General features: G+C 43.4%; 1 protein-coding gene across 1 annotated transcript; it reads right to left on the bottom strand.

Moving 5' to 3' along the window:
• Positions 1-8,739: 8,739 nt before the first annotated feature.
• Positions 8,740-36,102, bottom strand: GOT2 (glutamic-oxaloacetic transaminase 2). The gene is made up of 10 exons (XM_060185445.1): positions 35,841-36,102; positions 25,287-25,443; positions 22,409-22,537; positions 19,361-19,420; positions 18,018-18,179; positions 17,657-17,761; positions 16,405-16,555; positions 14,912-15,077; positions 10,727-10,877; positions 8,740-9,964 (listed from the first exon to the last, which is right to left on the bottom strand). The coding sequence occupies exons 1-10, from the start codon at positions 35,927-35,929 to the stop codon at positions 9,842-9,844; spliced, it is 1,293 nt and encodes a 430-aa protein (XP_060041428.1). The 5' UTR covers positions 35,930-36,102; the 3' UTR covers positions 8,740-9,841.
• Between the last annotated feature and the right edge of the window lie 24,197 nt (positions 36,103-60,299).

Genomic DNA, 60,299 nt, shown 5'->3' with positions numbered 1-60,299 from the left:
TTTCAGTATCCCCCTCCTCCTCCTGCCTTCAAGCCTACAGCCAGTAATGCTGGAATTTTCTCTTACTGAGTAAAGCCATTATGACTTCCTTGAACTCTAATCTGAATATTGCACATGGCTCTAACCCTTGAGTCTAGATTCTAAAAGTTCCTGAGGCACTCATATACATATTTAATTTTTATTTTTTTTAATTTGATGTAATTTTATTTTATTTATTTTTTAACCAGAGCACTGTTCAGCTCTGGCTTATGGTGGGGCAGGGGATTGAACCTGGGACTTTGGAGCCTCAGGCATGAGAATCTGTTTGCATAACCATTATGCTATCTATCCTCCATTCAATTTTTTTTAATTTTTAAAGTTTTTTTTAATTATCTTTATTGGGTAAAGACAGCCAGAAATCGAGAGGGAAGAGGGAGAGATAGAATGACATTTGCAGGGAGTCAGGCGGTAGCGCAGTGGGTTAAGCGCACTGGGCGCCAAGCGCAAGGACCCGCATAAGGATCCCGGTTCAAGCCCCCGGCTCCCTACCTGCAGGGGAGTCCCTTCACAAGCAGTGAAGCAGGTCTGCAGGTGTCTATCTTTCTCTCCCCCTCTCTGTCATCCTCTCCTGTCTCCATTTCTCTCTGTCCTATCTAACAACAATGACAGCAATAATAACAACAAGGGCAACAAAAGGGAAAATAAATAAATAAACATTTTTTTAAAAGAAAGAAAGAAAGAAAGAAACTTGCAGCCCTGCTTCACCACTCGCAAAGCTTTCCCTCTGCAGGTGGGGGTGGGGGTTCAAACCTGGGTCCTTGCGCATTGTGACATGCCCTCAACCAGGTGTGTCACCACCCGGCCCCATGTATTTTATTTTAAGCTTATTTATTTAGGATAGAGAGAAATTGAGAGGGAAGACGGTGATGGAGAAAGAGAGAGGAAGAGACACCTGTAGCCCTGCTCCACCACTTGTGAAGTTTCCTCCTTGCAGTTGTGGTCTGGAGGCTTGAACTGGGTTCTTGTGTATGGTAGCCGTGCATTCAAGTAGGTATGCCACCACCAAACCGCCAATTAATTCATTAATTTTTTAAAATTTATTTTCCCTTTTGTTGCCCTTGTTTTTTTATTGTTGTTGTAAGTGTTACTGTTGTTGTTGTTGTTGATGTCGTTGTTGTGGATAGGACAGAGAGAAAATGGAAAGGGGGGAGAGAAAGACAGACACCTGCAAACCTGCTTGACCACCTGTGAAGCGACTCCTCTGCAGGTGGGGAGCCAGGGGCTTGAACTGGGATCCTTAATTCATTAATATTACCAGAGCACTGATCAACTCCGGTTTATAATATTTTTAGAATTTTATTTATTTATCTGACAGGGGCGAGAGAAATTGAGAGGGGCAGGGAAGAGAGGGAGAAAGAGCCACCTGCAGTTCTGCTTCACAACTTGCTAATCTTTCTTTCTTGCAAGTAGGGACCAGTGGCTTGAAATTGGGTCCTTGTACATTGTATCATGTGCGTTATCAGGTCGGGACTGAATGCAGGACTTGAGAACTTCAGGCATGAAGGTCTGGCAGAACCATTATGCTATCTCTCTGGCACCAGTCACTCATAAATAAAACAAGTATCTTAGGAATGAAGGAATAAGTGACCAGCGCCTTAGTTTGTGTGCCTAGCTGCACGCCTCTTGAATGCTATTAGTTATAATAATCTTTAGCATTATTTACTAAAAATTAAATTAGATATGACAGAAATTGAGAGGGGATGGTGTCTAGAGAGGTAGACAGAGACAGAGGGACACCTGCAGCACAGCTTCATGGCTTGTGAAACTTTCCCCCTTACAGGTGGGAACCTGGGGCTTGAACCTGAGGCCTTATGCATGGTAACATATGAGTTCAACTGGTTGCCCCACTGCCCAGTCCCTAACCACCACAGTCCTCACAAAATCTTAGAGATAATTTGTTTGCTTCTGGTTTTTTTTCTTTCCTTTTACTTATCTAAATTCTTTTTTATTATATTTATTTTATTTTATTTACTTTTGCCTGCAAGGTTATTGGTGGGGCTCAGTGTCTGCACTACGAATCCACTGCTCCTGAAGGCTACTTTTCCCCATTTTTGTTGCTTTTGTTGTTGTTATTGCTGTCGTTGTTGGATAGGACAGAGAGAACTTGAGAGAGGAGGGGAAGACAGAGATACAGAGAGAAAAATAGATACCTTCAGACCTGCTTCACCACTTGTGAAGTGACTCCCTTGCAGGTGGCCTCAAACCTGGATCTTTATACCTGTCCTTGCACTTTGTGCTTTGTGTGCTTAATCCACTGTGCTACTGCCCTGCCCCTTATCTTTATTTTTATTTATTGGACAGATCCAACCAGAAATCGAGAGGGAAGGGGGTGGTAGGGAGACAGAGAAACATCTACAGCACTGCTTCACTACTTGCAAAGCTTTCCCCCTGCAGGTGGGGATAGGGGACCTGAACTTTGGTCCTTGTGCATTGTTAATATTTGTACTCAACCAGGTGCACCACCACCCGGCTCCGTTTTTCTTTTCTTTTCTTTTCTTTCTTAAATTATCTTTATTTACTAGATACAGAAATGGAAAGGGGAGAGTCGGGCATTAGCACAGCGGGTTAAACACACATGGTGCAAAGCGCAAGGACTTGCGTAAAGATCCCGGTTCGAGCCCCGGCTCCCCACCTGCAGGGGAGTTGCTTCACAGGCAGTGAAGCAGGTCTGCAGGTGTCTATCTTTCTCTCCCCCTCTCTGTCTTCCCCTCCTCTCTCCATTTCTCTCTGTCCTATCCAACACCAACAACAGCAATAACAACTACAACAATAAACAGCAAGGGCAACAAAATGGAATACATTAAAATTTTTTTTAATAAGAAAAAGAAATGGATGGCACAGCTATATACAAGATACTGGGTATTATACAGCAAACCCTAACAAAGGGACTTTTCAAAGTTAACCCAATTACCAAATAATGTGATGGTAACAGTAACTATCCATTGTCTTCTTGAACCCTAAGACAGCAGGAACCTCACATTTCCACTATAAAGCCTATATTTCCCCCAGTCCTGGAACCTTAGGGTGGGGCCCACTTTCCCGTATGCTTCTCCCAATTCATATAAAATAATATTGCATCCACCGATCGCAACCTAATCAACGCAACCAGTGCCACCTCAACATGCTTCACCTCAGACTGTGTCCAGAGACTTCACGTGTGGAATGACAACCCTTCAGCCTCATTACTCGGGTGAGACCTTTCCTTTCATAGTATTCTCTATTTCCATCCCAGGTGGTTCACTTTCTAACAAAGTCCCAAAACCTAGATATAGACCAGGTTCCGTGAGATAGAGCATATGTTCACATGCATCCATAAACTAGGGCAAAATATATACCTGAAAGCAGAAGTACACTAGAGTCTGCAGTGAGTACCCCCCAACACTTCATCTCCACTATTACAACCCTTGGGTCCATAATTGTTCAGCAATTTGTTTGGCTTTGTATGTTAACTCTCTTTTCAGCCATCAGGTTCCAGATGCCATCATGATGCCGACCAGGCTTCCCTGGACTGAAGACCCCACCAATGTATCCTGGAGTTCTGCTTCCCCAGAGACCCACCCTACTAAGGAAAGAGAGAGGCTGATTGGGAGTATGAATCGACCAGTCAACACCCATGCTCAGTGGGGAAGCAATTACAGAAGCCAGACCTTCCACCTTCTACAACCCACAACAACCCTGGGTCCATGCTCCTAGAGGGATAGAGAATGGGAAAGCTATCATAGGAGGGGGTGGGATATGGAGATCGGGTGGCAGGAATTGTGTGGTGTTGTACCCCTCCTATCCTATGGTTTTGTTAATGTCTCCTCTCTTAAATAAATAAAAAAAAAGAAATGGAAAGGGAAGAGGGTGATAGAGAGGGAGCAGTACAGAGAGACACCTGCAGCCCTGCTCCACCACTTATGAAGCTTTCCTCTGCAGGTGAGGACTGGAGGCTTGAACCTGGGTCTTTGCATGTTGTAACGTGTATGCTCAACCAGGTGTGCCACCACCCAGCCCCGTTTTGCTTTTCAAATTCTTGTGTATCAGTTTTCCAGATTCCACGAGTGAAACCATGGAGTAGTTATCTTTCAATCTCTTTACTTATATTGCTAATCATGATCACCTCTAGTTCATATCTAGTTCCATCTATTTTGTCCCAAAAGACACAACATCATCCCTTTTAATTGCAAAGTAGTATTCCATATCCCATAACTTTTTATTTTTATTTTTTTTGCCTCCAAGGTTATTTCTCGGGCTTCGTGGCTGCACTATGAATCCACTGCTCCTGGCAGCCATATTTTCCCTTTTGTTGTTCTCCCTCTCTCTTTCTCTCCTACTTCCCTTTCAATTTCTGGCTGTCTCTATCCAATAAATAAAGATAATTTAAAAAAACAACAACAATGATAAACAACAAGGGCAACAATAGAGGCAACAAAATGGGGGGAAAATAGCCTCCAAGAGCAGTGGATTTGTAGTGCAGGCACCGAGCCCCAGTGATAACTATGGAGACAATAAAAAATAAAAAATACCTTGGACTTCTCTGGCATTCCTTGGACTTCCTCATCAGAGAAACTCTGGTGCTTAGAGAGGTAGTTTTAATGGCCAATATACTCTATTTATTTGTCTGTTTATTTGTTTATTAGAGAGATTGAAAGGGAAGGGGGAGGGAGGTGGACAGAGAGAGGGAGAGACACCTGCAGCCCTGCTTCACCACTTGTGAAGCTTTCCTCCTCTAAGTGGGCAATGGAGGCTAGAAACTATGTCGGTCCTTGTGCTTTGCTCCACATGTGCTTAACCCGCTGCGCTATTGCCCGACTCCATATATATATATATATATATTTTTTTTTTTACTAGAGCACTGATCAGCTCTGCCTTATGGTGGTGGGGGGAACTGAACCTGGGATTTTGGAGCCTTAGGCATGAGTGTCTCTTTGTATAACCATTATGCTATCTACTCCTGCCCCTGTACAGTTTTTTTTTTACATAGAAAAGTTTTATGGGACCATGTGGTGGTGCACCTGGTTAAACGCACACATTACAGTGCATAAGGTCCCGGGTTCAAGCCCCTGGTCCCCACCTGCAGGGGGAAAGCTTCAAGAGTGGTAAAGCAAGGCTGCAGGTGTCTCTCTGTCTCTCCCCCTCTCTATCTTCCTCCCTTCTCATCTCTGTATCAAATAAATAAAAATAATTTTTTTAAAAAGATCACAACTATGATCTCAGTAACTTCTATGCTGCTAATTTTGTACAATCACAATTAGGATTTATAAATCCACACTGCAGTCAAAATACTGAAATCCACTGCGCCACCTTCCGGGCCACCTTTTTAAAATCTTAAATAAAAAAAGTTATTTTAGTGTAGGCTTGATTTGCATCTCTCATGACTAATAATCTTTTACATTTTCATGTGCTTCCTGGCCACTAATGTCTTTTCTGGGGTGTCTTTTTTTTTTTGAGGGGATTAATGGTTTACAGTTACAGTAAAATATAGCAGTTTGTTTGTACATGTGTAACATTTCTTAGTTTTCCACATAATTCAACCCCCTCTAGATCCTCTTCTGCCATCATGTTCCATGACATGAACCCTCCACCTGCCACCTGAGAATCTTTTTTTTTTTTTTGGATTTTCCCTTTCTGTTTCTGTTTTTTTTTTTTAATTTTTTATTTATAAAAAGGAAACACTGACAAAACCATAGGATAAGAGGGATACAACTTTGCACAATTCCCACCACCAGACCGCCGTATGTATCCCATCCCCTCCCCTGATAGCTTTCCTATTCTTTAACCCTCTGGGAGTATGGACCCAAGGTCATTGTGGGATGCAGAAGGTTGAAGGTCTGGCTTCTGTAATTGCTTTTTTACCAGAGTACTATTCAGTTCTGGCTTATGGTGGTGCTGGGGATTGAACTTGGAGCCTTTAGTACCTTAGGCATGAAAGGCTTTTTGCATGGCCATTTAGCTATCTCTCTTGCCCGAGATAGTTTATCATCCAACGTCTATATTACAATTTAAGGGAGTCGTGCAGTAGAACAGCAGGTTAAGTGCAGGTGGTGCAAAGCGCAAGGACCTGGTTTGAGCCCTGACTCCCCACCTGCAGGGGTGGGGGTCACTTAGCAAGTGGTAAAGCAGGTCTGCAGGTGTTTATCTTTCTCTCCCCGTCTTCCCCTCCTCTCTCCATTTCTCTCTGTCCTATCTAGCAACGACATCAATAACAACTACAACAATTAAACAACAACGGCAACAAAAGGGAACCAAAAAAAAAAAAAGAATTTAAGCAACACAGCTCATCAAGGTAGCTCATCTATGTTGCTGTGCACACAAACCAGAGGAACCAGAAAACTAGGAAAGGTTAAAGGTAGGTAATCTCAAACGCTGAGGAAAACATTAGGGCTCACATCCCATGTGACTGTTTTCAGTGAGGAGTGGGACTTTGTCCAGGATGAGTTGGCAATACACAGTTTAAAAATAACAAGGTCAGCAGGTGGTCAAGTTCTTTTTCTAGTTGAGATCTTGACAGCCAACTTTCAAACTCTCTGGTTGCAGAGAGGAGACTTAAAAGCAGTTTCACCTGGGAGTCGGGTGGTAGTGCAGCCAGTTAAGCGCACCTGGTGCAAAGTGCAAGGACCTGCTAAGGATCCTGGTTCAAGCCCCAGGCTCCCCATCTGCAGGGGCGTCGCTTCACAGGCAGTGAAGTAGGTCTGCAGGTGTCTTTCTCCCCTCTTCTCTTGACTTCTCTGTCTTATCCAATGACAGCAACAACAATAATAAAACAACAAGGGCAACAGAAGGGGAAAAATGGTCTCCAGTAGTGGATTCATGATGCAGGCACTGAGCCCCGGAAATAACCCTGGAGACAAAAAAAAAAAAACCAGTTTCACCTAAAGTAGACGGTAGTTACTTCCTTCACAGAATACCTAATGTGTTTAATGCTTTTTAAAAAAATCTTTTATACTTATTTATTCCCTTTTGTTGCCCTTGTTGTTTTGTTTTTGTTATTATTGTTGTTGTTGATGTTGTTGGATAGGACAGAGAGAAACCGAGAGGAGGGGAAGACATAGAGGGGGAGAGAAAGACACCTGCAGACCTGCTTCACCGCCTGTGAAGCGACTCTCCGGCAGGGGGAGAGTCCGGGGCTGAAACCCGGATCCTTATGCCGCTCCTTGCGCTTGGTACCACGTGCGCTTAACCTGCTGCACTACCGCACGACTCCCTATTTTTTTAAAAAAAATTTATTTTCCCTTGTTTTTTAAAATTGTTGTTGTAGTTATTATTGTTGTCGTTGTTAGAAAGGACAGAGAGAAATGGAGAGAGGAGGGGAAGACAGAGAGGGGGAAAGGTAGACACCTGCTGACCTGCTTCACCACTTGTGAAGAGACTCCCCTGCATGTAGGGAGCCGGGGGCTTGAACTGGGATCTTATAGTCCTTGGGCTTTGCACCACGTGCGCTTATCCCGCTGTGCTACCACCCGGCTCCCAGAACTTTTTTTTATGATGCTTTTTCAAAGACTTTGGGTGAGGTAGTCCCCTCACTTTTTCTTCCACCTCCTTGATGCGTTTGCTAGCTATCCCACTGTGTACTGTGCCCCTCGGGGAGTGAGAAGCCAGGACAAAGAACAAGCTGAGTTTGTTTTTCCTCTCCCAACAACTATCAAAACACTGCAGTTGGACTTTGGGCTGGAGTCTTGCTCACTGCCTGTCTGGCCAGCAGCTATCCCATCTTGAATAGCTCCTTGTACTAAATAAAGGCAACAGAATAGCCAGGGACAGGACTGATGCCAGAGAGGTGCCACTGCTAGACCCTGCTGACAGAACCCATGACTTTATGGTGGAGGTAGCACACTGGCAATCTACAGTTTTCACCTAGTTTGCAAATCACTTAAAACCAACCAACCAACAAACACCCCACAGAAGTAGTCACCAGCTTTTCAGCATTAATAGACATCAAATAACAATGAGGATTAGAATTGGTCACCAATGTGGACCGGGAGATGGCACAGTGGATTCTCAAGCCTGAGGTCCTGGGTTCGATCTCCGGGAGCACATGTGCCAGAGTGATATCTGGTTCTTTCTCTCTCTCTTCTATCGTTCTCATAAATATATAAAAACAAAACAAATAAGAATTCGTCACAATTGTCTCACACCTGGCTTATATCACATTACCTTGCTCTTATGGACATCAAATTTGCCACTTTCCCTCTCCTACTGGAGCCTCTTCACTGTAACCCAAGTCCAAAGGATTATGTATATATATATATTTTTTCATATTTATTTATTCCCTTTTGTTACCCTTGTTGTAGTTATTATTGATGTCGTCGTTGTTGGATAGGACAAAGAGAAATGGAGAGAGGAGGGGAAGACAGAGAGGGGGAGAGAAAGACAGACACCTGCAGATCTACTTCACTGCTTGTGAAGTGACTCCCCTGCAGATGGGGAGCCAGGGACTTGAACTGGCATCCTTAAGCCGGTCCTCGCGCTTTGCGCCACCTGCACTTAACCCACTGTGCTACCGCCCAACTACCTATGTTTATATTTTTAACATCTTTGGAATGGACAGGCCAAATAGCAAATGAGACAAAGGTATGCTCTTAGTAGTTTTTATTTGGAATAGCTAACACAGCTAACTATCAGCTTATGATTAACTAGGGGTGATTCCAGCTGGGGTATAACCATCTACCCACCCCTCCCATTAAAGAAAAAAAAAAGAAGCACAACAGGAGACGTCCACTGGGTCTACAGCAGCTTTATTGTAACAGAGAAACCAGACTGTAATAAGTCTACATGATTAGAGCAGATGGTGGTTATCCTTCGAAGGGTGAAGCCCGAGTCCAGCTGGCAGCACATAAAGATTAAAGCCAAAGCCCAGAGCACTTTCTTTGTTGGTTCTACCTCGTAATGCCTGACTCAGAATGAGAAATGAGTGACTACACAATAGCATTGACTTATGCTGCTCAGTCCAACTGGGCAGAGGTAAAATCCCAACAAGGGAAAATTAAACAATCACTGAAGAAGATGTGGAAACAAAGTGCAGTCACTTCTTCTCGACGATGATCTTTTCATGTAAAGGGTAGTAAATTCTGTTCTTCATTCATCATACAAGTAAATACTGGAACATGAGGTTGGGGCTTTATTAGAAAGTAGAGTAAGATGAAAGACCTAGGCTAAATACAAATCTTTGTGCCTAAGGAAAAGAATAGTGATAAGGGAGAGAGGAGAGGATCATTAAAATGCCCACACGTTTAAAAAAAAAAAAGAAGAGTCTCCTTTCTTTTTGAATTAAATAAGATGGGGAAACAGCTTCTTTTATTACGTTGCTGCAGTGGCAACAGATTCACTGGCTTTTAGAAAACATGATTTCTGTAGTGACATCTGTGGATCAGGCATGTTGTTCAATTACTGGAGCAAAACCATGAGGCTGACTGTTAATGTTATTTTTTATATAGACTCACCAAGGAACCCTTAGCACCATAAGGTACTTTAGTTAAAGCTTCTGAAATATTGCAATGGTGTGGCTGACAGGTTTTTTTTTTTTTTTTTTTTTGGGGGGGGCGGGCTATGGACTTTTTGTACTTGTAAACTCTTTTGGAAAAGCTGAAGGTAAAAGGATGAGGGAAAAGTTTGGTTTAGAGCCACAAAGTTAAAGATACCAGCCACAGTTGCCGCTGCCCTAGTCACTATGCATTCTTTTCCAAGAAACACATTCGATCGCTGAGTTTCAAGCACTGTGGTTGAAAGAAATTATCTGCTCACCACCATCCACCCTCCTTCTTCTCTGTGTGAATCACACAATAGACAGGAAGGTTGTCTCTGTTCCCTCTCACCCGAAAAATTACTTGGTGACCTGGTGAATGGCATGGGCAAGGTAGCCCACATTACCAGAGGTGACCCCAGCCACAGAGATGCGGCCATCCTTTGTCATGTAGACAGAGAACTCCTTGGTCAGTCGCTCTACCTGTGGAGAGAAGAGTACTCAGATACTTCTTTGGCAGGGAAATTTTCCCCAGTATGGCACATTAAACAACTACTAAGGCAAAAACAAAACAAAACAAAACAAAACAGAAACTTTTTTTTTTCACTTAAATCTTATTCCCAGAATTTGCATGTTAGAGTAAAAGAAAGCTAAATAGTTATTGAGGGAGATAGTTTACCTGGTACAGTTACATATGACCACACTTGAGGACCTGCATTTGAGGCACCAACCCATACAGAAGCACTTGTATAGGTAATGAAAAGTGATGTGGCATCTTCTCTCTCTCTCTGCCTTTATCTGCTATTGAAAGGAAGGAGGGTGGGGAGTCTGCAGAGAGTACTGAAAATGTGCAAAAAAACCTAGAAAGAAAAAAGTAGGACTATGGGCCGGGGAGATAGCATAGTGGTTATGCAAAGACTTTCATGCCTGAGGCTCTAAAGATCCCAGATTCAATCTCTAGCACCTCCATAAGTCAGAGATGAGCAGTGCTCTCGGACAAGAGAGGGAGGGAGGGAGGGAGGGAGGGAGGGAAGGAGGGAGAGAGAAAGAGAGAGAGAGAGAGAATAGGATGATGAATTCTGAAGGTAGGAAAAAAAAAACTTAAGCATTAGCATGCTACATATTTCCTTTACCTAGAATGATTCCTGAATTATTGTTTTTAGGGCAAATCTAAACAGGAGGAATATTTGTGGTTTGCAAGGGTTGAACATTCACATGGATATGGAGAAATGGGAATCCACTTACCTGCTCAGGCTTTAGCCCTGTGAAACAGAACATGCCAATTTGGTCAGTGATGTGCTGCCAGTTATGGGAGGAGCCTTCCTTCTTGAGGTTGGAAACCAACTGAGTTCGCATGCCAATGATGCGGTCAGCCATACCTTTCACTTCTTGCAACCTGCAGAAAAGAAAAAAATCCTGAGGTGGCTAGGCGGTGGAGCACCTAGCTAAGCATACATGCTACAATGCACAAGGACCCGGGTTCAAGCCCCTTGTCCCCACCTGCAGGGGCGAAGCTTCACAAGTTGGTGAGGCAGTGTTGCAGGAGTGTCTCTGTCTCACTCTCTATCAATCCCTTCCCTCTTGATTTCTGGCTATCTGTATGCAATCAATAAATAAAGATGATAAAAATTAGTTTTTTTTTTTTTTTTTACCAGAGCACTGCTCAGCTCTTGTTTATGGTGTTGTGGGGGATTGAATCTGTGACCAGAGGCATGGGAGTCTGTTTGTATAACCATTATGCTATCTACCCCTACCCATGATGATAAAAAAAAAAAAAAAAACCCAACCAACCAACCAAATAAACCCTGAGATGCAGTTCTTTTTTTTTTTTCCCTCCAGGGTTATTGCTGGGGCTCAGTGCCTGCACCTTCAATCCCCTGCTCCTGGAGGCCATTTTTTCCCCCTTTAGTTGCCCTTGTTGTGATTATTATTGATGTTGTTCGTTGTTGGAGAGGACAGAGAGAAATGGAGAGAGGGGAAGACAGAGAGGGGGAAAGAAAGACAGACACCTGCAGACCTGCTTCACCACCTGTGAAGCAACTCCCCTGCAGGTGGGGAGCCGAATGTCGAACCCTGGTCCTCGTGCTTTGTGCCATGTGCGCTTAACCCGCTGTGCTATGGCCCAACCCCCAATGTAGTTTAATTCTGACCAAGCACTGATAAGCTGTAGCTCACATTTTTTTACCTCTCAAAATCATTCTGGCTGCGTGCCTTATTTCTCTCTGTATTTTTCTTTTTCAATATTTTATTTATTTATTCATAAAGAAAATAGGCAGAGAAAGAACCAGACATCACTCTGGTACATGTACTACCAGGGACTGAACTCGAAGACCTTGTACTTGACAGTTTTTCTTTCTATCTACTGCACTACCTCCCGAACCACTTTTTTTTCCCCTTCTTCTTTTTGCCAGAGCACTGATCAGCTCTGGCTTAAGGTGGTGGGGAATGAACCTGGATCTTTGGAGCCTCAGGCATGAAAGTCTCTTTGCATAACCATTATGATATCTACTTCCACCCTTAAACCCTATTTCTTTATCCTTGACTGAGTCATATGCTGTCACAGGTGCAGAAAAAGCTATTGGGTTATTGGGGGGTACTCACTGCAGACTACTGTGTACCCCAACACTTCATCTGCACTATTCCAGCCTTTAGGCCCATGATTGTTCAACAGTTTGTTTGGCTTTGTATGTTAACTTTCTTTTCAACCACCAGGTTCCAGTTGCCAGCATGATGCCGACCAGGCTTCCCTGGACAGATGATCTCACCAAAGTGTCCTGAAGCTCCACTACCCCAGAGGCCCACACTAGGGAAAGAGAGAGGCAGGCTGGGAGTATGGATCCACCTGTCAATGCCCATGTTCAGCGGGGAAGCAATTACAGAAGCCAGACCTTCCACCTTCTGTATCCCATAATGACCCTGGGTCCATGCTCCCAGAGGGATAAAGAATAGGAAAGCTATCAGGGGAGGGAGTGGGATACAGAGATCTGGTGGTGAGAATTCTGTGGAGTTGTACTGCTCTTGTCCTATGGTTTTGTTAATGTCCTCTTTTTTTAACAAATAAATAAAAATCATTCCCTTTTGTTGACCTTGTTATTGTCGTTATTGTTGTCATTGATGTTGTTGTTGGATAGGATAGAAATGGAGAGGATGGGGAGGCACAGAGAGGGAGAGAAAGATAGACACCTGTGGACCTGCTTCACCGCTTGTGAAGCAACTTTCCTGAAGGAAGGGAGCTGGGGGCTTGAACCAGGATCCTTAAGCTGGTCCTTGCGCTTTGAGGCACATGCGCTTAACCCGCCGTGCTACTGCCCAACTCCCAGGAAATTCTTTTTAAAAATTACTTAATAATTTGAGAGGAAAAGAGAAACAACCAGAAGATTACTTTTTAATGCTAAGGATAGAACTTGGGACTCTATGTTTGAGAGTCCAATGCTTCCACTGTGCCTCCTCCCAGGCTATTGTGGGTAGCTCTTGGTAGGCTCTCACCAATCAGCTAACTAGTATTGTAGCATTCTCATTTTTGCTCCCTATTCTAATGTGTTCACTTTCCCAGATCATCTATGCTGATACCATGCACTGTGAGAAAAGATGTTACAATCTACCTATTAAAGGTCAGTAGACTTCTTAGTCATGTTTTATTTAACCCAGCTGAACATTTTACATTACAGATTTTATTTTTTGTTATTGTTTGCCAGAGCATTGCTCAGCTCCGGCTTATGGCGGTGTGGGGGATTGAACCTAGGACTATGGAGCCTCAGGCATGAAAGTCTCTTTGCATAACCATTAGGCTATCTATCCCTACCAAGTTGAACATTTTAAAATTGGGCACCTGCACATAAAACCACTGATTCATCCTCTTGTAAATTGAGAAGCTGAAGGGCCAAGGACCGGCGGAAGGATCCTGGTTTGAACCCCTGGCTCCCCACCGGCAGGGGAGTTGCTTCACAAGTGATGAAGCAGGTCTGCAGGTGTCTGTCTATCTTTCTCTCCCCGTCTTCCCCTCTTCTCTCCATTTCTCTGTGTCCTATCTAATAACAACGACATCAATAAAAACAACAATAACTACAATAACAAAACAAGGGCAACAAAAGGGGGAGGGGATGAGAAGCTGGCACCATTGGACCCACAGTGCAATTACTGATTGTAGAGGGAGCCCCTGGCCCCTCTGGGGGTGGCATTCCATTTATTTTTCTGTGGCCCCATCCATTCAGCTCCATTCACTCTGATGCCTAGACTCTAAAGACACTAAGATCATGACTAGATCCAAGGTATCATTAGCTTACTGTGGTCTCTCCATATTGTACTACCCAAAGTGGGGATTTGTGGTCATACATGTGCAATTTTACCACTATGGGTCACTTTTTCCATTTAGAGACACACACACACACACACACACACACACACACACACACACACACACACACACTATAGCACTGATGTTTCCTCTGGTGAGATAGCACCCGTCATGTATTGGGACTTGAACCTGGGCCATATGCATAACAATGCAGGCACCCTGCCTGAAGAGCTGTCCTTTACCCACCCACCCTATTTCCCAAATATAGTATTCTTTAAAAAATTTTTTAAAAAAACTTTATTCATTTTTCCCCTTTTGTTGTCCTTATTGCCATTGTTATTATCATTGTTAGTGCTGTTGTTGTTGTTGGATTGGACAGAGAGAAATGGAGAGAGGAGGGGAAGATAGAGAGGGGGAGAGAAAGACAGACACTTGCAGACATGCTTCACCGCCTGTGAAGTTACACCCTGCAGGTGGGGAGCCAGGGGCTTGAAACTGGGATCCTGATGCCAGTCCTTGTGCTTTGCGTCACGTGCGCTTAACCCGCTGAGCCACCGCCCGGCTCCCCCAAATATAATATATTCTTAAGAGGGAGTTGGGCTGTAGCGCAGCGGGTTAAGCGCAGGTGGCGCAAAGCACAAGGACCGGCATAAGGATCCCGGTTCGAGCCCCTGGCTCCCCACCTGCAGGGGAGTCGCTTCACAGGCGGTGAAGCAGGTCTGCAGGTGTCTATCTTTCTCTCCTCCTCTCTCCATTTCTCTCTGTCCTATCCAACAACAACAACAATAATAACTACAACAATAAAAAAAAACAACAAGGGCAACAAAAGGGAATAAATAAATAAAATAAATATTAAAAAAAATTAAAAAAATATATATTCTTAAGAAAAGTTTCCTATGTAAGGTGCTTCAATTTCAACTTAAATTTGGGAGAAGGCAGGTTTCACTTCATGCAGAGCTGGTGGATGAAAGGAACTATTTCAGGATTATGTATCTCTTATTACAGGGAAAGACCAACTTATTTGTTTGAAAGTGTTGTCAAAAAGACACTCATTCCTTCCCTTTCTGCATATGGAAGCTGTGGTACTATTCCTCAGAGCTTTGAAGGATCCCTGCAAAGTGGCAATGCATCTTTACCATTGTTTGCGCAGATCAGGAGTGGTAAGAATAGTAGCAGCAATCCGGGCACCATTGAGAGGAGGGTTGGAATACATAGGACGGATCAAGATCTTCAACTGTGACTCTACCCTTTTGGCTTCATCAGCATCTTTGCAGATCACTGTGAATGCTCCCACACGCTCACCTGAAAAGACAAAACAGACCTTATCGTCTAGTTTTCCTATTTCAAATGCAAATCATGGGTAGTCAGGCAGTAGTGTAGGAGGTCAGGCGCATGTGGAGCGAAGCGCAAGGACCAGAGAAAGGATCCTGGTTAGAGCCCCCAGCTCCCCACTTGCAGGGGAGTTGCTTTACAAGTGGTGAAGCAGGTCTGCAGGTGTCTATCTTTCTCCCCCCGTCTTCCCCTCCTCTCTCCATTTCTCTCTGTCCTATTCAGCAACAATGGCATCAATAACAACAATAAAACAAGGGCCACAAAAGGGAATACTTAAAAGCGTGCACACACACACACACCCCTACCTCTTTGATACAGTTTTCAACAGTTGCAAGAGTGAATAAGGGTACAACAGAAAGTTTGAGTAGTCAGTAATATTCAGGTTTGTTTTTACCGTATCCATTCTCTTGGGTGTATTGATTGATAAATTTCTTTTTTGTTTAGAGAAGTGGCAATCATTTTTTTTTTGTTAGAGGAATTCAGGATATACAAAGATCACTAAAGTCTACTAAACCAAGGGCCAGGTAGTGGTGGACCCTGTAGAGCACATGTTACCATGTGCAAGTACCTGGCGTCAAACCCCTAGTGCCTACCTGCAGGGGGAATATTTCCTGAGCGGTGAAGCAGTGCTTGCTGCAGCTTGCTCTCTCTCTTTCTCCCAAACCCCGCCCTTCTCAATGTCCACCTGTCTTATTAAGTAAAAAAGAGAGAGAGGCCCAAAGGGAGCAGTGGATTTGTTGTGCAGGTACCAAGCCTCAGTAACAATCCTAGTGACAATAAAAGGAGAAAAAATCGGAGTCGGGCGGTGGCGCAGTGGGTTAAGCGCACATAGTGCAAAGCGCAGGGACCGGCGTAAGGATCCCGGTTGGAGGCCCCAGCTCCCCACCTGCAGGGGAGTCGCTTCACGGGCGGTGAAGCAGGTCTGCAGGTGTCTATCTTTCTCTCCCCTCTCTTTCTGTCTTCCCCTCCTCTCTCCATTTCTCTCTGTTCTATCCAACAACAAAGCAACGTCAACAATGGCAATAATAACCGCAACGAGGCTGCAACAACCAGGGCAACAAAAAGGGGGAAAAATGGCCTCCAGGAGTGGTGGATTCATGGTGCAGGCACCGAGCCCAGCAATAACCCTGGAGGAAAAAAAAAAAAAAGAAAAGAAAAAATCTAAACTTGGTCTTTCTTCTCTGAGTAAGAAGGGATGCACACATACCCCAGACATATAATCATAACCAATTCTGCATTTCTGTGGCATTCTCTCCTAGCTCGTCTTCAAATTCATCAGAGCACACATCACGCTTACCATATAAGCCCATGTTCTTAGCATAGGATTGGCAGAGACAAACATTAATGCCCTGTTCAATGAAGTGGCGCACAGCCCAGGCATCCTTGTTACCATCACCACTGGCAAAGCCCTGGTAGGCCATGTCAAAGAAAGCAAAGAGGTTGTTTTTCTGTGAACAAAACAGAAAAGATGATCAACACTCTAGGCAATCCCTGTGAAGATGGTCCAGGGGGCTACATGTGCTTACTGGGTTTATAACTTATTTATAAGCATTTCATCTCAACTGTGCTCTATGAATGGTTTGTCTGTGTCATCTTGTTTGTCATTTAGGAAATCGAAAGTGGTAAAAATGGGGACATGAAGCAGAAGGAAATAACCTCTTTCCTAGGAACTTTGACTATTGCCTTTCCTGAGAGATACTCCATGAATAACAATTCCAATGAGAACGGCAAGGGCAGGCCTCCGTGACAAAGATGGTTCGTCAAGAAAACCGGGGCCAGGGAGCTGGTGCTGGTCGTTTCTTTCGCTATAGTCACTCTAATGACCAGCCCCTACACCAAGCACTCCATCAAGATCAACTAGGAGACACCCTAAACCTACCCAGTGCTCCTCTGGGATGATGGGAACATGCCTGACGCCCCACCCACTACCAACCCCTCAGTTTAAAGCTCCCATCATTACACACCCCACAGTGGGGCTACATCCTACCTGACTCAGTCCCTCCTGAAGGCAGGTCACCTCCAGATCCTCTCCCCCCGCCCCACCTTCTGCAAGTGCAAATTTTCTGCAAGTTTTCACTGAGGACTCCTGGGGCTGCAGCCTAAACTGGCTGAAGAATCTGTGAGCACCTCTGTGGACCCTGAGCAGCGCCCCCTTACTCTGGACCCCTCCCCAAAGGCAACGACAGGAGTTATAAAAAAGTGGGTAAGACAATGAACACATTACCATACCAGGGCAAATGGAGGCATCATTAGCAGACATCCAAGGTCTGAAGATGCCTATTGTATAGGTTAGCCAATGACAAAGTTGAAAAGAATTCTCCATATCTAGGCTGAGTAGCGAATATTTTCAAACTGCTCATTATCAGTTAGAGAAGTGCTACTTAAGCCAACAGGGAGCTCTCTCTTATAACTTAATACGTGACAATGTCATACAGGCTTAAAGTTCACTAACTCCCACTTGTTAGGATTTTACCAAGTGAAATATCTCAGGCTAGTTATTAAATACAGGACAGTCATTGGTCAGTTCACCCTCCCCACCTCCCCCTTACCTTCACCACTGTTGCTATTTCCTTCCATTGCTCAGGACGAGGGTCCACGCCTGTGGGGTTGTGGGCACAGGCATGCAGGAGAAGAACACTTTGCTGGGGCATTTTCTAAAGAGAAAACAATCAAGAAATAATTCTCTAGCTTTAAAGGGGATAGTTTACCTGAAATGTTAGAGGGTCACTATTTTATTTTTAAAGATTTACTACTGAGAGAGAAAGAAAACCAGAGCTTCCTCCCTAGCAATTTAAACCAGATACTGAGATCCACCCAGGAGATAGAAAATCTTTGCAAGGAGATTTATTCCTCATTCTTTCACCCCCCACTCCCACCCCCTACCTCTGCCATCCTGTAAACTACACTTACCGAAATGTCCTCCATAGCGCCTGTGAAGTCAAAGCCACATGTCTTGGGGTCATAGTACCGGTAACCTTGTAGCTGCATGCCGGCATCCCTGAAGATGGGTGTGTGATTCCCCCAGGATGGTTTAGGGAGAAAGACATCTCGGCTGAACTTAAAAAACCTTTGCTAAAAGGTGGAATAAAAGGGGATGGGAAAATGAAGAAGGAGAAGGAAAAGAAAAAGACATTTTACCAAGAGGACAGTTTTCTCTACTGAAACTTAGTTTCTTTCTATGATAAAAATAAAGGGATAAGGAGTCGGGCGGTAGTGCAGTGGGTTAAGTACAGGTGCTGCAAAGAGCAAGGACTGGCTTAAGGATCCCGGTTCCAGCCCCTGTCTTCCCACCTGCAGGGGGAGTCACTTCAAAGGTTGTGAAGCAGGTCTGCAGGTGTCTATCTTTCTCTCCCCCTCCTCTCTCCATTTCTCTTTGTCCTATTCAACAACAATGACAACTAAAACAAAAATTAAAAAAAAACAAGGGCAACAAAAGGGAAAATAAATATAAAAAAATTTTAAAAAATGGAGATAACTGAACCTTTTTGTAAAGATTAGACACATTAAAAAAACGAAAAACCTAGTAAGAGTATACAATCAACAAAGTATATATATTATTTTTATATATGCCTATAAATGTGTTTTTGTACATTTTCTTTTTTTTTATTTTTTATTTTTTCTGAGGAAGATGGGTCCTGAAATTGGGGCAGCTTGGAACGTTCCTACTCATGACCACAGAATGTGAGCTCAGATCTGCCCCGGCCAGCGGGGTGGTGAACAGGGGCTAGGAACCTCGGGACCTGGAATGACAGGGACAAGAGACGTGAAAGAACGACAGCAAGACAGGATTCTGATCAAGCTGCAAAATTTTATTGTGTTCACAGGCATTATAAGGCTTTGGGGAAGGGGGGAGTGCTGGAGGAGGGGGGGGGAGCAATCATCAAAGTGGAATGTTCCTTGCAACATACAATGGCCGAAACCATGTTTGTTACCACAACTATGTGTTGTGTCACTTGATTTCTGATAAATGGTCTACCTGAGGGGAAATGGTCTGCCCAGGGGAAATGAAAACTTGTCTCGGGGGTCGGGCGGTGGCGCAGTGGGTTAAGTGCATGTGGCGCAAAGTTCAGGATTTTGTACATTTTCATTCTCGCTCTTCCTCTGACTCTATTTATCAGAGAATAAGAGACTGTCCTATTTTGTAGAAAGAGAAAATCTACTTCTTGTCAGCAAACACATGCAGTATAGGAAATCCCATCACCATCAACTTACATAGTTTTTCAGTTTTTCCCTGAAGGAGTTTCTAGACTCACCAGAAAACTGGCTCCGATCCTTAGTGCTCCAGTTCCAGAAATGGTCTGCACGGTGACATACTGAAAGAGAAATAGTCACAATCAGTGAGGTTCAACACTTTCTTTTCTTTTTTTAAGAAAAGCTCTCTTTTTTTTTTTTTTAAAAAATTATCTTTATTTACTTATTGGATAGAGAGAGCCAGAAATCAAGAGGGGAGGGGATGATAGAGAGACACCTGCAGCCCTGCTTCACCACTCACAAAGCTTTCCCCCTGCAGGTGGGGGCAGGTTGCTCAAACCTTGGTCCAGTGCATTGTAACATGCGCACTTAACCAGGTGCGCCACCACCTGGCCCCAGGTTCAACACTTTCTGCAGGTCCACAACCTGACAAAATTGAGCTTGTGCTTACAGAGACAGGTTCTATATAGTTAGTGTATTTCCTTCTTCAGAGTCCAAAGACAATGGCCTATGCATATACTTGGAAACAAGGGAACAGTACTACTGTTTCACTTCCCCAGTTGCTGAGACAGTGATTTTCCGCCAGGTTTCCCAAAGAGCTGTTCAGTTTCCAACACTTCTGCTAATGAAGATATGAATTCTGCATGACCTATTTTTAGCACTAAGCTGTTATATGAGAAGCTTTCAGGGCATAAAAATGACTTCTCCTAGGGAGTTGGGCGGTAGCACAGCAGGTTAAGCGCAGGTGGCGCTAAGCGCAAGAACCAGCATAATGATCCCGGTTCAAGCCCCCAGCTCCCCACCTGCAGGGGAGTCACTTCACAGGTGGTGAAGCAGGTCTGCAGGTGTCTTATCTTTCTCTCCCCTTCCTCTCTCCATTTCTCTCTGTCCTATCCAACAACGACGACATCATCATCAACAACAACAATAATAACTACAACAATGAAACAACAAGGGCAACAAAAGGGAATAAATAAAAATATTTGAAAAATTACTTCTCCTAATCTGAAAAAAGAAATGTTCTCTATATATGGAAAACAAAAACAAAAATAAGACAAAACAAACAAATGAAAACCACTAAGAGCAGTCACTGTGTTAAAATATCATTCTAGAATTAATAAGGAACTGAATGATTTTTTAAACATCACGCTCCTTTGAAAGCAAGTTAACAGACACGTTAGGATAACATCACCACATATATATATATTTTTATTGTCGTTGTTGTTGGATAGGACAAATGAGAGAAATGGAGAGTGGAGGGGAGGACAGAGAGGAGTAGGTAAAGATAGACACATGCTGACCTGCTTCACCACCTGTGAAGCGACACCCCTGTAGGTGGGGAGCCAGGAGCTCGAACTGGGATCATTCTTCCCGTCCCTGAGCTTTGCGCCATGTGTGCTTAACACGCTGAGCTACCACCCGACTCCCAACATCACCATATTTTAATGGTTGTCCTAACACGTGCCTTCCATGAGTTTTCAGAATATGAGGACATCTTTTGAGTAACAAGAAGATGCTTAGGATCAACCTTTCTTCAAATTGGCCACCTTTAGAAGACGAATAAGAAACCAAAATAGGTTTCAGCTGCTAGTATTATTTTTAAGGCACCACAGAAATGAAAGACTTAGAAAAAAACAACCCAAATTTATAATCTAGACTGGTGGGGGCTGGGGAGGGGGTCAGCAGTGGATTAAAAGGCAGGTGGAAACCTACCTAACAAATCATTTACTAAACAAACTTTATTTCTTCAAACTCTAGCATGACAGAAAAGTCTAACTGTACACTGATTTACAAAGGCATAATAATGTAGTAATTTATAAAAACCAAGATGCAGGCTTGGAAGATAGCATAGTGCTTGACCTTTCATACCTGAGGCTCTGAGGTCCAGGTTCAGTCCCTGGCACCATTATAAGACCTAGCTGAGCACTCTTGTGGTAAAACCAAATGAAAACCAGTTGCACTTATTAGAAGGTAGGACAGTCTCATGATTAGGTTACAAGTGGCTAGATGGACACAGACTAAGCAAAATGACAGAGAAAATGCAGAAGTATTCATGAGGGGTCAACAGGAAGTTGACTGTGTCAATCAGTCAACCAATCAATCACATTTTGCACACAACTTACTATCATTACTACATCACCCTTGGGTCAAGGATGTATGCTTTGCTCTGAGCTAATAAATCAACCTGTGGACTTAGACCTTTCTCAGAAAAAAATTGTATTTATTCTGGCTTTGTGGGTATAGGAAGGAAGAAATGTTGGCTTAGTTATGCTATGTGGTGTTTCCCCCCACCTTACCAGCCCTCAAGGAAATATTTAAAATACAAACATATCCACTGAAAAACAAAACAAAACCCCATATCTACCTCAAAAAGAAGTAGGCTACAGTGCATGGGGTAGGCTGTTCCCACCCACACCAGGCTAATTAATTACAAATACTGGCTCTGTGGCTGACAGGCTGGCAGAAGCAAACAGGCTGCTGTGATGTGCACGTGAGATTCTGTCTGTAAAGTCAGAATGTCCGGTGCCCTCTAGCTTCCACCTCTAGCGCCATGTTTCCACCACAAGAGGGCTTCTATAGAGCTGGAGAAGGGGGGCAGCAGATGTGTGCAGGCGAGTCCTGGGGCTTGTCTCCTGCCTTCCTCCTCCATCTATATTAGAAGCTTAGACATAAGGGGTGGAGGCTAATGACTGACTTGGCCATTTCTGAAATAACTTTATTAGTGAAATTACTACATCGCCCAGATTACTATTATGTTTCTTAATTGGTATTATACAAAATTTTAAATCTGTCCTAATTTACTATTAAAAGAAGCAACATTAGCAAATGTGGTTACCTAAAAACAATCATCTCACTTGAAGTGGTCTAACTTTTCTTATTTAAAGTTACTTAAATTATTCCAAATTTGCTTACAGTGATAATTTAAAAACCAAGACATTAGGATGACATCATTATACTTTAAAGGTTGTCCTAAGAACTTATCTTCTATGAGTTTTCAAATTTGAAAATTCCCATCTTTTGGTTAATAGGAAGATGTCTGAGGTTAATCTGTTTCTTCAAATTGGTCAACTTTTTGAAGTGTATGATACCAGAGTCTCTCCTCTACTTACCCGGCCACTTTTCAACACTTCGTTGTTCTCCCCCAGGGCTAGTTCTGCAGATGCCTTGCAAAACTCAGCCAGACCCCCAATGGGCAGGTATTCTTTGTCCAGGGTTTTTGCAGCAATCTGGGCCTCTGCCTAGACAAGAGAAAAAAACATCCATTTGGTTTGCTCTCCTTACTTAGAATTACTATGGTTAATATTTCATGTTCTATAAGCTAAATTTTGTAAAGTATTATTTTAATTTGGAGTTACTGTCCAAGAAAGAAGGGTAAGTCAGATACTTCATGTTTTATATTGTAGAACAGAAACATGTTGTATCATATTTTATTATTTTGTGGGTGTGTATGCAATGTCTCTTGGTTACCCTTTAAATAGCTTATATAGGGGAGGGAGAGGAGGCAGTCAGTGAGATAGCTCTCCTGGGGGTGGTGGTGCTCATTTTGTAATGGGCGTGGTACAGGTCTGAATGCCAAGTATGCCGCATGGGGAGTGCTATGCAGCAGAGAAAGCTTTTATGCTTTGGTATCTCTCTGACTCACTTTCTCTATCTTAAAGTCAGCTTATGGTGGTGATTCCCCAGTGACAAGAAAAGAAATGGCTAGACTCAAAGAATACACAAAGTTCAAAAGTGATGCTTAAAAATAGATGTTAAGGGGAGTCGGGCTGTAGCGCAGCGGGTTAAGCGCAGGTGGCGCAAAGCACAAGGACCGGCATAAGGATCCCGGTTCGAACCCCGGCTCCCCACCTGCAGGGGAGTAGCTTCACAGGCGGTGAAGCAGGTCTGCAGGTGTCTATCTTTCTCTCCTCCTCTCTGTCTTCCCCTCCTCTCTCCATTTCTCTCTGTCCTATCCAACAATGATAACAACAATAATAACTACAACAATAACAAAAACAACAAGGGCAACAAAAGGGAATAAATAAATAAATAATAAATATTTTTTAAAAAATAGATGTTAAGGGGCAGGGGAGATAGCAATAATGGTCATGCAAAGAGACTCTTGTGCCTGAAGCTTCAAAGTTCCAGGTTCAACCCCCCTCCCCCAAACCTGAGTTGAGCAGTGCTCTGGTAAAAAAAAAAAAAAAAGATACAAGATCTTGAAGTGGGAGGTTGGTTATATACAACTATATATGTCAAAATTTACCCATTGTATACTTTAAGTATATATAGTTTCTGTATGTCAATTATATCTTAATAATACAATAAAAATATATAAGATGATAAAATCAAACTAAAATACAAGAGAACTATTTCAAGGCATGTGACAGTCTAGTAACTTTAAAGTGTTAATTGAAGTAGCTATTGATCTTCAGGCTTCAAAGTCTGTCCCTTCCTAGCTGTATGACCCCGGGCAAATTATTAACCTTCTTGATTCTCAACTTCCTCACATGTTGACTACAGGAACACTTCATGTAATTAGGGTGAAGAGGTACTGAGGTAATGTACAAAAGTCTGTGGTGATGTTCCAGCTTGCAACAGCAAACACACACTAAACATTTTACACTAACTTACTAAAGGCTAGAAAAACAGCTCACTGCCTAGGGCGTGAGTCTGGCTATGTGAGCAGTCCAGGTTTAAACCCTTGTACCACATGAGATGCTACTGCACTGGGGTAAGCTCCAATGCTGTGCTATCTCTGAAAAACCAGCCCAGACTGCTAAAATTCCATACTTGAGTTTTTAGCTCCATAAAACAAAACAAACTTGATTTCCAGAAACTAAAAATAATCCCTAAATGACCAGAAACCTGGAAATAGTCAATTCTTGATCGAATTGTTTTGTTATAACAATTTCTTGAATCCTTTCTTCTACTCAAAGAATTATAGAGATGACACCCAATATTCCCATATACTCAGAAATCTCTTCAGTGGTTCATTCATCTCCTGGTCTATTACTGTACTGACTTTTGAGACCCTGAGCTAGTCTATCACCAAGAGACAGTATTTAAATTCTTGGTCTTTTTGTGAGCTTCTGGGTTAAAGATGACACTATGCTTATTTTATAGATAATCACAGATGTTTAATTTTGAAAAAAGCCACTTCATTCCAATCTCTCAGTTTCATTCAAAGCTATAGAGACTAACACCCAAAAAACCCAAGTGATCCAAGCAGGCAGAGCCTCCTGGGGAAGGAAACCAAGGCATCATAACTATATGACTGGTGCCTGTAGGCTCCTTACCATAGGAATGTTTCCAGAAACTTGTACCAAGGATATAGCCCTGAGATGTGTAGTGTATATTGAGACTATCTGAACTGCATTACTGAAAACACTAAGACCTCTGTATAAACTTTTGAAGGTGGGTGGGTGTGGTGTGGGATATGTATAAAGAAACTCTTGTTTTGAGGTTGCCACAACTAAATTCCCCTGTTAATTTTAAATGAACAACCAACCTGGAGCGGCCTGTTTCTCCCCGCCCTCTGTGATGGGGGCTGGTTTCAGATTATAGTTGTGAAGATCCTGACAAGTAACCCAAAAGCACTAGAATTAGCGTCTAGGTCTCTTGACTCCGAGTCCAGTACTTTTTTTTTTTTTTTTTTGCTTCCAGGGTTATTGCTGGGGCTTGATGCCTGTACTATGAATCCACTGCTCCTGGAAGCTATTTTTCCCTTTTTTGCCCTTATTCTTTATCATTGTTGTTGTTATTATTATTGTTGTTGCTGCCATTGTTGTTGGACAGGACAGAGAAATCAAGAGAGGAGGAGAAGACAGAGAGGGGGAGAGAAAGATAGACACCTGCAGACCTGCTTCACCGTCTGTGAATCAACCCTTCTGCAGGTGGGGAGCTGGGGGCTCGAACTGGGATCCTTATGCTGGTCCTTGCGCTGTATGTGCTTAGCCACTGTGTTACCTCCTACCCCCCACCCCAATCCAGTAATTTTTCACTCACCTTCCGAACACTAGGGAGCACATAAGGCTTTCCATTGTCATCCCGGTAGGCACCAACTCCCAGATTCATTTTTTTGCTGTTAGTATCTCTCTTAAAGGCTTCTGTGACTCCCAGGATGGGATCGGGGGGTCCCATCTCCACATGTGTCCACCAGGAGCTAAAATGGAAAACATATGAATCATAATTATAGCAGGCAGATTTCACATACCCCCCCCCCCCAGCACTGCTTAGCCTTGGCTTATGGTGATGCTGGGGCTGAACCTGGGACCCCAGAGTCTCAGGCATGAAAGTTCTTTTACATAACCATTATGCTATTTCTTCCACCAAATAAAATAAGTCTAAAAAAAAAAAAAAAAGGCATTAGGGCAGATAAAGAGACTCTCATGCCTAAGGTTCCAAAATCCCAAATTCAATCCTCCGCTGAGCAGTGCTTTGGTAAAAGTGTCCTACATAGTGTTATATTCAAACTTTTTGATCAATAATTATGCAACAACTGTTACATTTTATTTTAGAAAAAAAAAAACAAACCAAACTTTAATTCTCTTAGTGTGTAAGCAGAGCACCACTGTGTCATATGCAATGCTAGGGACTGAACCCAGGCCTTTGTGCATACAAGGCATGTGCTCTACCTCTACTGAGTTAATCCCCAAACTTTTTTTTTTGTTGTTGTTGTTCTACATGGGAAAAAAGATTGTGTGCAATGTCCTAGAGTGACTGTTCTCTAATACTATGGTCTTTGTTACACTGAAAGAGCATTTAAGGTCAAGATATAAAAGTGAATTTCAAGTCTGAAAAGAAACTATAAAATATGTTAACATTTTAACAAAGATTGCTCAATCTCTTCCCTAGCTTAGTGGTTAACAATTTCACCTACAGTAGCAAAGTTTTATTTTGACCTATGTGTAGCCTGTTTAGATAGTAGAGACTTTATGTTTTAGCAGAATACAGCTGCTCATCTGGACACTTTTTATGTCCTTGGCTATTTAGGAACGAACAAAACAGTGGCCCAGGTTGCACAGTGGTCACAGCACCAGATTTGCAAGTATGATTTTGATTATCAGAATCATATATGCCAGAGTGCTGTTCTGGTGCTCTTTCTATTTTAAACTATTGTTATATTTTATATTTCTATTTTGGATGGAGACAGAGACAAATTTAAAGAGAAGGGAGAGATAGGGAGACACATCCACATACCCCTGCAGTTCTGTTTCACCACTCGTGAAGCTTCCTCTCTGCAGGTGAGGACCAGGGCTTGAACCTGGGTCCTTGTACACTGTAACGTGTCCCTAACTCTAATAAATAACATTAGTAGATACATGTTAGTCAGGTTCTTTACAGCCATATGTTTAATTTTAAGGTCATGCATTTTTCTTTTTAAAAGATATTTATTTATTTATTTATTTATTCCCTTTTGTTACTTTTGTTGTTTTGTTTTATTGTTAAGTTATTACTGTCATTACTGTTGGATAGGACAGAGAAATCAGAGAGGAGGGGAAAACAGAGAGGGAGAGAGAAAGATAAGACACTTGCAGACCTGCTTCACCACCCCTGAAGTGATCCCTCCTGCAGGTGGGGAGCAGGGGGATCTAATCAGGATCCTTACCCTGGTCCTGGCGCTTTGCGCCATGTGTGCTTAACCTGCTGCGCTACCGCCCAGGCCCTATATATATCACTAAGAATCTACTAAGAGTAAGGTACGAAAGAGAGAGGCAGGCTGGGAGTATGGATCGACCTGTCAACACCCATGTTCAGCGGGGAAGCAATTACAGAAGCCAGACCTTCCAGCTTCTGCATCCCAAAATGACTTGGGGTCAATACTCCCAGAGGGATAAAGAATAGGAAAGCAATCAGCAGAGGGGATGGGAAACGGAGTTCTGGTGGTGGGAATTGTGTGGAGTTGTACCCCTCTTATCCTATGGCTTTGTCAGTGTTTCCTTTTTATATATATAAAAAAAGAATAGGGAAGCTTCCAATAAAGGTGATTGGACACAGAAAAAAAAAAAAAGAGTAAGGTACATAGAGTAAGACACTACCAGATTAGCTCAGTAGGATGACCACTAGGGATTTTTTTAAAAAAAAATTTATTTATTTATTCTGTTTTGCTGCCCTTGTTTTTTATTGTTGTAGTTATTATTATTGTTATTGATGTCATCATTGTTGGACAGGACAGAGAGAAATGGAGAGAGGAGGGGAAGACAGAGAGGGCGAGAGAAAGAGAGACACCTGCAGAACTGCTTCACAGCTTGTGAAGCGACTCCCCTGCAGGTGGGGAGCCGGGGGCTCAAACTGGGATCCTTAGGCTGGTCCTTGCGCTTTGTGCCACGTGTGCTTAACCTGCTGCGCTATTGCTCGACTCCCAACCACTAGGGATTTTAAACAGTGCAGGGTAGGGGGTGAACTACATCAAGGGGTCGATAAAGACAGTCTCAGGGCACAGAACAGGATTTATGGGGGTCTTGAGGAGAGGGCCTGATAGTCTGGAAAGAAGAGTAAAGGTTTGGGAAAACTTCCATAAGATGGTAACCTATGAGCTAAGAGAAAATGATCCCATACAAAAGAAAAAAAAAAAAGTTATACTAAGAAGCATAAGAACAAAGAACGTGGTAAGAAAGAGTTTGGGGTGGCCCGGGAGGTAGCACAGTGAATAAAGCATTAGATTCTCAAGCATGAGGTCCGGAGTTTGATCCCTGGCAGCACATGTACCAGAGTGATGTCTGGTTCTTTTCCTCTCTCCTCCTATCTTTCTCATTAATAAATAATAATAATTAACAAAAATCTTAAATAAAGAGTTTGGGGTTTTGCAGTAGGAAGTTCTTAGAAGTAGGTAGAGAAAGCAAGGTTTCAAATCCCTTAAGTGAAATAGTTCAGGGTTTCCTAGTAATCATCTACCCAGTCTCACGGGTACAGTGACAGTTCTCTGTGCTCACTATGCTGCCAAGTTCAGTGAATGATTTCATTAGAATTTCTTTCCCAACAATGGCTCTCTTGTTGAACTTGCAGCCAGTCAGCATTCATGCACCTCATTCCTCCTTAAGGGGAGACTGGATGATGGAGGCAAGTGCTAACTTAAACCAGAGCATAACTTTTATTTTGCTACTATGTCAAAAGTTGCCTCAGTTTTAACAGTTATAAGTGGTTTGTACCATTCATTCCATTTTCTGATTTCCCCCTTTTAAAAAAATATTATCTTTATTTATTGAATAAAGACAGCCAGAAATTGAGAGGGAAGGGGGGAGGAAGAGAGAGAGAGACACCTACAGCACTGCTTTATCACTAACAAAGCTTTCCCCCTACAGGTGAGGGCTGGGGGCTTCAACTCGGGTTCTTGCACACTGTTAACACAGTGCAACCAGGTGCACCACCACCCAGGCCCCATTTTTTAATTTCTCATACTTTCACTCCATTTAAATGCTCACCATGGGAAACGATGATACTGGGAAAACTGCATGGATTCAAGTAACACTTATCAGCTATGTGAGCACAGGCAGGCCAACAAACTTCTAAGTTTCAATTTTCCTGAACTGTAAAATGGGGGGCATCATAGTATCTATTTCACAAAGTTGGAGGAGGAAAGGAGTCATTAGACATAAAATATTCAGAACAGTCTGGCACTGAACAGTGCTTGATATTAGCTGCTATCATTGTTACTAAATTACTACTACAACACTTTTACTTGGAACCACTGTTGTGGCAACACGCACAACATTCAAGGAGCATATGGTCACAAGACTCTGATCAAATACAGTTGTTTCTTTTCTTTTCTATTATCACTACTTAGCTAGGTCTGGAGAAACTTTACACTATTTCCTACCTCAGTTCATATCCAGAAAACATGGAGGCACCTGCCTATTTACTTCATTGTCATTAACCGATGAGTGAAAGCAATAGTTTGAATGTCAAGGATAGACTGCAGAAAAATGAACAATTTTCACTTTTAAAAAGAAGGCTGTCTGCAGACTCTTCAGTCAGAGGAGACAGAGGCCAGCAGGTATCATTGTTGTAAACAGTGAAATGCACTACAAATCCACTGCTCCTGGTGGATATTTTTCCTCTTTGTTGCCCTGTTGTTTATCGTTGTTGTTGTTATTGCTGTCATTGTCATCAGATAGTACACAGGAATTGAGAAGGGAGGAGAATACAGAGGGGGAGAGAAAGACACCTGCAGACCTGCTTCACGGCCTGTGAAGCGACTCCCCTGCAGGTGGGGAGCCGGGGGGCTCGAACAGGAAACCTTAAACCTGTCCTTGCGCTTTGCGCCGCATGCGCTTAACCCACTGCACTACTGCCCCCGCCCCCGTTTTAAAATTACTGAGAGGAAGAGGAAAGAGAAAGAACCAGTGCACCATTATGGCATGTGTGATACTGGGGACTGAACTCAAGACCCCACGCTTTGAGACTTCAACATTTTAACCACTGTACCAGCCTTCAGTTCACATAAAGATTTATTTTTATGAGAGAGATGTAGATTCCCCCGACCCCCCCAGCACTGCTGTCATATGCGATACTGGGAGAATTCAGGGTTTCTTCACACATGGAAACTCAACATTCCACCTGCAAAGCTATCCTCCAGGCCACCATATGTTAAATTCTTTCCTTTAAAAAAAATTTTTTTTTGGTTATCTTTATTTATTAGAGTTAGAAATCTAGAGGGAAGGGGGAGATTGAGAAGGAGAGAGACACCTGCTTTACCACTCCTGAAGCCTTTCCCCTACAGGTTGGGAACAGGGGCTTGAACCTGGGTTCTTGTGCACTGTAACGTGAGCTCAACCAGGTGTGCCACCACCTGGCCCCTATGTTAAGTTCTTTCCAAAGCTTATGTAGTTCAGAAATTCTTCAGAAATAATAGTCTGGAGGTTGGGTTTATAGTACAGTAGTAGAGTGCATGTTTCAAGTTTGAGGTCCTGGATTTCCAGGACCCAGAAAACAAGCCAATTATCTTCTGTTAGAGATTGGACCAACAGTGGTATGTATCTTTTGTTTTTACCAGAGCTCTGCTTTGGTTTATGGTGGTGTGAGGGATTGAACCTCAGACCTTAGAGCTTCAGGCATTAGAATCTGTTTGAACAACCATTATCTCCCCCACCCCTATATCCCCCACCCCTCAGTGGCATATATCTTAAGGAGAAATCTAAGAGCAGTTTGAAAATATTGAACAGGAATTAAATCAATCTATTAATATGATTAACAAGTATTATTAACTAGCACTTTACCAGTAAACATATTCAGGTCCCTGGTGCCTTTCACTACCCCATTCCTTGAAAGGATAAAGACTACATCCATGGGGGTTGGGCGGAGCGCAGTGGGTTAAGTGCACGTGGCACAAAGCTCAAGGACCGGCGTAAGGATCTCAGTTCGAGCCCCCGGCTCTTCACCTGCAGGGGCGTCGCTTCACAGGCGGTGAAGCAGATCTGCAGGTGTCTGTCTATCTTTCTCTCCCCCTCTGTCTTCCCCTCCTGTCTCCATTTCTCTCTGTCCTATCCAACAACGAACGACATCAACAACAATACCCACAACAAGGGCAACAAAAAAAAAGGGGGGGGGGAATTGTACCCATGTGTCAACAACTGTCCTGTAAACCATTATTTCTCCAATAAAATTATTTAAAAAAAAAAAAAAGACTACATCCACAATGTAAGAACTCTGATGTTTGTTAAGGTATATAATACTACATGAAAGCAACAGTGTTATTTCTATGTACAAAAGTGATGTTGACAACCTGTGACCTACAAAGAGGTTTTTTTTTCCCCCTACAAAGAGATTCCTATCTATGCACTTTGGACATAGGCTCCAAGCCTCAGTCATTGAGCAACACTGACTAACTAGTCAAAAAAGGGCACAAAGTATTCTCATAATTCAAATACTTTGCAATTTTTCTCGAGTTCACCTAGTGCTTCACAATTAGAATTTTTTCCTTGATTACTGCTCCAGGCTGATTTTTCTAGAGATGGAGAAGCAGAGAGAGAATCCATACCACTTACATTTCCTTCAGTTCGGTGTGTGTGTGTGTGTGTGTGTGTGTTGGTGATGGTGAGGGGACTGGGCTTAAACCTGGACATTGCACATGGCAATGTAGCACCCTATCCAAATTAAGTTATTTTGCTAGCCCTTTCTTTTTCACAGAAAGCTTGTGAAGACACCACTTGTGGAAAGCAGGTGGGGACCAGGGGCTTGAACCCAGGTCCTTGCACACTGTAGTGTGAGCGCTTAACCAGGTGCCACCACCTGGCCCCTAAAAATGCTTTTTCTTACATTCTTACTTTAAAACAAGACAGGTTAGCTTGTTTGTGAACACAGAGCTACAAAGAATGCCAAAGATGTGGTCTGGGAGATGACGCAGTAGATAAAGCATTAGACTCCGAAGCATGAGGTCTTGAGTTCAATCTCCAGCAGCACACGTACCAGAGTGATGTCTGGTTCTTTCTCTCTCTCCTCCTATCTTTCTCATGAATAAATAAGTAAATAAAAAATTAAATAGTACAGCTTTGAACCTTGGTCACTAAGACTCTACTGTACACTGCCGTTCTAAAGCATCTTGTGCTACTCCTTTGGTTATTTCACTAAAAATCCATCAGATTTAATCAATCTTAAATAACTAAGGACGTATCATTACATTTCACAACAGTAACAGATATTACCTTACCCTAACTTTAATATTTTATTGACGAAACAGTATATACATTAAAAGATTCATTTATGCATGAGATTAAGAATTTCAAATGAAATGAGGGAGAAAGAGAAGCTGAGACAAAAAAAAAAAAGAGCACTAGTGGGAGCCAGGAGGTAACGCAGTGGGCTAAGCGTACATGGCGCGAAGCACAGGGACCGTATAAAGATCCCGGTTCCAGTCCCCAGTTCCCCACCTGCAGGGGAGTCGCTTCACAGGCGGTGAAGCAGGTCTGCAGGTGTCTGTCTTTCTCTCCCACTCTCTCCATTTCTCTCTATCCTATCTAACAACAACGACATCAATAACATCAACGACAACAATAAAAAAGGGCAACAAAAGGGGAAAATAAATAAACTTAAAAAGGAGCATCAGTTTTTTTTTCTTTTTTTTTTTTTATTTTATTTAATAAAGGATTAATTAACAAAACCATAGGGTAGGAGGGGTACAACTCCACACAATTCCCACCACCCAATCCCCATAACCCACCCCCTCCCATGATAGCTTTCCCATTCTCTAGCCCTCTGGGAGCATGGACCCAGGGTCATTGTGGGTTGCAGAAGGTAGAAGGTCTGGCTTCTGTAATTGCTTCCCCGCTGAACATGGGCGTTGACTTGTCGGTCCATAGGAGCATCAGTTTGGGACACATGGCACCAGTAAAGCCAGGCATGCAAGCTTGATGTTCTGCTAGCTGAGCTATTTCCCTTTCACTAGCACACATTTTCCTTCACTCTACTGTAATGATATCTGGTTGCTTTCCTTCCTTCTTCTTCCCTTTTTTTTTTTTTTTTTTAACCAGAGCACTGCTTAGCTCTCTGGTTTATGGTGGTGTAGGGGATTGAACCTAAGACTTAAGAGCCTCAGGTACAAGAGTCTCTTTGCATGACCATTATGCTACCTTCCCTGCCCTATATCTGATTTCATGAAAGTATGCTGAGGGATACTTGCAGCACTGTTTCAGCACTTGAGAAGTTTCTCCCTGCTGGTGGGGACCAGGGCTTGAACTTGGGCCCTCGTATTTGGTAATGTGCATGCTTCATCAGGTGTGCTACTGCCTGGCCCATGTCAACATGTTTTTGTATCAATGACCAACAAGAATAAACTTCACTAATTTCTGTTTTTAAATGCAGCTAAACAAAACAGCTGGGTTAGGGGCTGGGTGGTGGCACACCTGGTTGAATGCACATGTTATATATAACGTGCAAGGACCTGGGGTCCAGTCGCTTGGTCTTTCCTTGCAGGGGGAAAGCTTTGCAAGTGGTGAAGCGGTGGTGCAGGTCTCTCTCTTTCTCCCTCTCTTCCCTCTCGATTTCTGGCTGTCTCTATCCAATAAGTAAATAAAGATAATGATAATAATAAAAAAGCTGGTCTCATGTTGTTTTGCCCGGGCTAGGTTGTTTTTGCCAGGCTGGCTTCACGGGCGGGTAACAGACGACCAGGGACTCATGGTTGAGCTATAGGCAGTATCTCTTTATTCATGCAGGACGCAGCACAATCTAAGACGAGCTAAGCTAAACTCAAGTACCCTAAAACTCACAATGCTGTCTTTATATATACTTGCCAAGTAGGGTGGAAACAGGATGTGACATAGAGAGGGCGGAGAGAAAAGTGACTGGTGAAAATCAGAGTGTGACAAGGAGGGGGCAGAGCAGGCGAGAATCCTATCACTGAACCACCAATGCCCTGGAGTGCTTTATGTAAATGTAAAAGTGATTTATGTAAATAGACCAAAGCTTTGAATGGGATTAAATCTACCCCTATATAGGCATATGGTTAAGCAGAAGCCAGGGGGAGCTGGCATACTATCCAACAGTCTCAGAGAATTCTATTGCTATAATCTAAGAACGAAAATAAAATATTTCATAGAATAATCTTGCAGTTCTTCAGGATACCAATCCAAGCTTTTATTGTATTAGAATGAACTATTAAAATAAAAGAGGAAATGTCAATGGATAGAATATATTAATAAATTTTTTTTACTTTTGTTACTTAGCTTTCATTAAAGATTACTTGTATAGTAGCAGGAATGATAGTTTTTTCTTTTTAATATTTATTTAATTTCCCTTTTGTTGTCCTTGTTTTTCATTGTTGTCAACATCATTGTTGTTAGATAGGACAGAGAAAAATGGAGAGAGGGGAAGACAGATAGGGGGAGTGAAAGACACCTGTAGACCTGTTTCACCACTTGTGAAGTGACTCCCCTGCAGGTGGGGAGCCAGGGACTCAAACTAGGATCCTTACTCCGGTCCTTGGTCCTTGTGCTTCGCACCACGTGGGCTTAACCTCTGCCCTACCATGACTCCCAGGAATGATAGTTCTTACTTCTTTGAGTCTGAATAGTTAACGTTCATAGTGAGATATGGCAACTGGCCCTTCACTATCGTTAACACTTTAACAGTACTTTCTCAAAAGGCTGTACTCTGATTTTTTTGTGTTTATTTTGCACAACTGTAGTTCCCTGAATATTTAAATTTAATCTGATGCAATATTAAAATGTTTATATTTGTCATATCAACTAGAAAAAGACAAACAAGGTCTGAAATAATACTCAATCTAGGCCGGTTTAGAGAGCACACACATACACACACACACCTTGACATTGGGCCAAGAAGGAACCATATCAGGGAGAAGAGAAAGTGCACTGACCGCCAGTGTGGGCCTTTGGAAAGGACATACTGTTCTGTTTGCTGGCTTCAAGACAGCGTGTACCCATTTAATCCAAAGGCCACACCACAGAAGAGAGACCAAGACTTCCCTCCTAGTAGTTAAGCTCTGTTTAGGGTTGTTTGGACAATGGCCCAAAGCTGCTTCCCTCAGTCTCCACCAGGAGGGAACTGCTAACTCGTTTCCTGTTCAGTCCTTTGCTTTTTTTCTTTCTTTCTTTTCTTTTCTTTTCTTTTCTCCGTAACATTCCCCGCGCCGTTGGAAATTACATGCTTGCTATTTTTTAAGTGGCACCTATCCCTCCCTCAAGCTCGTTCGCTGTCGTATTTGGTCCAGCTCCTTGGCTGAGAAAACCCGGGTTACGAAATAGTCACTAAATGCAAGAGCTGGACCAGCTGGGAGATGCAGAAAGACGATTTCCCTACAACTGAACTTCGAAAAGACTTGAAAAGAAAAGAAAAAAGGTGCGGTTACACCTCAACCCTTTTCTATTCAGAGGCCAAAACAGCGGTGGGCGGGGTGTCGCCGGTGACTCAGACCGTAACTTCGGAGCAAGGATGCTGCGCGCCAAGGTCACAGGATGAAAAGGAGGAAAAGCCGAGCCCGAGAGCCAGAGCCCCGGCGACCCGCCTCCCGCGCGCCTGGCCCCGGGGCGGGGGGGGGGGGGCTCCAAAGGCAGCCGGCGGCCGCCCACCGCCCCCACCCGGGACGCGCGACAGGTGTGCCCGTCGCCCCCCACCGCTGGTCAAGGGCATGCCCCCCCCCGCCGCGCGGCAGCCAATCGGTGTGAGGCAGCCCTGGCACGGCAGCCAATCCGCGCGAGGCTGCCGGCGCCACTGACCGCGTGTTCTCCTCTCGCGCCCCCCCCCCGCCCCTACCCTAGAATGGGAATCCGGGTGCCCTGGAGGACCACACTTCCTAACCTTCGCGAAGGCGCTGGCTCGCTCTCCAGCGGTACCGGAGGACAGGGGAGGAGAGGGATATAGGAGCCGGGGAAGAGGTCATTGTGCAGCGCGTTGTTCAATCCTTCCCCCTCCCTCCCTCCCAAGTCCCTCATTCAGTAAAGTCCAGGGGTTGTTAGGGAAAGCGTGTATGAGTGCGTGTGTGCACACGCACCTACTCAATGTGTGTGTTGTGTGTGTATGGGGGGCATGCGGATGTCGTGGGGAGCCGGACACTCTGCAGGGCAGGGCCCTAGTCCCGGCTCCGTCTCCATCGCCTCTGCTTACCTGGCTCTGGCAGACGCCACGGCGGCGAGGCCTGGGTGGAAGGCGGCGGCGACCCCCGACAGGACGCGACCCGAGTGCAGCAGGGCCATGGTGGGCGGCGAGAGGGTAGTGGGAGGCTGCAGGACGGAGCGGACGGCCAGATGGTGCACACCGAGCCGCGGCGCCTGCTGAAGGTAAGGACAGTGGCTTTCCCGGGCCAGGCTAGAGCGGCGCACGCACGCCCGCTCGAGCCGCGTCACAGCGAACCCTGGCGGCCGGAGCCCAGCGGCGCGTCCTCCAGGGAAGGTGAGTCGCTCCCCGCACCGAGACTGCAGGACCGGGACACGTGGTTCCGGAAGGCGGTGACGACACAGGGTATCGCGACTCTCATTGGTTGAGGCCAAAGAGGCCAAAGGGCTCTGATACCAGTTTGAAAGAGCGATATATAAACTGCCTAAAGCCACACGGATGCCTAAAAGCCCATCACAAAGCTATGAGAGAGACATGTGCCCCTAGATAAAGGAGACTGCTGTGGCCTCTTGTGCCCTTTCCTCCCTTCTCCTGCCCAGGGGGAGCTGGTTCCTGAGCTGTAATGCACTTTAAATGGAGTTTGTGCTTCATTTTAATCTATATCTACCCTGCCAGTTTTACAAGAGAGCTGTGAAAGTGAATGTTTGGCTACCAGGGTGGGGCGCTGTCGCTTCATCCGTGGGTTGTTTAAAGGATAGAGCAATACATTTTTATAGAAAATTTAAAGAAGTTTATTATCTTTATTTATTCAGTGGCTACACAGCCAAAAATTGAGAGGAAGCAGGAAATAGAGAGGGACAGGGACAGAGAGACACTTGCAGCACTGCTTCACCATTTGTGAAGCTTTTCCTTTGCAGGTGGGATCCAAGGGCTTGAACCCTGGTCCTTCCTTGCCCATTGTAACATGTGTGCTCAACCAGTTGCACAACCACCTGGTCCCAAGATCAATACACTTTTTTTTCTTCCGTTTTGTTGCCCTTGTTTTTTATTGTTGTAGTTATTATTGTTGTTGTTATTGATGTCGTCATTATTAGATAGGACAGAGAGAAATGGAGAGAGGAGGGGAAGACAGAGAGGGAGAAAGATAAGACACTACAGACCTGCTTCACTGCCTGTGAAGCGACTCCCCTACAAGGTGGGGAGCCCGGGGCTCGAACCCGATTCTTATGCCGGTCCTTGTGCTTTGTGCCATGTGTGCCTAACTCGCTGTGCTACCGCCCGACTCCCACTTTTTTTTTTCTCATCATCGTCATGGAGGTACTAACCTGCTGCTTGTGGGGGGCATTATGTGAGCATTAAGTGACATTAGCCGATTATATCTAAAAACAGAACATGATTTAGGGAGTGCAAAAGAACCAGTGGTTATTCGTGTGAGATCTTTGCAATTGTGAATGGAGGGGAAGTCAGTCATCATTGAAGGAAAAAGCTAATGATTTTGAGATACCAGAAGTTGAGTAATTCAACAAGGCTAAGCCATGACTGTTTCTTTGATAACCCCTGAAAACTGATCATTATGGTTCCCTTGCCTATTTGATTTATCCTCTGTGGCATCACATTGCAGGAATAAGTCAAAGTGCTTAACAAGGATCACTTTATAGGTTCTTCCTTGGCCAGCCCAACTTTTACTATTATTATTTTTTTTCCTAACCATAGTACGACTTGGCCCTGGTACTGAGTATAGTGGTGCCAGGAATTGAAACTGGGACTTGGAATTCTCAGAGTGATTTTGCCTAGCCATTATGCTATCCTCCTGGCCAGGTCAATTTACTATCCCAGACTTGTTTCTCTGACCTCAATCTATGCTCCTACAAACTAGGATTTTCCATTCTTTCCACTGTTTTGGTCTTCTCTTTTTTCCTTCTTCTGACCAGAACACTGCTCAGCTCTGGTTTATGGTGGTGTGGGGGACTGAACCTGGGATTTTGGAGCCTAAGGCATAAGAGTGTCTTTGTATAACCATTATGCTATCTCTCCACCCCACTGTACTAGTTTTCTACAGATGCCTAACACATGACCACAGACTCAATTTGAAACAATAGAAATTTATTCTTTAACAGTTTTAAAGGCTTGAAACCTAAAATTAAGTTGTCAGCAGGCTTCTTTCCTTCTGTAGGAAATACAATTTGTTCGTCTCTCCCCTACCAGCCATCTGGGTTTGTAAACACATTACTCCAGCATATGACCTCCAGTCCCCATGTGCATTTACTCTTTGCTTATAAGAACACTAGTTATGGGGGTCGGGTGGTGGCACACTTGGTTGAGCACACATGTTACAGTGTGCAAAGACCTGGGTTCAAGCCCCCAGCCCCCCACCTGCAGGGGGAAAGCTTTGCGAGTGGTGATGCAGGTCTGCAGGTGTATTTCTGTCTCTCTCCCTCTCTATCACCCCCTTCCCTCTTGATTTCTGGCTGTCTCTATCCAAATAAATAAAGATAATTAAAAACAAAAACAAAAACAAACAAACAAAAAAACCCCCCAAAAGAACACTAGTCATATTGGAGTAGGGCCCTTCTTAATGGCTATTTGGTAACATTTGTAAAGGCCCTGTTTGAAAATAAGTCACTTAAGGGGTTCAGGTGGTAGTGCAGCGGGATAAGCGCACATGGCACAAAGTGCAAGGACAGGCATAAGGGATCCTGGGTTGAGCCCCCAGCTCCCCACCTGCAGGGTGTGTAGCTTCACAATCGGTGAAGCAAGTCTGTAGGTGTCTATCTTTTTCTCCCCCTTTCTGTCTTCCCCTCTTCTCTCGATTTCTCTCTGTGCTATCCTACAGTGATATCAATAACAATAACAACAACAATAATAACTACAACAACAATAAAACAAGGGCAACAAAAGGGGTAAATCAAATTTAAAAATTAATTAAAAAATAAAATAAGGGGAGTCGGGCTGTAGCGCAGTGGGTTAAGCTCAGGTGGCGCAAAGCACAAGGACCGGCATAAGGATCCCAGTTCAAACCCCGGATCCCCACCTGCAGGGGAGTCGCTTCACAGGCGGTGAAGCAGGTCTGCAGGTGTCTATCTTTCTCTCCTCCTCTCTGTCTTCCCCTCCTCTTTCCATTTCTCTCTGTCCTATCCAACAATGACAACAACAATAATAATAACTACAATAATAAAAAACAACAAGGGCAACAAAAGGGAATAAATAAATAAAATAAATATTAAAAAATAAATAAAATAAGTCACTTTTATGGATGTTTGAGGCTAGAACTTCAGCATATCTATTTGGAGGATGTATTTCAACCCACATTCATCACTTTCTGAAACACACAGGCATTCTATTTCTCTTTCTAGGCATAGATCCTATGGGCTTTATACATATATACAAATGTCAGCAAATCGTTGTTTATGAAAACCAAATACAGAAACAGCCTAGCTTCAGATCAATAGGAAAACTATTGGAAATGCCTATTATAGTCACACACTGGAGCACTACAGAACTATTGACATTAGGGCTCAATGGCAGTGGTGGCACACCTGGTTAAGCGCACACATTATAGTATGCCAAAACCCAGGTTCGAGCCCATGGTCCCCACCTGCAGGGGGAGAGCTTCATGAAGCAGGTCTGCAGATGTCACTCTGTCTCTCTCTCTCTCTATCTCCCCCACCCCTCAATCTCTGGCTATGTCTATCCAATAAATAAAGATAATAATAAAAAATAGTCATGACCTGGGTCCATGCTCCCAAAGGGATAGAGATGGGAAAGCTACTGGGGAGGGGGTGGGATATGGAGATTGGGCGGTGGGAATTGTGTGGAGTTGTACCCCTCCTACCCTATGGTTTTGTTAATTAATCCTTTCTTAAATAAAAAAAAAATAGTCATGACTTTAAAAAAAAGAACTACTGACATTAGTGAACTCAGTCTACACATACTACAAAAAAAATTAAGTTCTCTATGTCTGTTTTTTTCATCTGTAAAATGGGGATAGTAATTTTTACTCATTATGTAATTACGATTACTAACTGCTATTATATGTGGAATTATTTATTTTTATTTATTAAAAAATTATTTATTTATCCCCATTTGTTGCCCTTGTTTTTTATTGTTGTAGTTATTATTTTTGTTGTTGTTGTTGTTGTTGGATAGGGCAGAGAGAAATGGAGAGAGATGGCGGAAGGCAGAGAGGGGGAGAGAAAGAGAGACACCTACAGACCTGCTTCACCGCTTGTGAAGAGACTCCCCTGCAGGTGGGGAGCCGGGGCTCGAACTGGGATCCTTACGTCGGTCCTTGCGCTTTGCGCCACCTGCGCTTAACCCGCTGCGTTACAGCCCGACTCCCGTGGAATTATTTATAACAGTCCCAACACATGGAACAATTTCATTAAGTATTAGTTCTTACAAACCACAGAAAGAGAAGTCATGGATCTATAGGTATAACATGATACCATTTAGAGAAAAGTTTAAGAAATACATAGAACCATACTATACATTAGTTCAAAAACATTTGTAAAAGCTTGAAAAATACAACAAGGATACAGTTCAGGAATAGGAGGGTATAAGAAAGTGTTTTCGGAAGCCGGGTGGTAGGGCACGTGGTGCTGAGCGCAAGGACCGGAGTAAGGATCCTGGTTCAAGCCCCTGGCACCCCACCTGCAGGGGATTCGCTTCACAGGCAGTGAAGCAGGTCTGCAGGTGTCTATCTTTCTCTCCCCCTCTCTGTCTTCCTCTCCTTTTTCCATTTCTCTCTGTCCTATCCAACAACAATGACATCAACAACAATAATAACTACAACAATGGAAACAACAAGGGCAACAAAAAGGAAATAAATAAGTAAATATTAAAAAAAAAGAAAGTGTTTTCAGGGCTGGCAAAATAACTCACTTGGGTAGTGTGCTGCTTTGCACCTGCCCTCACTACATTGGTCCAGTGGTTTCTTTCCCTTATTGCCTCTCTGTCTCTATCTGGAAAAAATCATCCCAGAGTGGTGAAATCCCAGAGATGGGTGGTGGGGGAAGAGAAGGAAAGTGCCTTTGTGGATGGAATGAGACAACTTTGTGCTGTTTGTTTTATTTAAAAAATTACAGCGCAAAGCACAAGGACTGTCGTAAGGATTCCGTTTCAAGCCCCCGGCTCTCCTCCTGCAGGGGAGTCGCTTCACAAACGGTGAAGTGGGTCTATCTTTTCCCCCTCTGTCTTCCCCTCCTCTCTCCATTTCTCTCTGTCCTATCCAACAACAACGACATCAATAACAACAACAATAATAACTACAACAATAAAAAACAAGGGCAACAAAAGGGAATGAATAAATAAATATTGAAAAAAATTACAGATAACATTAACATCGTCACCATTCTGGATGTGAATATTTGTTTTACATATGTCACATATCTCTCTCCTCATAAGAAATATAATTTGAGTTAGATTTATTGGTATGAAAGATGGAAATGCTCACCTTAAGAGGTAGGGAGACTTTGTTTACTCTTTCGAAGAACCAACATTTACTTTCATTGATCTTTTGTATGGTTTTCTTCTTTTCTTTTAAAATTTTTTTAAGCTAGCAAACTTTTAAAAATATTTATTTATTTATTCCCTTTTGTTGCCCTTGTTGTTTTATTGTTGTAGTTATTATTGTTAGTTATTGATATCGTCGTTGTTGGATAGGACAGAGAAATGGAGAGAGGAGGGGAAGACAGAGATGGGGAGAGAAAGACACCTGCAGACCTGCCTCACCACTTGTGAAGTGACTCCCCTGCAGGTGGGGAGCTGGGGGCTTGAACCAGGATACTTATGCCAGTCTTTGCACTTTGTGCCACATGCGCTTAACCCGCTGCACTACTGCCCAACTCCTGGTTCTCTTATTTTCAATGTTACTTATTTCTGCCCTACCTTTAGTGATTTCTGTCCTTCTGGTTGCTTTAGAGTTCCTTTGTTCTTCTTCTTCTAGGTCTTTAAGGTGTGCAATCAGGTTGTTTATTTGAACTTTTTCTTGTTTCCTAATGTGTACTTGTATAGCTATGAATTTCCCTCTCAGTACTGCCTTAGCTGTGTCCCAAATATTTTGGTAACTTGTGTCTTCATTTTCATTGAACTCTCAAAACATTTTGATTTCTTCCTTAATGTCCTCTTTGGCACAGTAGTTGTTAAGTAGTGTACTATTGAGTCTCCACATTTTGGGACTTTCACTAAATTTTTTGTTGATTGTTAAGTGTTAGTTTAATTCCACTGTGGTCTGAGAAGATGCTTGGGATGATTTAAATGCTCCTGAATTTGCTGATGCTGTCTTTGTGGCCTAACAGATGGTCTATCCTTGAGAATGACCCATATGAAATTGAATAGACTGTGTATTCCAGTTTCTTAGGGTGAATAACTCTGAAAATGTCCAGTAGTTCTAGTGTATCTATCAACTCATTTAGCTCCCTCATCTCTTTATTGATTTTCTGCCTGGATGATCTTTCAAATTGAGAGAATGGGGTGCTGAAGTCCCCTACTATGACTGTGTTGCTGTTAATATATTGCTGTAGCTCTTTCAGTAGATGTTTGATGTATTTAGATGGCTTCTCATTGGTTGCATAGATGTTAATAATTGTTAAGTCCTAAATAATGACTTACCTACCTCACAGGGTTGTTGTGAGGATTAAGATGTTTGTTAAAATGTTGACTTACAGGAGTTGGGCTGTAGCGCAGCGGGTTAAGCACAGGTGGCGCAAAGCACAAGGACCAGCATAAGGATCCCGGTTCGAACCCCGGATCCCCACCTGCAGGGGAGTCGCTTCACAGGCGGTGAAGCAGATCTGCAGGTGTCTATCTTTCTCTCCTCCTATCTGTCTTCCCCTCCTCTCTCCATTTCTCTCTGTCCTATCCAACAACGACAACAACAATAATAACTACAACAATAAAACAACAAGGGCAACAAAAGGGAATAAATAAAAAATAAATATTAAAAAAAACCTTGACCATGCTCATAAAAGTGACATGACTTTTCTACCTCTAAAGAATTTAAAAAAAAATTGTTAAGTCCTCTTGATTGACTGATCCTCTGAGCATTAAGTAATGTCCATCCTTATATTTTAAAATTTTATTTATTTTAAGGTCTGTTGTGCCAGATATGAGAATAGCTATTCCTGTCCTTTTTTGTGGGCGATTGGCTTGTATGATAGTTTTCCATTCTTTCACTTGAGTCTGTGTTTGTCTTGTTGAGATAGGTAGGATTCCTGCAGAGAAAATATGGTTGTGTTGTGTTTTCTGATCCATCTTCTAACACTGTGCCTTTTAATAGGTGAATTCAGATCACTGACATTTATTGATATTATAGTTTGAAGATATTTAACGCCATTATTTTAGATTTTTAGAGTGTTCTGATATATGCCATGTTTATGGTGATCTAATTGTTTATAGGATACCTTTCAGAAGGGCAGGCTTGGTGATAGTTGATTCTTTCAACTTTTGCTTTTCTGAGAAGGTTTTTATGCCTCCATCTAGTCTGAATGATAGTCTAGCAGGATACAGTAGTCTTGGTTGAAAGCCTTTCTCATTGATAGCTCAATATATATTTTTCCATTCCCTTCTAGCCTGTAATGTTTGTGTGGAGAAATCTGCTACTAATCTTGCATATTTTCCTCTGTAAGTGACTCTTTGTTTTTTCTCTTGCAGCCTTCAGAATCCTTTCTTTATCATTATTCCTTTTCATTCTAAATATGATGTGTCTTGGTGTCTTTAAGTCTGGGTTAATTCTGTTTGGGATCCTCTGAGCTTCTTGAACCTTTATGTCTTTGATGTTGTCTAGACTAGAGAAATTCTCAGCTAGTGTGTCTTGTAGAATGCTTTCTTCCCCTGGTAGGTCTATAATGTATATATTATTTCTCTTGAAGTCATCACATATGTCTCTGTTGTTGTTTTCAGTATCTCTTAATCTCTTTTTGAGATCTCTTACTTTTTTGGTTGTCTCTAATTTGTTCTCAATCTTACTAATTCTCTTTTCTTTTCTTTTTTTTAAATTTATTTTCCCTTTTGTTGCCCTTGTTGTTTTTCATTGTCGTAGTTGTTATTGTTGTTATTGATGTCATCATTGTTAGATAGGACAGAGAGAAATGGAGAGAGGAGGAGAGAAAGACAGACACCTGCGAACCTGCTTCACCCCTTTGAAGCAACTCCCCTGCAGGTGGGGAGTCGGGGGCTTGAACTAATTCTGTTTTCTGTCTCATTTATTCTATTCTCTCTCCCTTCCATTTTTTCTGTAGCTCAGCTGTTTTTGTTACCCTGTTCTGATATTGTATTCACTTGTTCAGCTAGTTGAGCACTGAGCTCAACTACAGCTTTCAGCTCTCTAACTACCTGGAGATAGTGTTTTTTTTTTTCAGAGTCTCATTTGTTGTTTCTGCATTTTTTATGACATTTCTTTCAAACTCTTTCCTTGTGTGACTAATGTCTCAATTATTGTTTGGATGTTGTCCTCATTCTTAAGTGCTTCTACCTTTAGGGGGCTTTTATCTGAGTTTTTGTCCTGGTTCATTTCGCCAATGTTTCTTCTTGGTTTAACTATAATGTGTTATGAGGTCCTTTTCTTAGTACTTTTCAGTCCAGTGATCACTCTTGTCTGGATTGGCTTGTGTCTAAGTAAGGTACATAAAGAGTTCACAGTTGTGGAAATTAACAGTTGTTTCAATGTTATCTCAATCCCTGAGTTGAAGTACAGTGGCTGTTCAAGCCTCTTTTGTTCTTTTTCTTCCCTGTAGGCTATGGTAGCCTCAGGGCTTTTTACCTTTAAGTAGGTTTTTTAGCTTAATCACTAACTCTTGACCAAGAGATAAAGCAGGGTGGGGGAGAGATAGCATAGTGTTTATGCAAAGAGACTCATATGCTCCAAGGATCCAAATCTCAGGGCTCAATTCAGCTTCTCTGCTGGCAGCCAGAGCCAAGCTGGCAGCACTTCTTGGCCTTGTGAGTTTCTTAACAAATCCCATTTATAGTCTGTAGGTTCTTAGGCAATTATTCTCCATGTTCTCATCAGGAGGACAATGTGGAAAGGCTCCCACTATACAGCCCCACCTCTAGACCACTGGGGTGTAGATCTCCTGAGTTTCCTGGTCAGTTCTCTGCCTCCTGATGTCCACACAAGGCCTCCCCCCTGCTGCTCCAGCCTCTGAGGGCAGTAACAATGGAGATTTACAGTTGCATTTGGTGAGTCTTAGGGGAGTCCTCTCTCCCTTCAGCAGTCTTTTTGTTGGTAAAACAGACTGGAGGTGGTGCCTCAATTGGCAAACTGTGTACTGTTACCAGCCGCTTGGGAGTAGATATGGGCTTTAGCACCAGGTATTTCTCCTTAGGCTTCTCTCTATCCATGAGCCACACATGTTTTCACTCACTGGTGGCTTGGTGATTTCCCAAAGTAGTCCTAGTTTCATCTTGTTGTGGTCTCAGATTATCTCTGATATTCCTTATGCTGGTCCTTACACTTTGTGCCACCTGCGCTTAACCTGCTGTGTTACCACCTGACTCCCAATCTTTGATATTCCTAGTTGACCAGGGAGAGGAGAGAAACTTCTGATACTCTGTAGCCCCACCTCTGGAAGACCACCTTGGCCCTGCGTTTATGAATTTTTTTTACTAGTATTTTTTTTTTTTTTGTCCCCAGGTTTATCACTGGGGCTCAGTGCCTGCACTATGAATCCACTGCTCTTGGGGGCTATTTTTTCCATTTTTTGCCCTTGTTGTTTATCATTGTTGTTGTTATTATTGTTGTTGTTGTCATTATTGCTGTCATTGTTGTTGGATAGGACAGAGAGAAATTGAGAGAGGAGGGGAAGACAGAGAGGGGAAAGAAAGATAGACACCTGTACACCTGCTTCACTGCTTGTGAAGCGACCCCCCTGCAGTCGTGGAGCCAAGAGCTAGAATGGGAATCCTTATGCTAGTCTGTATACTTTGCGCCATGTGCGCTTAACCCACTGTGCTACCCCCGGCCCCCTCCTAGTAATTTTTTTTTACATTTTTTAAAATTTATTTTCCCTTTTGTTGCCCTTTTTTTAAAAAAAAATTATTGTAGTTATTATCATTGTTATTATCGATGTCATCGTTGTTAGGACAGAGAGAAATAGAGACAGGAGGGGAAGACAGAGAGCGGAGAGAAAGATAGACACCTGCAGACCTGCTTCACTGCCTGTGAAGTGGCCCCCCTGCAGGTGGGGAGCCGGGGCCTCGAATTGGGATCTTTATGCCAGCCCTTGGGCTTCATTTCACATGCGCTTAACCCACTGCCTTACCACCTGACTTCCCCTCCTAGTAAATTTAAATAAAACAATGTGTAAGGTGTAAGACTTTGGGATTAGGTATTTGTTTATTTTTGTATTCCACTATTCCTGGAGTGAGGTATCAACACTTAGAAATTATACCTGTGTTTTGTCCTGCTATGTCAAAAGCTTTTCTCTCTCTCTCTCTCTCCTTCCATCTTCTCCCCCCTCCCCACATTCCTGTTCACCTATAGATGGACCCAGAGAAATGGGGTTTTATGTTTCCAGAATAAGCTTAAAAAGACTATCTCCAGGTGGATCCAGATACTGATTTCTTGGGTGAATGGACATGAGGTAGGGAATGGGGAATTTTTGATAGGAGGCTTTTAGTCGCAGAAATCTACTCCTACCATACTCTACACTTATCATTTCTACTGTCATTTTCAAAATTATTCTTGCCACAGCTGGGAATTCTACTGGAGTTGTGAAGATTGTCTGGAATTGAGCTGTCTGGTCACAAGAGATCTATAAAGACAAAGCTCTGATGGCAAATCAAATACTTCCTCTAAAAAAACCAAAATAAAACAAAACAAAAAACCTTCCTATCCACCTTCCAAGTCTATTGAAGCTATAAATCATGAAGTTCTAGAAACTAAATGACTGTCAAGGGCTCTCTTTGGACAGTGCTTCTTACATGACAGGGTAAGATGTAAGATGCATCATAACCATCCAGCGTGCTTTTGACATTTTGTAGATTCTGATTGAGCTGTCTTGAGTGGGGCCCGTGATCCTGTATTTTTAACAAGCTCCCAGGTTGAAGAGGCCTCTACTGCTGGCCAGTGGAGCACATTCTCAGTAGTATGTACCTAGTTCACACATGGCCCCTACAGGCGTTAAAAAAAGTCTGTGTCCCAGACACCAGACTTCCCACTGTATTTTTGGCATATCTGAGGCTAAAGGAGGGAAATGTTGCCTACGGTCACATGGCCAAATTCGGGTATGAGATTAGAAACTACAGCACAGATAAATAAAGGGTAGATGTGTGTGTGTGTGTGTGTGTGTGTGTGTGTGCGCGTGCGTGCGCGCGCGCCAACTTCAGCTTCAAATACCTGTTTCTTGAATCAGCCTTTTCCAGGCCTCTCCAGGCCCCAGCTCAGCCCCAGGCTCTAGGATTAGGCTTGCAGAACCGCTTTTAGGCTGCCAGAAAGAAAGGATTTATTCTGCCTCCTGACGAGAGAATTGAAGACCTTAAAGAGCAGGAGAGGGACTAGGGAGACAGTACAACAGTTTATGCCTCAACTTTTCTTGCCAGATGCTTGGAAATTCCAGGTTCAATTTCCAACACCACCATAGGCCAGAGATGAGCATTGTTCTGGTTTATAAAAAAAAAAAAGATAAAGATAGATAGGAGAGTTCTACACAGTTCTCACACTCCTGGGGAATGCTGGGATTCCCTTGGGAAGTGAAAGAAGGATTGGGTAGAGGCAGAAGCTGTGCTATAGTGATTACCAGGTTAGCAAGGCTATCTGGGCTGTGAAGAGTTGTCCTGAATTTGGGGTAAGGAGACCTGGCTTGTACACCCATTGCCTCCCCCCCACCACGCCTTACCCTTCCTGCTGACCTTACTTGGTAAATGCTTCAGTGCAAAGGGGACCAGAATATCTGAGCAGCACTCCACAGCATCTACTGCACAAGTATTGATATGAATTATGTGAGGAGAGAGTCCTTGGGAATGCTCATGTATATGTGAAGTGTATGTAGCTGTGTAAACAAGCCTGTCCTGGGAGTCTGTGGAGGGCTTGCATGTGCCTGTAGAGTGATTTTGTTTGCACGTGACCTACTGTGTTTTACTTTTATTAGCATGTGCATGTGCATGTGCTGAGCTCAGTGGTGGTCTGTATTTCCAGTCAGAGAGCTGTTTGTGTTCGTGTTCCTGTTTGCATGTAGCGATTCTGTTTGTAGGATAAGTGGAGAGTGGACTGTGCCAATTTCCTGATCTATCAGACAAGAAGACTTGTGGCCTGCTGTTGCTGAAGAGGACAGAGGAACACTGAGCTGGAGTGGGGTGGGGTGCTGGGCTGCTTCAGTGGCCTTGGGTGAGGTGGGATGGTGCTACTTGAGAGGGCTATTCCTGTCTGAAAGTAGCCCTTTCTTTGGACTGACCAGGGCTTATTGTATCCTCATCAACCTTGTCTTCCATACCCAACTTGCATCAGGCCAATACAAAGCCTTAAGGTAAGATTTTTTTTTTTTTTGCCTTTAGGGTTATTGCCGGGGTTCGGTGCCTACACCACGAATCCACCGCTCCTGGAGGCCATTTTTTCCCTTTTGTTACCCTAGTTGTTTTTACCATTGTTGTGGTTATTATTATCATTGTTATTGATGTCATTGTTGTTGGATAGGACAGAGAGAAATGGAGAGAGGAGGGGAAGACAGAGAAGGAGGAGAGAAAGATAGACACCAGCAGACCTGCTTCACCGCCTGTGAAGCAACTCCCCTGCAGATGGGGAGCCAGGGACTCAAACCGGGATCCTTCCACCAGTCCTTGTGCTTTGCGCCACGTGCACTTAACCCACTGTGCTACTGGCCGACCCCCAGATTTTTTTTCCCTTCCAGAGGGTGGTGGTGGCTTTGGCACTGATGGCAGGCAGTGGCTCAGTTATGTCAGCCCTTCATTAGCAGGAGATGGGGGGGCAGCTTCTGCTGATTCTGCCCTCTCCTCAGAGTAGAGGAGACCCTAGCAAGCATACTGGTCTCTAACTTGAAAACCTCTGGAATCCCACTGGTTCACAGTGCCTGTAGTTTTTGGTGAATGTAAAATACTCTGGAAATGTACACCTACCCACCCACTTTCTTCTGATAACTTCAAGGACTTTAATAAACGCTTTCTGAAAATACTGGATTCATGGTGTTCATTTGCGAGTTCCTATGTGCACACCCTGGCACCTTCACTCCCCTTCACTCTTTTCACACTCTGATTATTCTTTTTAAAAATATTTTATTTAATAACCAGAGAGAGAAGCAGACGTCACTGTAGTACATGCACTGCTGCAGATCAAACTCAGGACTTCATACTTGAGAGTCTTAACACTTTATCTGCCATGCCACCTCCTAGCCTGCCACACCTGTTGGCTAGCATCCTAATAGTTGGAGCTACAGGTTCAGAACTTGCCTAAGGCTCAGACTGGCTCCTGGCAGAGAGAGGGAGTAGAGCTGCACGGAGTCAGGGAAAGTGTATCCCTGTGTGTGGCAGTGCTGTGTCAGGGACTATGGGATAGATAGGCCAGAGTCAGCCCTATAAACTCTTAAGTGTGGAAGTTATAGGAGCCCAGCATGGGGAGGGGTTGCTTTTCACTGGGGAGCCTGGAGAGGTGACCTGGTGGAGACAGCACATGAATAGGACCTTGAAGGAAGAGGAGCTTTCTCCATTACTTCTGGGATTTTGGTGTCTGGGAAGCCAGGGTTAGGCACAATTTTCTCCCCCATTCAGGGAGTGGGAACAGGCTCCAGCCAGTAAGGTGACTTACTCAGGGCCACACAGAGCACCTCAGATAGGGCCTGGTTTTTCAGAGTTAGGCTGTTCTCCCCTCTCCACCCCCATTACTTCAGGCTTCCTGTGCTGGATCCACTTTACATATGTCCTCTAAGACCTCTTGTCCCAAGACCTAGCATGTTCATTGTTGAGTCATTTCTGACTTATCTGCCCACTTCCTTAAGCCAGATCCAATAGTCATTCTTAAACTAGTTCTCCTTCACTTCCCTGACTCCCCAAATGACTTTCCAGAACATGTCTGGAGTAATTCTACTGACATCACCAAAACATGGTTACACCATCTCTTGGGTCACACGAGAAAAGCCTCTCAGGAAAGTGACTCCAGTTCTACCTCTTCAGATAGCAGCCAGTGGGATCCTTCTAAAACATAACAACAAGGGGCCAGGTGGTGGCGCACCTGGTTGAGCACACATGTTACAGTGCACAAGGACTCAGGTTCAAGTCCCTGGTCCCCACCTGTAGGGCGGAAGCTTCATGAGTGGTGAAGCAGGGCTGCAGGTGTCTCTCTGTCTTTCTCCCTCTCTATCTCCTCCTCCCCTCTCGATTTCTGGTTGTCTTTATCAAATAAATAAAGACAATAAAAATTTAAAAATATGCCATGACATCATCTCCCCAGACAATAACTTAAGAAACTTGGATCCACCTGCATATCAGATTTCAGGCTCAGGGAAAAACAACAACAACAACAAAATAACTAATATAGCCACAGGCCCTTTGGAATATAACTAAAATATGCCTACTAGCTATTTACAAAATGGAAGACCCCCCCAACACCTCATCTGCACTATTCCAGCCTTTTGGTTCATGATTGGTCAACAATTTGTTTGGCTTTGTATGTTAACTTTTTTTTCAGCTACCAGGTTCCAGATACTAGCATGATATCGACCAGACTTCCCTGGACAGACAACCCCACCAATGTGTCCTGGAGCTCTAATTCCCCAGAGCCCCACCCCACTAGGGAAAGTGAGAGGTAGGCTGGGAGTATGGATCGACCTGTCAATGCCCATGTTCAGCAGGGAAGCAATTACAGAAGCCAGACCTTCCACCTTCTGCATCCCACAATGACCTTGGATCCATACTCCCAGAGGGATAGAGAATAAGAAAGCTATCAGGGGAGGGGATGGGATACAGAGTTCTGGTGGTGGGGACTGTGTAGCTGTACCCCTCTTATCTTATGGTTTTGTCAATGTTTCCTTTTTATAAATAATAAAAAATAGAAACCAATACACACACACACACACACACACACACACACACACACACACACAAGAATTCTCCATACTTCCAGACAGATAAAGAATAGGGAAGCTTCCAATGGAGGGGATGGGATATAGAACTCTGGCGGTGGGAACTATGTGGAATTGTACCCCTGCTATCTTATAGTCTTGTTAATTACTAAACCACTAATAAAAATGAGAAAATAAAAAAATATAACAATAACTGACATCTTGTGGTCTGGGAGGTGGCACAGTGGATAAAGCATTGGAGTCAACAAGCTTGAGGTTCCCAAGTTCAATTCCCAGCAGCACATGTACTGGAGTGATGTCCTGGTTCTCTTTCTCTCTCCTCCTCTCTCTCTCATAAGTTAATAAATACATAAGTAAATAAATAAATAAAATCTTTTATACAAGAATTGATGTCCCTTCTTTGGTTGAATAACCTTCAGAGGCTCCATAGTTTTCACAGGACAGAGACTGGTCCTCTACAGAGTTCTTGAGGAGGCTTTGTAGGATCTGCCCACTAGAGAGAGACACAGGTGTCTTCCTCCATCCACCTGGCAGACAATATCAGTGCTGTACCCATACCCTTTGGGTCCCTTTATGCTTTGAGGTTCCCTGCTCCCCATGTGAACTTTGTTCTTACTAGTCATTCTGTGCCTAGAGTAGTGCTAATCAGCGAGGGGCACACTGCAAAAAAAAGGGGGGGGAGTATAAAAGAATATGTTTCCCTGTGATATATGTCGATTGTGATTTTGAGTGGTCTGAGTGCAGTGACAAATGTAAATACTGGTGCTGCTGCCAGAAGAGTGCAGAATAGAGACACCTAGTCTGGGATTAAAGGAAAACCACCAGGACGAAAGAAAGGAAGGAAGGAAGAAAGAGAAAAAGAAAGAAAGAACATTTCACCTGAAGAATGGGCAGAAATTAAATAGGAACAAACAAACAAACAAAAAAAAACAACACCAGAAACAAATTGAAGATGTTATTAGAATGATGCAGCACTCAGCTGCAAGACTGGAAGACATCAGAGAATCAGGCACAAAGACAGTCTGAAGATGCTTCTGGATACAGCATGAGCTGAAAGGGGCACATAGCTCATGACCCCCTCCCGCTTTTTCCCTCGCCTTCTCCTTTCCTCTTTCCCTCATTCCCCTTGTCTGCCTCAACCTTTGTATCTGGAAAAACAAACAGCGGTCTGATGAGGTTTTTGTGGTGGAGTTATCAGCACAGGTTTATGGGCAGGAGGAGCCTGAAGCCCAGAAAAATCACATGATGGGCTCATTTTTTTCCAACCCTGTTTTTCATGTTCTTGTCCCAGCAAATCTGTTAACTTCAGGGGATTCAGACAAGTCACAAGCTTCATTCAGTAGTCAGTGCGGAGCTCAGGTAGAGAGATGCAGTCAGTGATCCCTCAATCCCAGGCTAGATAGAGGCTGTACTGGGGAGATTTCAATGCTTAATAGTTAAGGGAATTAGGACTGGGGAGGTTGCATAATGGTTATGCCTGAGGCTCTTGGTTTCCAGGTTCAACCCCTGCACCTGCATCAGCCAGAATTAAGCAGTGCTCTGATTAAAATATAAATGAATGGAAGTTGGGCGGTAGCAGCAGATTAAGTGCATGTGGCACAAAGCTCAAGGACCAGTCTAAGGATCCTGGTCCCAGCCTGGCTCCCCACCTGCGGGGGGGGGGGGGGATGGTGTCGCTTCACAAGTGGTGAGACAGGTATGTAGGTCTTTCTCTCCCCCCCTCCTTTCCTCCCTCCCACCTTCCCTCCCTAGTTTCCTTTCTCCTTTTTCTTCTCCCTTTCCTCTCTCCCTCCCTCCCTTTCTCTCCCTCTCCCTCCCTCTCCCTCACTCCTTATCACCCCCTCTATCCCTCTCCCTTCCTCTTTCTCCCCTACTCTCTCTCCTCCTCCCCCTCCCTGTCCCTCCCTTTTTCTTCCCTCTTCCTCCCTCTCTCCTCTTTCTCCCTCTCTCCCCGCCTGTCTTAACCTTTATATCTGAAAAAAACAAAAGCTTCGAGGGTGGCTTTTCCCTATGCTCTAATTTCTGCAAGAAATTCCATGAGTGCCTTATGTTACCTGCACATGCAGTAGACTGACTCACAGGAGAGGGATCCTGGAGTTGGAAAATATGACCTGTTCATCCTCTCCTTTGGAGGGATGGCCCTGGAATCTAAAAGGGTGGGATAAGTTACCCAGGGACTTCTCTCCAGATCTCTCAGGAGAAATACACATCTTCCAATGCTGTTTTTTCAAACATCTCCTTTGTTTAATAGGCCCAGACCAAACAGAAAGTGAGAGATCCCAGCAGTCTTGTTTGCCAGTAATGAGATAGAAATTGAGCCTCTAACCTACGGTTAATTTTGGGCAAGTGAAAAGGCCATAAAAATAAATGGATGCATGATCTTACTTAAGGTACTTTCTACCAAGGAAGTAAATGATCTCCTTTAAGTAAAGATAGGAAATAAGAGAGGGACAAAAGTGAAAGTAGCTTGTGCTCAAGGCAAAAGAGACACTCGCAAAATTGAGCTGAAAATAATCCCTGTCACACTAACAGCAATAGCTTTGCCACATGACCAGTGTGGTACTGCACAACCGTTTTGCACAAAATTGACTGTACTTGATGTTTTCGGAACCATCATAGCTGATGGGTTCAGAGCCCTCTAGCGGTCATTAAATTTATTCTAAAGGGTTAGAGAAAGGGACGTGGGGGTTGAACATTTGTGGGCAGATGTTGCCATCTGATGGTAGAAACTCAGAATGCTTCATGCAAGACCTTACAAGGACTGAGCAATTCATCTGAATTCTCAGCAGTTCTCATTCTGCTTTTGTGAGAGAACTATTAATAAATGATTTTATCAGAAAATACTTGCCACCATATATTTTGGTTTGCTCATAACGACTCTATACACTGTTATTGTTATTATTATTGTAAAGAGACAGACATAAAGGGAGAGTGACAGAGTGAAAGAGAATACAGCACCAAAGCTTCCTTCAGTGCAGTGGGGACCAAGCTGGAACCTGGGTTGTGCACATGGGTGAAGCAGCACACTATCTAAGTGAGCTATTTCTCTGGCCCAGTTTTCAATACTTTTTTTTTTTTTTTTGCCTCCAGGGTTATTGCTGGGGCTCGCTGCCTGCACCATGAATCCACTGCTCCTGGAGGCCATTTTTACCCCCCTTTTATTCCCCTTGTTGTGGTTATTGTTGTTGTTGTTGATGTCGTTCGTTGTTGGATTGGACAGAGAAATGGAGAGAGGAGGGGACGACAGAGAGGTGGAGAGAAAGATAGACACCTGCAGACCTGCTTCACCGCCTGTGAAGTGACTCCACTGCAGGTGGGGAGCCGGGGGCTCAAACCGGGATCCTTCTGCCAGTCCTTGCGCTTTGCGCCATGAGCGCTTAACCCGCTGCACTACCGCCCGATCCCAGTTCTCAATATTTTTAAGTGCTGTTTTAAAACATTTCGATTTTCAATTGTAGTCCATATATACAAATCAACTTGATTTTTGTATATTGATCTTGCATCATTTTTTCAAGTTTGTTTTTTTAAAAATTATCTTTACTTATTGGATAGAGACAGGTAGAAATTGAGGGAGAAGGAGGTGATAGGGAGGGAGAAAGACAGAGAGACACCTGCAGCCCTCCTTTACCAATTGTGAAGATTTCCCCCTGCCGGTGGGGACCAGCGGATCGAACTGGGTCCTTGAGCATTGTAACATGTGTGCTCAACTAGGTGTGCCACTACTTGGCTCTTGATCTTGCATCTTAAACCTTTCCATGCTCACCTGTTAATTTAGTAGTTTCTCCGGCTGATGCTTCTGCTTTTCTTTTTCCAATTATCTTTATTTATTTATTGGATAGAGAAAGCCAGAAATTGAAAGGGAGGGGTGATAGGGAGAGAGATGAAGAGACACCTGCAGCACTGCTTCACCACTAGTAAAGCTTTCCCCCTGCAGGTGGGGACCAGGGGCTTGAACCTGGGTCCGTGCGCTTTGTAATATGTACACTCAACCTGGTGCGCCACCACCCGGTCCACTTCTGCTTTTCTATATAGGCTATTATGTATGACAACTATGAACAAAGTCAGATTCCTTCCTTCTCCAGTCTTCTTTCTTTCTTCTTTCCTCTCTTCCTCCCTCCCTCCCTTTCTTTCTTTCTTTCTTTCTTTCTTTCTTTCTTTCTTTCTTTCTTTTTTCCCTTCCTCCCTCTTTCCTTCTTTTCTTCCTTCCTTTTTAAAAAATCTCTCTCTTTTTGCCTCCAGGATTATTGCTGTTATTCAGTGCCTGCAGTATAAATCCACTGCTCCTGGTGGCCATTTTTCCCCTTCCATTTGATGGGACAGAATGTGAGAAGGGAGGGGAAGATAAAGAAAGGGAGAGATAGACACCCGAGGATTTGCTTCACCGGTTGTGATGTGACCCCCCTGTGGGTAGGGAGCCAGGGCCTCAAACTGGGGTCCTTGTGCTTTGTACTATGTACGCTTAACCCAGTGCGCTATCTCCCTCCCCCCTCTTCCTGTTTTTTTTCTCACTTTTTCAGAAGAGAGTCATACTATAATTGTAGTATATATGTACATCTACATATATATTGATAAGGGGTTAGAGAAAGAGAGGGAGAGACATCACAGCACTGCTCCCCCACTCCAGAAGCTTTAGCTCCATGCAGGTGTTTCTATCTAGTGACCAGAGACTTGAACTCCACTCTTTGTGAATGGTAACATGTACATTTTACTAGCCAAACTATCTCCTGGCCCCAGGTATTTTTGTGATATTAGTCTTCATTTTTCGTGCACTGGCAGGAAAACACATTTGGATAATTTCAAAACTCATGACCCTGGTTTGAACTGACCTCTGCCATATTGGAGGGTGATTTGATGCTATGGTGTTTTTCCCTTTCTGTCTCTGTCTCTCTACCTGAAAAAAAAATCAGCTTTCAGTCCCCATGGCAACAACAAATCTAAGTTAAATAAATTATTTGCCTCTTTTTGATATCATAGTAATGAAAAAATTAAAAATTATTTAGTTCACACAATAAATAGGAATTGATTCACTTCATCTAATAGGAATCCCTCTTCAGTATGAGTACCTACTAGGTAAAACCACAAATATAACAATTATGGGGTCAGGTGATGGCACACCTGGTTGACTGCACATGTTACAATGTGCAAGGACCCAGGTTCAAGCCCCTGGTCCCCACCTGCAGGGGGAAAGCTTTGCAAATGGTGAAGCAGTGTTGCTGCTATCTTTCTGTCTCTCTCCCTATATATCAGGTGTCTTTTTGTCTCTCTCCCTGTCACCCCCTTCCTTCTCCATTTCTGGATGTTACCATCCAATAAATAAGGATAATAAAAAAATAAAAAAATATAACAATTAAACATTTTGATCTGCACTGAGATTTTTTTTTTTGCCCCCAGGGTTATTGCTGGGGCTCCATCCCTGCACTACGAATCCACTGCTCCTGGAGGACATTTTTTCCCATTTTGTTGCCCTTGTTATTGTCGTTATTGTTTCCGTTGATGTTATTGTTGTTGGATAGGACAGAGAGAAATGGAGAGAGAGGAGGGGAAGACACAGAGGGAGAGAAAAAGACACCTGGAGACCTGCCTCACTGCTGTGAAGCGACCCCCCTGCAGGTGGGGAGCCGTAGGCTCAAATTGGGGATCCTTACACCAGTCCTTGGTCTTCGCGCCATGTGTGCTTAACCCACTGCGCTACCGCCCGACCACCTTAGTTTTATTTTTTGATACTTATTATTTATTATTTTTAATTTTATTGTATTTATCATTTATTAGATAGTAACAGAAAGAAATTGAGATGGAAAGGGTAGATAGAGAAAGAGAGACCTGCAACACTGCTTCACTACTCAAGAAGCTTTCTTCTGCAGGTGGGGACTGGGGGCTTGAACCCGGCTCCTTGTGCTTTAATTAAAATTTTTTTTAAAATTTATAAAATGGAGATACTGACAAGACCATAGGATAAGAGGGGGTACAATTCCACACAATTCCCACCACCGGAACTTCCCATCCCATACGCCCTTGAAAGCTGTCCTATTATTTATTTATTTATTTATTTATTCCCTTTTGTTGCCCTTGTTTTATTGTTGTAGTTATTATTATTGTTGTTGTTGTTGGATAGGACAGAGAGAAATGGAGATAGGAGGGGACGACAGAGAGGGGGAGAGAAAGACAGACACCTGCAGCCCTGCTTCACCGCCTGTGAAGCGACTCCCCTGCAGGTGGGGAGCCAGGGCCTCAAACCAGAATCCTTACGCTGGTCCGTGCGCTTTGCACCACCTGCGCTTAACCTGCAAAGCTTCCACCCAACTCCCTAACTTTCCTATTCTTTGTCCCTCTGGGGGTGTGGACCCAGGATCATTATGGGGTACAGAAGGTGGAAAGTCTGGCTTCTGTAATTGCCTCTCTGCTGATCATGGGTATCACATGTCAATCCATACTCCCAGCCCCTCTCTCTTTCTTTCCCTAGTGTGGCAGTCCTCTGGGGAGGCTGGGTTCCCACAGGACACATTGGTGGGGTCGTCTGCCCAGGGAAATCAGGTTGGCATCATGGTATCATCTTGAATCTGGTGGCTGAAGAAGAATTAACATATAAAGCAGAGAAAGCCGGTCAGTAGCGCAGCTTGTTAAGCGCAAGTACCGGACATAAGGATCCTGGTTTGAGCCCTGGCACCCCACCTGCCGGAGGGTCCCTTCACAAGTGGTGAAGCAGGTCTGCAGGTGCCTATCTTTCTCTCCCCCTCTGTCTTCCCTCCTCTCTCCATTTCTTTCTGTCTTATCTAACAATGACGGCATCAATAACAACAATAATAAAAAACAAGGGCAACAAAAGGGGAAATAAATAAATATAAAAAATTAAAAAAGATATAAAGCAGAACAAATTGTTGACTAATCATGAATCTAATGGCAAGAATATTACAGATGAAGATTTGGGGTCTCCATTTTGGAAAAAGCTAGTAGGTCTATTTTGCATATATTCCAAGGGGTCCCTAGCTTTATTAGTTTTTGCCTGAGTCTGACAACTAACATGTAGGTGGACCCAAGGTATTGTCTGGGGAGATGGTGTCATAGTTGTAAATATTTATTTTAATGACAGAGATAGATAACTATATTAGAGAGATACATTAGAGCACTACTCAGCTCTGGCTTATGGTGTTGCAGAGGACTGACTCTGGGACCTTGGAGCCTCAGGTGTGAAAGTCTTTTTGCATAACCATTATGTTGTTTCTTCAACCCTGTACTGAATTTTTATGCACAAAATTACTGACAGGTTATACCTAAAGGTTTTTGTACATGTTTTCCATTTCTGAGAGTTCTTGCTAATGTGTTTACTGAAATTTACAGCACAATTTGAAGGGATAAATCTTTAAAATTGATTTATCCACCAGGGTTGCTACTGGGGTTTGATGCCTTCACCATGATTTTATTTATTTATTTATTTATTTATTTATTTATTATTTATTTATTGTTGTTCTTTCTTTTTTGACAGAGATAGAAATGGAGAGGGTAGCAGAGAGAGGAAGAGCATGACAGACATCTGGAACCCTGTTTCACTGCTCATGAAGTTTCCCTCCTTCAGCAGCTGGGTATAGGGGAGAGGAGAGAAAGAGAGACACCTGTAGTCCTGATTCACTACGCATGAAGTTTCCCCCTGTAGGTGGGGACTAGAAGCTTGAACCTGGGTCCTAATGCATGGTAACATGTGCTCTACTGAGTATACCACAGTCTGATCCCAAAGATATATATTTGCCTCCAGGGCTCAGTGCCTGCACTAAAAATCCACTGCTCCTGGAGGCTATTTTTTCCCTTTTGTTGCCCTTGTTGTTTATTGTTCTTGCTATTATTATTGTCATTGCTGTCTTTGTTGTTGGATAGGACAGAGAGAAATGAAGAGAGGAAGGGAAGACAAAGGGGGAGAGAAAGATAGACACCTGCAGACCTGCTTCACAGCTTGTGAAGCGACTCCCCTGCAGGTGGGGAGCCAGGGGCTCGAACCAGGAGTCTTATGCTCGTCCTTGTGCTTTGTGCGATGTGTGCTTAACCCACTGCACTACCACTCAGCCCTCAGTGGGATATGTTTTAACAATCTTATATTCAGATTTTTCTCCAGTATGTGATAAAGGCAATTTTCTTACTTCTTTTGCAATTGGAATGCTTTTTTTTTCTTGCTTTGCTTACTTGACTGCACTTTTTAGAACTTGTAGTATAATATTTAGCAGAGACAATTAGGGTGAGGGAACTGGGTAGTGGTGCACCTGACACATAAGGTCTTTTTCTAATTTTGGTGTTGAGGTAGTTGAATTCAGAATAAATTTGCAGTATTCAATTCTAAATTTTGGAGGCATTTGAGATGATATTGGTAGAAAACACCAGTGAAGTCCTTTGGATCTAGAGACTTAATTTTTTTGGCTAGACTGTTATTTTTTATTTTTATTTTTTTTAAAAAAGGAAACATTGACAAAACCATAGGATAGTGGTCTGGTAGGTGGCACAGTGGCTAAGGCACTGGATTCTCAAGCATGAGGTCCTGAGTTCAATCCCTGGCAGTACACGTACCAGAGTGATGTCTGGTTCTTTCTCTTTCTCTCTCTCTCTCCTATCTTTCTCATTAATAAATAAGTAAATAAAAATCCTTAAAAAAATCCCATAGGATAAGAGGGGTACAACTCCACACAATTCCCACCAGATCTCCTTATCCCATCCCCTCCCCTGATAGCTTTCCTATTCTATAACCCTCTGGTAGTATGAACCCAAGGTCATTGTGGGATGCAGAAGTTGGAAGGTCTGGCTTCTGTAATTGCTTCTCTGCTGAACATGAGTGTTGACTGGTCGATCCATACTCCCAGCCTGCCTCTCACTTTCCCTAGTGGGGTGGGGGTCTGGGGAAGTGGAACTCCAGGACGCATTGGTGGGGTTGTCTGTCCAGGGAAGTCTGATCGGTATCATGCTAGCATCTGGAACCTCCTGGTGGCTGAAAAGAGAGTTAACATACAAAGCCAAATTGTTGACCAATCATGAACCAAAAGGCTGGAATAGTGCAGATGAAGGGTTGCGGGGTTTCCTCCATTTTGTAGATAGCTAGTAGGCATGTTTTAGTTATATTCCAAAGGGTCTGTGGCTATACTAGTTTTTTTTTTTTTTTCTTTTTCTTTTTTCTCCTGATCCTGAAATCTGATATGCCGGCGGATCCAAGTTATTGTCTGGGGAGATGATGTCATGGCTGGAAAAGGAACAGAAAGCTGGATCAGGGAAGAGAGTAGCTCCCTAATATGGGGAGGGGTATAAATATTACTGAACCCCCATCAATTTGATGTGATCTGGGGTCCATAATTAGCTTAGGAGCCTGTGTGACCTCCACATCCCTCTAGATCTGAGCTCACATTCTGTGGTCATGAGTAGGAACATTCCATGCTGCCCCATTATTGACCTATCTTCCTCAGGTGATTATTTTTTGGGGAAGAGACCAGTGTAATCAAGCTGTTGAATGTAGAGT

Source organism: Erinaceus europaeus, chromosome 2, assembly GCF_950295315.1.
Source record: "Erinaceus europaeus chromosome 2, mEriEur2.1, whole genome shotgun sequence".
Classification (NCBI taxonomy): Eukaryota; Metazoa; Chordata; class Mammalia; order Eulipotyphla; family Erinaceidae; genus Erinaceus; species Erinaceus europaeus.
This window is presented reverse-complemented; position numbering and strand designations above follow the sequence as displayed.

What these genes read in the sequence shown, in the direction of transcription:
- GOT2 (XM_060185445.1), bottom strand. Translation starts at nt 35,929, where the DNA reads ATGGCCCTGCTGCACTCGGGTCGCGTCCTGTCGGGGGTCGCCGCCGCC. An exon ending in AAGTGTTGAAAAGTGGCCGG is followed by an intron (nt 19,421 to 22,408) that starts GTAAGTAGAGGA and finishes TTTCTCTTTCAG; the next exon opens with TATGTCACCGTGCAGACCAT. An exon ending in GCGCTATGGAGGACATTTCG is followed by an intron (nt 17,762 to 18,017) that starts GTAAGTGTAGTT and finishes TTTTCTCTTTAG; the next exon opens with AAAATGCCCCAGCAAAGTGT.